A 70,688-nucleotide genomic window follows, 5' to 3' on the forward strand; every position below is an offset into this window, starting at 1 on the left:
GTGGGTTTGCTGTTTTCTCTCGGATTTGACATTGCAGCAAAAATTCAGTTCTGATTCTGCCGGCGCTTTCTTGCAGCAGTGGTGATGCAAATACTGATTGAGAAGCACACAGGCTGCATCCAAAACCACATCTCAAGCAGATCACCAGCACCTGATCAGATGACAAGATTAATTTTGGCTGATATTGGAAACCTCTGACAATATCATCCATTATACAGCCCACGCCATCCTTGGCGATCAATTCTAAAATTGACAACTTTCACCCTGGGAGTTTTACAAAGGGCAAGTGTCAAACAATCAGGCATCCTCCAGCCTAAAAATAGCTGAGACTGTTGTATTAAAATGGAAATCAGGAAACCACAGCAGCATTTCAGATATTTTGTCCTTTGTCTGGCTGCCATCAGTCCATCCACACACTGATGTCACTAAGAGGCACAGAGGGTGTGGGATCTGTATGGTCCCATTAGCAGAGAAAAGGAGGGAAAGCAGGGCATAAAGAAGCTCCTCTTCCATTTAAGTTCAGTAATCTCAGAACTTTCCAGTCAAGTTGCTCCATTCAGAGCTTTTTACTGCAGGAAAACACAGAAGAATTTGATTTTTATGAACCTTGTTCACGGCGACATGATAATACATTTGAATTCTGAGATTATTTTTTCTAAGAGTTGAACATACTTGTCAAAAGTGCCAACCTTCTGCTCCCTGCTTGCTTTTGGATTCAAAGGAAGCTGCTGCTGCCTGTGCAACAGAGCACAGACCTCTTGTGGACCTATATGGTGCTTTCAGGAAAAAGGTATGTTTGTAGTCTGATTCTTGGAAGGTAAGTACTAAAATAACAGTGAGCAACCTGATCTACAGTTATTCTAGTCTTTTTTTCTGCAAAACTTTATTGTGGCAGCATTCAGGGTTATCAGTCTTTGCTTTTTTTCTCTGTGTAGAATCTGTAGCTGACAGTAAACACACATGCTGATCATCCATCTGCTTCTTGCACCCAAACCAGGCTGAATGTGCAACAATTTGCATCAAGTGCAGCTGCCAGTAACAAAAAGAAATGGTGAAAGGTGCTCTGTGGAGGTCTAGAGCTCAGAGCAGGTGACCAGAAGAGTGGGCTGGGTCCTTCTGCAGGGCTGGAGTGTGGTGTGGGTTTTCAGGAGCCCAGAGCAGGGCCACCCCTCTCAGGTCTGCAGTTCTCTCTGGGAGAAAGAAAAACACATTTATGCATCTGTTGCAAATGCTGGTGTTGGCACCCATTGAGCTCTGGAAGGGTTTTCCCACTGCACTCAGGTCTCCAAGGGAACTGAGGGGCTGCTGGAGCTGCTCCTGCCAATGGGATCATAGAACCATGGAATGGTTTGGGTGGGAAGAGACCTTAAAACTCGTCTCATTCCAACCCCCCTGCAGAGGGAAGGGACACCTTCCACCATCCCAGGTTACTCCAAGCCCCTCCAGCCTGGCCTTGGGCACTTCCAGGGATCCAGGGGCAGCCACAGCTGCTCTGGGCACCCTGTGCCAGGGCCTCAGCACCCTCAGAGAGAAGAATTTATTCCTCACAGGGAAGAATTTATTCCTAGCATCTAATTTAAACCTGCTCTCTGTTGGCTTGAAGCCATTGCCCCTTGTCCTGTCACTCCAGGCCCTTGTCAAAGTCTCTCTCCATCTTTCAGGCTCCCTCAGGCACTGGAAGGCTGCAATTAGGTCACCCCAAAGCTGCTCTGCTCCAGTTTGGTCTGGGCTGTGCCCCAGCACAGCTCTTCCAGGTACAGCCCATTCCCTTGGCCCCACTTCCAAAGGCACACTAGTTCTACTTTCTCTAGGTTTGCTTCAGAGTCCATTAAAAAGTGTCCAAGCTTCCATGCTGCATCTGAAAATCCTTTCTAAGGGGACAAACTTACATCTGAAGGATGTCCCTCTGAAAAATTCCAGTATTTTAGCATTTGGCTCAACGAAGATTTTGCTGTATTTTTTTTCCTCCCTTGCTTATTTTGTAATGGAAATCTGTGGTTTCATGTGATATGAGCTCTTAATCTGAAATGTTTGTATATGCAAATAAATCACAGTGATATATTCAGGGGAAAGAAAATCAAGTAATATTACAGGTCTTGAAGACTCAGAAATATTCTGTTTTCCTGTTTTCTTTGAGTGACAGATAGACTTATGATAGCACAAATCATCATGTGCAATACAAGTTGTGAAAACAGCGTGTGCCATCCAGCATTCAGAGGTGGGCTGAGCTGAAATTGCATACATCACCTTATTTTGGGCATTTGCCTGTCTGTGGATGTTTGATATTGGCAGTTTGGTTTGAGGAGGAAACCTCACATATTTCACAAGCGAGGTGGCCACAGGGGCGGTTTCAGCAGGTGCCTGCATTGCTGGGTTGCTGCTGCTGGAATGGCACCATTGCTTTCCCTGCATTATTCCCATGTCAGCCGCCCAGGCTGGGTGTGGGAGCAGCAGCTCTGCCTGCCAGGGCAAGGCTGCAGCAGAAAGGGATGCACACTCTGTTGCTTTGCCACAAATACAGGAAAATCACAATTAAAAGCCTGTGCACAGCTCTCTGCCTGTCCAGAACCCTCCTAGGGCACTGGAGGAGGGTTCTCCTGCCTTGCACTTGCCCTGTCTGTCCCCATGATATTTTCTGGAAAAATCCCCTTGCCCAGGATTTCCCTCCTGGGAAGCTGAGAAGACTCAGAGAAAAAAGAAAACAATATTATCCCATTTGCTTCTCCTGTGTTTTGCTGCCTTGGAATGTGGTTGAAGATTATTTACCCAACATGTGAATTGTTTTTACTTATTGGCCAATGACAACCAAGCTGTGTCAGACTCTGAAGGAGAGAATTATGAGTTTTTTATTAGTATCTTTTATCCTTCTGTCTGTACCTTTCTGTATGCTTTAGTATAGTTTAGTATAGTATTCCTTAATCTAATATAGTAACATAAAATAATAAATTAGCCTTCTAAGAACATGGAGTCAGATTCATCATTGTTCCAGATTGCAGGGCAGGATGTATTTATTACCATCTGTATGGCAGTTGTCTTTTGTCAAGTGGGCAGTTTTCCTTATCTCTCTCTCTGAGTGATCACAATCACTTCTCCCTCGGGAGGGGACAGCTGCTGATAACAGTCACTGAATGTCACTGCATGGCTGATAAGAACTGCAGCATCCCACTGGGAGATGTGAGCCCAGAGGGAGGAGCCAAGCATTGCTGCCTGGATATAATCTGGAGATTCTGGAACACCAGCACAGCTTCTGCACTGGATTTTCCAGAGGAACAGCAGCTGCCTCTTCCACTGGATCATCAGAGGAAGAGACTGCACCTTTCTCCAGGATCCCTGCTCCAGCAGAACCACCCCTGACACTGCAGGAGGGCTGAGCCACAATTCCAATGGGACTGCTGCCAGCACCCTGACCCACAGGGTGTCAGGTTGGGTTCTGACTCTGTCAGTGTTGTTTAAGTTTACTGCATTGTTTTATTTTATCCTTTTATTTTTCTTCTCTATTAAAGAACTGTTATTTCCTGCTCCCATATTTTTTTGCCTGAGAGCCCCTTAATTTAAAATTTATAGCAATTTGGAGGGGTGGGGAGGGTTTACATTCTCCATTTCAGGGGAGGCTCCTGCCTTCCTTAGCAGACTCCTGTCTTTCCAAACCAAGACAATCATTTCCTCCCGTCATTGGGGGGTCTCAGAAAATACCACACCCTGTCTAGTGCCACTTGAGGTGTCTGAGTGCCCTTGGCACCACCTGAGCCCTTGTAAGCTTTCTGAGCCATCCCCATGGGGATGTAACCCAGGCTGAACTGCCAATCCTTGCCTTCTGCAGGAACACCTGTGAGCCTGGCAGGACAGCCTGGGATCCCTGGAATGGCTCTGGATGGCCCTGCCCAGGCAATGGAGCCCGGCCTGGAGTCCCAGCTGGAGCACAGTGCCTGTCTGACCTCAGCTGCCTGAACCCAGCTCCTCTCTGCAGCACAGGGGAGCTGCTGGCAGCAGCAGAGCTGCTCTCCTGTCACTGGGGCCACCCTTGGGTCAGCTGAAGGTGGCTGCAGTGTCCCCTCACTTCCCTGTCTCTGCTCTCCTTCCAGCCAACACCATGTTCCCTCTTTGGCCCACTCAGCTTCCACTCCCCAGGCTCCTCTGGAGCAGCCCCAGGGCTTCAAACCAAGTCGCAGAATCACAGAATGCTAAGGGTTGGAAGAGATCTCTAAAATCAGCTCATCCCAACCTCTCCTGCCATGGGCAGGGACATCTCCCACTATCCCAGGCTGCTCCAGGCCTTATCCAGCCTGGCCTTGGACACTGCCAGGGATGGGGCATCCATTACCTCAGGGCCTCACCATCCTCACAGTAAAGAATTTCTTCCTATCTAACCTAAATTTCCCCTCTTTCTCTTCATACCCATCTCTCCTTGTCCTGTCACTGCAGTTCCAGACAAAGGGTCCTTCTCCAGCTTCTCTGCAGCCCCTTCAGACTCTGGAAGGTGCTCTGAGGTCTCCACACAACCTTCTCCTCTCCAGGCTGAACAGCCACAGCTTTCCCAGCCTGTCCTCTTTGTGGAGATGCTCCAGTCCTCTTACCAATGCTGTGTCCCTGCTCTGGACTTGCTCCAACATTCCCACGCTCTTCCTGTTTTGGGGCCACCAGAACTGTACCTGATATATTCCCCAAGGATCTCTTTCCTTGTCCCCATCTCCTGACTCAGCCCTTCCACAGCTCCCTGCTCCCTGTTCTGCTCCAGCCCCTTTCCCTGTGATTCCCACCCCTGTGGATGTGCTGTCCTCTCCTCTCTACCCCTGTGGGATGCCCCCAGCCCCTCACCAAACCCCAGCACCCTGCTCTGCCCCAGCCCCAATCCCCAAACACCCCCTCCAATTTCAATATCCATACAACACAGCTCAGCTCTGACAAATCTGGGCCAATCCCCGTGTGGCACAAAGTGACAAGCAGAGGTGACAAGCAGAGCAAGCCCAGACCTCCATCTGCTCGTGGATCCAGTCCAGGAAGGAGGTGGTTCTGCTGTAGACACCGGGCTTGTTCTTCTCTGCACAGCCCACTCCAAAGCTGGTGGTGCCCACCAGCTTCCAGACACTCATATCTTCACAGGCTAAAGGGCCCCCACTGTCTCCCTGAGGAAAAAAAGAGTTAAAACAAATGTCAGTGTCCCAGAAAATGAGGGAATTGTGTGTTTGGGGAGGTAGGGGGAGAGATATAGTCCAGTAATTCAAAATCTCTTGTTCCTGCTCTGTTCTGGGTCCTGGGAAAAGCACATTACAGCAGGGCTTGGAGACTTTTGAGACATGAATGAGACCATATTTTTCTTTCCCTGGCTCCTGGCTATTGAGCTGAGCTTAGCCCAAGGCAGCAACACCAAGCTCACATCTGACCTCCTGCCCTGCCTGCTCCTGCCTGCTTTTCCAGCCCTTCCCAGGCACTTTGCTAGGCAAATTCAGCTCAATGGACTCACATCTAAGCACTGAAAACCTCCCATTTCTTCTTTGCTGCCCTACAAGAATCAGAGCCAGCACAACAACTGGAAAAAAGGGAATATGGAACAAGCATTCCCACAGGTGAGCAGGGCTCCTCCTGTCACGTGGAGTTCTGTGCTGAGCATGCTGCCTTTGGGCAGCTCTCCTGGTGCCAAGTGCCTTTTTTGGGGGGTTGTGTGCAAAAAAGGGATTAAATGCAGATCTAGACACCCACTGCCTTTGCTTTTTTTTTTTTGTCCCAAGTGTGATTGAGATGGAGCAAATCTGGAAAGATGAAGTTCACAGAATCATAGAGAGGTTTGGGTTGGAAGGGACATTGAAGTACGTGCAGATCCAAGCCTCCTGCTTGGAACAGGGACATCTTCCACTAGGAATTCCTCCCCAGCCCTATCTGGCTGCTTTTCTCCATGGGCTTTCTGGACCTTGCAGGTCTCTGGAGCTTCTCAGCAGGGAACTGCAATTCAGTGCAGTGCAGAGGTCACAGCCAAGGCAGAGAAAGGATGGCACCATGCTGCAGCACATGCAGCAAAACATGTCTTAAGCAAATTTGGCTTCAGAAGTATCAGATAAGGTCCAGAAAAGAAGTATAAAAAGGAAATTGTATCGTGTGAATGCACACGGTCAGTGATTGATAATTGTGGTGAGCAGAATAAATGGCACAAACCCCAATGTTTGCCCAAGAAAAGCCTGGGAGTGCCTTCTGATAACTTATCACTCATATTTTTCCATTTCCAATGACCACAGTTGCAGTTTGGAAACTTCCATACCTGGCAGGTGTCCACCCCTCCCTTTAGGAAACCGGCACAAAGCATTGAAGAAGTTATGATTCCACCATAGACATCCCTGTGATTGCAAATTGCATTGGAAATCAGAGGAACACCTGCATAATTCATGGTGTCAGATGTGTCACCTGTCAAAAAAAAAACAGAAAAAAACCAGTAAAAACCTTCCTGTCCTTGAAAATAATCTCCATTTATAAGCAGAGAATGTTTAATATACAAGGAATTGGCAAGGAAGGATGAAAGAAACGTGGTTAAATGGCAAGACAAAAGTAAGGCAACTTGGTGTCTCATCACTTACAGAGCATAGCAATTATCCACTCTGTAGAGATGGGGATTATCACAGTGTATAAAATAACAATAAAATCTGGACATTGTGTGTTTCCACTTCAAACTAGACAATTAATGACACTAATAAACCAAAAAGCTTGTTGAACATTGTGTTCAATACTAGTGCCAAAACCTGTTCTGAGTTTATCGCCTGTTCTGTTAGTCAACAAATCATCTGCAAACATCTGATTTACTTTATAAATATTTATTTTATTTCATTCAGAGCCTGAACAGATCCTTTCTACAAATGGGAGTATTTGCACACTGCCTATTATCAATTTAGGGCTGTTTTTTTTTTTTTTTTTTTTATGTGGCAAACCTTGCTTTCATTTTCTCCCCACCTTTGGCTGTTATCTGTGGGTCAGGTAATGTTCTGTTCTTGTTCTCTGAACAACAGGAACATGTTCAGTGACATGAATGAAGAGTGATAAAAAACAATTAATGGGTGACAATTCACCCATTTTCACGTGAAGGTGGTTCAGTTTTTATTATTGATTAACATGACCCATGAGTCATGGGGAAAAAAAAATCCCTTTTCGTTTTGATTTTGTTTTATCCAATTTCTACATCACCCAGCCTGCCTTAAGATACACATATCCTTTCTCTAAAAAAAAAAAAGGGATGGTTAATTCTTGCATTCATGCTGTGCTTCCTATGCTTGGAGTTCTAAAGGGCACAGCCTGTTTGACTGAGGCAGAGTACAACACTGGGGACATTTTGTATTTGTCATTTTCAAATGTTTCAGAGGATGCCCATCCGTTCCTTGTGATAAGAGTTTGCACAACACTTTTGCAGCACAGTTTGTGCATAAAATTTAGTAACATGTCTTCTTTCCCCCTCCAGATATTCCAGAAAATTTAGTGTTAAACAGTGCCCCAACCAAATCCTATATTTACTGCATGTAAGGCATGTGCATGTAGTGAAATCATCAGCAGACAATTTAAAATACCTCCTTCCACAGTTGCTCCCCATCCTGATACCCAACACATTTTCCCTGCTGGGAAATGTTCACCAAAATTGGGCAGACAGATCGGTTCAATGTGACCTATTTAAAAAAAAAGAGGGAGAGAGAAGAGAATCAAAATTTAGCAAAAAATGTTAATATGTCTCAGAAAAACTTGAAGATTTGGCTTGCAATGAACTTGTGATGAACACCACCCACTCCCCACATAAATAGCCTGGCAGTTTTCTGAGTTTTTTTTTGTCTTATGGGCAACACTGAGGGTTTGAGACAACACCCACAGTAGCCCCAGTGAGTTTTGGGTGTGAACAACACAAGGAGGCATCAGCAGGTCAATAAATTGAAGAATGAGCAAAAAGAAGGGCAGATCAGAGGCCCCAGGGCTGCTGGGGTGAGACAAGGAGCTGGGTGTGCACATCCCTGAGAGGGCAAAAAAATTCTTGGATTCTTTGCTTCCCACTCATCAGCTCACAGAGTTTCGGTGCCTCTGTGCTCTGGGACATGGAATTTCATGGGATAAAATCAGAGCTTGATGCTGGCAGGGACAAATGGGTGCTGAGAAAAGGGAGGGAAAACACAAAATATAACTGGGCAGCTCCCAGGGGTTCTGCTCAGCACAGTGCAGTGATCCCAGCTCAAGGCATCAAGCCCCCAGCATGGGACACAGTGGGGTCATGCTCAGGTGCAGAGCCACTACTATTCCTTACTATTCCTTCCTACTATTCCTTGTTCCTTAAATATCCCTTAATGTTCCTTATTCCCAAATAATGAGCAGAAGAAATCAGCAGAAATATGAGAGACAAAACAGAACAAAATCAAGATTAATTTTCATTAAAAGTGAAATTTTAAACCATTACAAGAGAATTGATTTAGAAAATGACTAGATGTGTTAAAGAGCACCCGCTCCCCTTTGCAGCCAGCTCACAGTGATTAGGAGGTATTGGCAGGTATTTCAATTCATACAATATTATTACATATTGTTTCAGTTCATTGTATCAACTGCAGGTAGCATCCCATCAAGAAAATAAAAATAGTTTTCATTTAAAAAATCATTATATTCAAATTGCCTTCTCTTCTCTTTGAAATTCAAGCTTGATTTTCAGCTTTGGACACTTTTGGATCCCCCAATAGTCATGGAAAGGACATGATAAAAATCTCTGTGACCTCCAGCAGAATGAGGCAGGGTGTTTATTTTAGATAGGAAGAATATTTAGAAAGAATAAAGTTAATGTTTGCCTATTAATAAATGCCTGCAGTAAATCAATACCAGAGAACACTGGGAACATTTTCCAGCACGTTGTTGCTGTCCAGGCCTGGACATGGAGCACGGAGGAGATGCTCACACTGAGGCTGGGGGGTTTCTGCTGGTGCTGTGTGGACAGGGATGTTTTAGCTGGGGAGGTGAGAAAGTCAAGTGAAAGCTCACAGAGGTAAATTACCATTGAGAGCAAGAGGTGCTGCCAGTTTCATCAGTGCTATGTCATTCCCCATGGTCTTGGGTTTATAATTCCGATGGTAAATGATTTTTTCCACTGAATGTGGGTGAGCCTGGGTGTCCTGCTGAGTCACAAAACCAACCTGGACACTCCATGAGCTCGGCAGGTACAGGCTGGAACAAAGAGGTAGAAGAGAGGGTCAGACCTCCAGGAAAACCCTCAGGTTTCTCTAATTGTCCCCTGAACTTATAAATATAACAGGCAAATAACTCCAGTCTGCTGTGCTGGTTTACTTCTCTATTAATAATGGCTATGTTTTGCATCTAATTTTTAAAAATGTAAAACTAATTTTTGTAAGACGCTGGGTGACTAATCTTAGTAAGACCCTGGGTCACTGGCACATTGTAAGGGCATTTATATGGATCTTACTGCAAATATCTGAGAGTTTTCCATCAGCCCAGCTGTCTGTGCTCCTGTGAGACCCCGCAGCTGCTGCCTGGCACACTTGCACTCAGCCAGGCCTCAGCAGCACTTGTGGCAAGGCGTTTTCAAGGAGAAGCTTCCCCTCTGGAGGGTATTTCTGCCCCAGTTCATGAGCTGGCACATCCTTCAGCCTCCAGCAAGAGCAGCTCCTCTCTTATAGGCCTCACTCCCCTGGGAAAAGGCTCCAGGGATGGGGGTGGTGTTGCCAGCTCCCATCCCCCTCACCCTTCAAACACACCACAACCAACTGGGTTGGGGTGACAAAGTCAAGGACAAAGGTTCTAAAATGCTGAATCCCTAAGTAATTATTTTTATGGCAATACAGGGGTCTAAATAGGAACTAGGAGTGGGGTGTGTCTATCCCATCTCTTCTCTCTCCTGGGTATAAAAGCATCCTATAAGACCTCACTCAGAAGAAGGCATCCATGTTGTAGGTGCTTAAAACTGGGCAGACAAATCCCATTTTAGCTGTCTGAATGTCTTTGGTGGAAGTGGCCAGGAATTTGTAAGAGCAAGATGTGCTCCTGCACTGTTAACATCAAACAAGACTGCAAAACCAGGCAGCTCATTATAAATATGTTTGTAATTACACCGAGTTTAAATAACTATTTAGCACCTATTTACCACCTGAAGACCTCTTCAACTGCATAGAAAGGAGCAGTGAGTAACTGGCAAAGGGCACAAAGCACAGCACAAGGGACTAACAATCACTGATTGATCCTGTCAACTTGAAAAGAATCCTGTAATTTATTTTGGAGCTCCAGTGGATCAGAGAAGCCAAATACAAATTCTGAACATGCAATTTACAGAAATTGCAGGTTGGGATACCTAAAATCTAGCACTTAAATCTTGTTTTTAGATGTTTTCCTAGGGAGCTGGGAGTGGCCAGAACACCTGGAAACTGAGGTCCTGGGTTTAGATCACTTCTTGGGGAAGCTTTTTTAAATAAAGACTCATGCAAAAAGAGAGGAACAGCTTAAATGTTATGATGCCTTTTTGGGACTACCTTAAAACAGATGTCAGGCAGAATTAGGGAATAAAAAGTGGTTATATTCATTGAAGGGCCTTCAGGTACACTTAGGGCAGACAAAGCCCCCCAGGGGGCTACACCCAAAAATGGACAATGGGTTACAGGTTTTTACACTTTTATGAGTTTGGTCCATTTGCATATTGGGGGTGTGATAGATGAGTAATGAGATTATTGACTCTCACAATTAAAAGGCAAATATCATTTGTATATGTTCAGAGAAGTTATACAGATTTATAGTTCTGTTTTACCCCCTCCATGTGTTGTTATTATGGGGTGGCCTGGGTTTGGGACATTTGGGAGGGTCAGCGTGTTACTATGGCAGCACCTGACCTCCAGTTGAGATTTAAGGAAGCAAACTCCACCACTGGACAGCAAAGGAGTCAATGGACAGAACTCTGGGAGGGGCTAATGGGTTAAAGAGCAAACCTCCATCGTGTTGGTGAGCACATGGTGGGAAAAATCCTTTGCTCCGAGAGCTGTAATATTTTCTCTATTCAATCTTCTGTTGTATTTTTGATAAGGTTTTAATAAACCTTTAAAATTTTTGGAAGTGAGTATCATTTCTCACAGGGGTTAATATTCCAATTACAGCTTCAGGTAATGAAGTAATTTACCCCAAGTTTGCTCATTTTTTGGGCTCAAGACAGTGAGGTGTCCTTGATTCCCAGGCCTGGAGAGGAATTGTTTTGTCTGACCAAAACGGGAAAGTAGCAGCTAACACTTAACACTAATACTAAATACTTAATACTCCACTAATGGAGTTTAGAGCTACACACTGGAGAATTACAGGATTACAAACACATGAAAACCATAAAAGCCAAAACCCCATGGCATCAGCCCGGGATGAGGCAGCGCGTCCTGTGGGTTATTTTGAAGAGCGAGCAGAGCGTCCCCTAAGCAGGGGAGTTTGGGCAGGGGGGTTTGGGCACTCACTCGTAGACGCAGTGGGCGGCTGTGAGGATCCAGAGCGGGGTGATGACCGAGCCCCCGCACAGGTGGTGGCCCTGGAACTGCAGGCTGACCTGCCACGGCCACTGCCGCGGTGATGACGCGTTGCCCCCCACGATGCGCGGCCCGTAGCTGGCCCGAGTGCCACACGCTGCCAGGGAGCAAAAGTTACAGTGCAGAGAGGAAACACAGCCCTGGTACGGGTCACATTCAGCCCCTCTCAGAATCACAGAATAATGAGGTTGGAAGAGACCTCTGAGATCATCCAGTCCAACCTATGCCCTAACACCTCAACCAGACCATAGCACCAAGTACCATGTCCAGTCTTTTTTTAAACACATCCAGAGATGGTGATTCTACCACCTTCCTGGGGAGAGCATTCCAGTACTTCATTATTATTTTGGTGAAAATTTTTTTCCTGATATCCAACCTATCCCTTCCCTGACATAGCTTGAGACTGTGTCCTCTTGTTCTGTCAGAGACTGACCCCCACCTGTCTACAGCCTCCCTTCAGGAAGGTGTACAGAGCAATACGGTCACCTCTAAGCCTCCTCTTCTCCAGGCTAAACAGCCCCAATTCCTTCAAACCTCCCTCACAGGGCTTGTGCTCCAAGCCCCTCACCAACCTTGTTGCCCTCCTCTGGAAGCGCTCAAGCATCTCGACATCCTTCCTAAACTGAGGGGCCCAGAACTGGACACAGCACTCAAGGTGCAGCCTCACCAGTGCCCAGTGCAGGGGAAGGATGACCTCCCTGCTCCTGCTGGCCACACCATTCCCAATGCAGGCCAGGATGCCATTGGCCTTCTTGGCCACCAAGGCACACTGCTGGCTCATATTCAGCCAGCTGCAGTAGCACCGGGTCCATTTCCACCTGAACAGTGTCCAGCCACACTGTCCCCAGCTTGTAACGTTGTAGGGGATTTTTGCAGCCAACATGTAGGACTCGGCACTTAGACTTATTAAACTTCATCCCAGCCTTGCTGAGGGTGGGAGGTCTCTGCAGCTGGAGCATCCCCACCCCATCCCCATGGCTACATCCCAGAGTTTTCTCTTCCTCTCTCCCATCCCTACAAGTCTGGGGTTTGTGGGGTCTCCATGTCTCTCCCTTCCCTGCAGGTGCAGTGTTCAGTTGTGGCACTGTCATATCTCCTGAAAAATCTCTTCGCCAGGATTTTTTCTCCTGGGAAGATGAGAAACCTCAGAGAAAAAACAAAATTATCTCATTTGCTACTCCTGTGTTTTGCTGCTTTGGAATGTGGCCTGGAGATTGTTTACCAACTGGTCATTATTTGATTGTTTTTTTTTCATGTGAATTGTTTTTACTTAATGACCAATCATAGCCAGCTGTGTCAGACTCTGAGGAGTCAGTCACGAGTTTTTCATCAGCCTTGTTAAGCTTTCTGTCTGTATCCTTTCTCTATTCTTTAGTATAGTTTTAGTACAGTATTTAATATAATATAATAGCATAAAACAATAAATTAGCCCTCTAAGAACATGGAGTCAGATTCTCAATTCCTCCTTCATCCTGGAAACCCAGCAAACACCACACAGCTGTAAAACTCCCCTGCTCTGCTCTCCTTCATCCTCAGAGTCCCACACAGGCAGGCTCAAGCATCTCCTTTCCCCTCATGGTGGTTTTGCTGTTGTATTTTGATTTTTTGTATCCCAATCTGAGAACTAGGTGGCATGGAGAGGTGTGGGATGGGAATTCAATTAAGGCAGAATTTCCCTTTTCCTACCAAGATGCCAAAGACTTGGAATTAGAGGCTGAGTCCATGAACTCAACACACAGTCCTTAAATATACACTTCCTACTGGGATTCTCATTGAAATGCTTCTGCTATCTGATGTTCCCAATCTACCCTCCCAGCCTATTTTTACTTTTCTGAATTTCTTTCAAATTTTACATAAAAAATACAATTTTTCTTTGGTGTGATAAGCTGATAGTATAATATGCCCTGAGTACACAGCTTCTCCCAACTCTTGCCATGCAGCGTATAAAGAAGGATAGTTTCTGCTTTTATTTTCACTTTTTCTGATTCTTACCCAAACACTTTAAGATGATCACATTGCCAGAAGTGCATTCCTCCCTGAGATGAGAAGAAAGTGCAGCATTAGTCCCAATTCACAAATACCTTGTGTTTTTTCAATATGATATCATTTTCCTGTGCACACAAATATAAGTAACTCATATATTGAAAGAGGTACAAAGGCATGAACTCATCCAATCTAATCAGGGCCTTTAACTGGAATTCTGAAGTTGGGAGCTTGGCCACCATGAGGAGGCTGCAGACCATGTGCTGCCCTGCTGAGGAGGGGTTCACTCTTCCACCAGGGAAGATCTGAAGTCTCCTTGGATCCATTGCTCCCTTCTCACTGGAAGGTAACTAAAAATCCCAGAATGTGTCAGGAGGAGTAAATGGACCATAAAGGGTTCATAAACCCACTGGGAAATGTGTAAGGATCTGCAAACTGAAACAAACTGCTTCATAATGGAAAAACAGAAGTGCCTGGTGCCTATCCATCTGTGAAAATGGCATCATGGGACAAACAGTCATCTCAAACAGCTCATTTGAAAGCCTTTGCTGATTTTAATGGGTCCTGGATCAGACTCTTAGTTTATATTCCAGCAAGATGCTGCTGAACCTCAGTCCAGCATGTGTGACACCACCAAACACTTACAAAGTACCTGAAAAAACAGCAGCAATCCCAAACTATCAATAATTCCTGTTCTATTGATTGGTGTCTTCCTGAAGCAGCTGAGGCATACCTGAGGTTGGTGGCATTGTGCAGGGATGTCACTTGATCAGCTGAGAACCAGTGGCTGAGGGACACGAAATGTCTTTGGAACTGTTTTTCAACTGCATCCACGGGCAGGTAACCTGAACTCACATAACTGCAAATAAACCATAAACACAGCTTCCCCAGACAGCATTGCAGCAATCTGCTTAAATAATTCACCAGTTCTGCTAATGAAAGCCACAATAATCAGATCCTGGCATTCGATAAAAGTAATTATTTCCTCCCCTTATGCTTCTTCCCACGTGCATGTATTTTTGACATAATCATGTGTGGAAGCCACACGTGCTGAGATGTATTTAACTGGCAGAGAAAATAGATTTTAATTGTAATATTACAATGAAGCTTTTCATTGTAAGTGGCTGGCACATTTCCTGAGCCACTTACAAGCTCATTGTCTCCTTTTTCTAGAGTTATGTTTTGCAGCAGGGAGGATGAATAATTTTTAATTTTTTCTTCTCTTCTTTGTTGAAAAATTGAGATGTATTTTACCCTAAAGGCAACAAGAATTTATTCAAAGAAGGTTTGTACTGCTAACTATAGTAGAAATCAGAATGATGCCACGGTAAGCAATAACAGAGCATCATGCCAAATCAGGACTTCAAGATTTTTTTTAATGAAGTTGGTGAAAGAAATGGTGCTTTTTCAGAAGTGGGATCAAGCCAGCAAGAACTGTCTTGCCATGTTCTTCTCTAATTATGAGGTGGACCTTAAAACCTATCAGATGTCGTGACATGAATTGTGTACACAATTTACCTATAGGGGAAGTAAAAGAAGTGAAAAATGCTCATATGTTCTTAGTGAGACAGAGTAGAAATTCTCCAGAGTAGAAATCCATTTTGATTTAAGTTGAAATGTACATCTTTAAGTCCATAGTTTGAAAACATAGCCATTTAGCCTGACTGCAAAGCCTAGGCTCAGAGAAACTGCTTCAGTGAAAGACAGAGATAAGGAGAGGGGAGACAGAAAGTGATAAAGAGAGACAGAAACTGCTGTGAGAGCAGGTCAACCTGACCTAAGAATTCTTTCTGATAAAGAAGAACTAGCAGCAAATGTCACGCGAAATTAGTAAAAATGAATATGTATGAACCTATTGTGAAATTGTATGCATATGCATTTGAGAAGAGGATAAAAAGAGACCTGAAGTCCCCAGAAGCACGCATGTCATTTTAGGGGAACGATTCCCACATGCGTCCAGCGCTGTAATAAACATACCGGCTTTACAACTTTCACAAAGTTGTAGAGTTTTGTTTATCTCCACAAAACATTACTGCCTCTCTTACAGGCCACTAGAGTGACAAACAGGATCTGGGCACCTGCATCACACAGGGAAGATTTAGCCAAGCCATTCTCTTTGGCCATCATGCAGGATTTACAGCAGTAATAAAAGGTATTTGCCGTCTACAAGAGCATCATCTCTAATCTCCTCAGCCATGTGACTCACAAGGGTGGATTGTTAAGTCATTTTTAAGGCACAAACCAACACAAGGCTTCATTAGAAAGACTGATAGCCTCAGAGCTTGTTCAAAATGCTAAATGGAGCTGCTGGCGGGTGGTGTCCCTACCTTGAGAAGCCCAGGTGCTTGCAGGTGCTGTTGCCATACTCTGCCCTCCAGTCGTCGGAGCAGACAGTGCGCCAGGAGCCCAAGGCGAACACCTGCAGCACTGCCCTCTTCCCACTCAGCCTGACTTTGGGATTCAGGACAAGAAAAGCCTCAGTGAGCTGAGGAGATGAACACCAGGCACACAACAGGCACACCACACCGCTGTGGTGTCCGTGTTTTCTGGCTCACTGAGCCACTACTTATCTTTTTCATCATTTGGATTCTTTGGCAGAATTTTTCTGTGATTTGTTTTTTGTGTTTTTTTTTTTTTTTTTTGTTTTGTTGGGGTTTTTTTTGTTTTTGTTTTTTTTTGTTTTTTTTTTTTTTGTGGGTTTTTTTTATTAAATAAAGTACTCTGAGCTAGGACAGATAGGGGAAAAAAATCTTTGCTCATGGCAATGCCAGCTCTAATACAGGTGGTGGAGGCTGCCTGGCCCTGCAGTGAGCTTTAAGCAAGTCTTGCTGATTGCACTGAGCTGGAGCTGCAGATGCTTTGCCCTGAGGAAACCCATGGTCAGGGTAAGGGATGAAGATGATGGGCACCTCTGTGTCAGAGAGGTGGATGCACTCGTGCCCAGCTGTCCTGGACCTGGGAAAGGGCACACCTGTGAGGGAGAAGGGAGGCCATGCACGTGGGCACTGCTGAACAGGGCTCTCCCGCATGTGCCGACGATTCCAGTGTTATGGAATTGCAAAGGAAGACAGGAAAAACAGAGGCTTTTCCTGGCTTCACTGACACCTTGAACCTCCCTGGGGAAAACTCTCCAAATGCTGAACACATTGTGCAGGGTTAGCTGGGGCCAAAACCTTGTGGTTCTTGTCACTCCTCCTATTGCACAGAGGGAAAGCTCTGCTACCTCCTTAGCTGTAGGTACAGGAGCCAGGATTACAAATGCACTGAGCTAAAACCCAGTTATTCTGTTTAATAAAATTACAGTCCTTTCCCTCCAGGGGCTGTGAACACCACAGCCACCTTCCATAGCACAGGAGAGGGAAGTACCACTCAAAGCATCCCTGTGATTCCCAAACTACCACAGAGAGAAACTCAGAAATAAGTTACATATCTCACACGTGAAGCAGCAAATTCTGCAGCACTGAATGCACAAATGGCTGATTTCTCCCCATTCCCACATCCTTTAAGATAATACCAGGATTTTGCAACCTTCAAAACTGACACAGCACAATGGTGTGCCAGTGAATAGAGTATTCTGTATTTACACACCATAAGGCAGTGGGGTTACACCTAGCAGGCAGGGGAAATGTGAGCAGTCAAAAAGCATCTGGGCTTCTAATGGAGAAAATGATCAAAAGTGGCAGTAACAATATTCAGCAATCATCACATTTATCTAAAATCAGTTTGATTTTTCATAAACTGTAAATCAGTACCTCAGAGAGATTGTTCCTCTGAAGTGGTGATTTAGATATTCCATTGGTCTCTGTCTTTCTGGTCTCACCCAAACTTTTTACAACAGGCATTCCTTGATAACTTGCCAGTTCTACAGGAGGAGGTGGGATTAATTAATTTATAATCAAAATTAAATTACCACATCTGTACTCATCCTCCCCTTCTTTACAGTTGAAGACACCGTTGCACCTGGCTGATTTCTGGATACACTTAAAGGATGAACGACAGCGAAACTTCCCAATGCAGTTGTACTGGACTAAAAGGAATGAAAGAACACAGGGCAATGAAAACACACTTGGATTTTAATTTAACACTTCTGCATTCCATTACCCGTCCAGATTTCAATCTTGCTAAGGAAAAGCCAGCTCCTGTATCTCAGGGTCTCTAGCTGCTCAGAGTGACCTCAAGATGTGTTAGAAAGTCTCTTTTCCCAGCCTGGCAGTTGAAGAAGGAGTCAGAGCTCTTCATTTCTCGGTCTCAAGGTTGTTTATTGTATCTTATCTATAAATTTTTTTCTCCTGTCCTGCTGAGGTCCTCTCAGCAAGATATCCAAGGCACTCTGCCTGCCACTGAAGCAGTGTTGTCTTTTTATGCTAAAAACTATGTGTACAATACTTACAATTACTTTCCAATACCTATCACCTATGTTAGACAGTGAGCTTCTACTCTAAACCAATCTAAAAGTGCCAGCATCACAGCAGAAGATGGAGGCCAAGAAGAAGAAGGAGAAAGGCTGGACATGCCCAGATCCCTCCATCTTGCCCCCTGAACCCCCATTCTAAAAACCCCAAAAAATCTATTTTTCACCTTGTGATAAATTCACTATCATTCTACTTAAACTTTTGTGGCTTGTAATTCTTCATATAAGGTTGGTAATTGTTTTTTCCAAGGGCTAAATCAAAGGCACAGGGGTCTTGGGCTCTGTGCCAAGGTCTCTGAGCCCCCGGGCAGGGGCTCGAGCCCTCCAGGGCAGCCAGTGGAATGTCCTGGGTTCCAATGCCTGTACTCCAGGAACTTTTGAAATACAGCCTGGAGGTTGCTACATGGTGCTGCTAAAATTCATTTATTAGTAATGACTCGTAGGAGGAGTCAGCCTTGCTGCGTGTGCTGCCTCCTTCCCAGCTCCCTCTGCACAGTTTAAGTTTCACTCAAGGGTGAGTTCCTGCCTGGTGCCTCAGACCCTGAGCAGGGAATTAGGGAAATCCTTGGAAAACACATCCAGTGCTCGCTGTCCTCAGGGGGATGCCTGAGCCTCCCACAAACTGCTCCCTATTCCAGGTGTGGAGACACAGCAAGCCCTGGACCTGGGCAGGTCACGCTTCCCAGCCACAACTAAACTCATTCTGCATTGTCTTTTCCTTTGTAGAAGTTGGTTTTGTTAGGGGAAAATTCTTTAATTCTTTGAAACCAAACTTAGAGAAGTGAATTACAAGACAAAAATATGGTGTGGGCTAACCACAGGAGCCTTTTTTACAGTTTCTAAACTCAGCTCATTGCCTGAGGGGAGCTGACAAAATTTTACTGGAGAAAGGTTTCCTGAAGCTGCAAGTTCCCCAGTATTGTAAATATTACACCAATCTTCCCAGGAGTGCCAGACCTATTTTATCCCTACATGTAAATAAAATTTAAAGCCATCACCTCAACAAGATTTTTTACTTCCACAAACAAGCCACAGTAGCAGTTTAATTCCATTCTCAGTAAAAGACTCATGAAAAATTAAGCATTTGAATGGCTAAGTGAGAACTCAATAAATAACTAATGCTACTCACCACCCAGGCCAATGGCAACTGCTAGGATTACTGCAAGGAATAAACCACAGATATATGGGAAGTATTTTAGGGAGACAAGAGCATGGCACATTGAAGGTGGTTCGATATCCCCTGGGAAAAAAACAGAGAGAAAGATTTTGAGGTTAAACCAGCTGAGCTGGCAATCAAAAAGATTTATCTAACATTAAACCAGATGTCATCAATAACTCCTGGATATGCTTCCTGAGCTGACCTCACCTGAAGGGATTTAGGTTTGCTCTTTCAGGGTATGAGAAGGTTCCAAGAGCTTTGGGGCTGCTGCTGCTCTCAGACATCCCTTGAGCATTTGCCTTGGGAGGGTCTGGGTTGTGCCCCTGCAGAGCACCTGGCCTGTCCTCAATGCAATCAGCAATGTGAGCTCCAAATTTTCATTTTCATGGGCTACATCACACTGGGAGCTTTTCAAGCATATGAGCACCCCTGCTGAAAACTTGAGTCCTGGGATAAAAATGAAAATCAGACCTGTTCTGTTTGTGTAATCAAACCTGTGTGCAGCTCATAAATAGAAGTTCAAGACAAGAAGGATGAAATTCACTGGCCCTTTGGACTTGGAAGCAAGGTTAACTGAAAATTATTGAAAGCTAAATTTGAAAAAAAAAAAAAAAAAAAACAACAACCCCAGGATCCTCTACCTAGTCTCAAAAACTGTGGAAAAGTGATTTGTTCAAAGTTTTGCTATAAAGGCAAGAAGATAACTGAGTGATGGCTCAAGGCTGAGTCTTGAGATTTCAAGTACAAAAAGCTGCACCTAAAGTTAAAATATACATCAGTAGTTATTGTAGAATACATTTCATGAGCTGAATCTGTTTACCAGCCACTGACCTCCAGAGCTGACCTCTGCTTAGTGATATTGCCAGTCTGGAAGATAACAAGAGATTCTGGTGAAAATAATGAGTGATTCACTTGTCTCAAATGTATTCTGATATACAAAGGGCAAGCTGTGGGGAAATAGCAAACACAGCTGGGTCATGAGTGCACACAGGAACTGACAGAGCCTTGTCTTTAATTTTAGCTCTTACAGCTCTTCACTTCCCCATTCCTCAGGATTTATAATTGAGATTGGCAGATACAACCAGTCAAGGATAAGGAATGTCTCTAAGGGTTTACAGAGTCTCTAGGTAAATCCCAGCTTCCTCAGACTCTCAGAAGCAGCTGAGTAACTGGTTTTGGCAATGGAGTTGGTGTCTGGTAGGCCAAAAACCTTAGACAGCTGCAGCAGCTAATGGACTGGAAAATTAAATTGCTCTATTTTCATTCTGGAAGCTCAGCCTGTCTCTGTTGGAACCCATGGTTATTTTGAAATCAATGGGAAGCAGCAAACAGACATGCTAATCCTCCAGGGCTGCTGCATTCTATATTCAGGTTTTTTAATGGACCAATTTCCAGGTTGGCAAAATTTCAAACAAACCATTCAAAAATGTGTCTGGAAAGCGTGGGGAAACGTTTGCTTCTGTGTGAACAATCTTGCTGTGAGAAATGCTTGTGTGTGCAAGTGGACACGAGATGTCATCACATCACTGAGCTGGCAAACCTCACACCTGGGGAAGGGAGGGAGCTCGTGTTTCTTCCTCCTCGGTGTGATTGCTTGCTCTGGGTGGGCAAGCACAGCTTGGCAAACAGTGGACACTGGGACTGCAAAGGTCAGAGGGCTGTGGATTGTCCCTACCAGATCCATCTGCACTTGGGTCCACTCTTGCTTGTGGTATGAAGAAGAATCTTTTGAAGGTAAACTGAATTTGTGGTACTGGCGGTTCATCTTCTGTAACGGAGATGATTTCAAGACTTCCAGTAGTGGGATTTGTCTCTTGAACCTGGCTCAACAGGAGAGGGGAAAAAAAAGGAAAAAAGAAAGAAAATAATCATTATAATGTTGTCATAAAGTCACAGAATGGTTTTGGGTTGTAAGGACCTTAAAGTATATCCACCCCCTTCCATGGGCAGGGACACCTTCCACTCTCCCAGGCTACTCCAAGCCCCATCCAACCTGATCTTGGACACTTCCAGAGATGGGGCACCCAGAAATTCTCTGGGCACTCTGTTGCCAGGGCCTGACCATATTCACAGTGAAGAATTTCTCCCTAACATCTCATCTAAACCTTCTTGTAGCCCCTTTCGGGTACTGGAAGGCCACGAGAAGATATGTCTGGAACCTTCTCCAGGATGAGCAACACCAACTCTCTCAGCCTCTCCTCATAGCTGAGGTGCTCCAGCCCTCTGAGCATCTTTCTGGCCTCCTGTGGATTCACTCCAGCAAGGTCCATGTCCTTCCTGTGCTGGGGACCTCAGAACTGGACACAATACATCGTTATGCACTTGATTTTCACGAGAGAAGCACTTATAATTAATTTACCAGCAAACTACTGAGGTTAATTTTTGTTCAGATTTGTCTAAGCACTGGAGATACTTTTAATAGCTCACACTGGGGCTGTGAATACATTCCCTGCTCTACAATTGCAATAGAAAACAAGAGAAAGACTAAAATGCATAGGACAGCAGCGCAGCACCTGACAGGATCCTCATTCGGGGGAATTTTGCTCCAGTAAACTTTTGATCGCTTTCAACACGGGAAAAATTAAAGTTAGCTACCTAGAATTTGGGGCAAATAGATTTGAAATGCTAATTTCTGACTGTGGTTCTGCACAATGGCAAAAAAAGTCGGATTTTTGATCTCAGAGTGATGTGAAATAAGTCCAGGTTTGTTAAAGACAGTGGAGCTGGTAAGCTGTAAAAGCATCATTTGTGTGGACTCAGTCCCAGAAAATGCTTAAAGTGACACATTTTACGCAAAGAATACATGTTTTATCTGTGACATAGCTATAATGGAAAATATCCTGGAGTATTTTTTCACCTTTCAGCAATAAAGGTTTATTTCATTATTTCTTTCATTTCATCTCATCTATTTCTTTCATTTGGTAAAATTTCACGTACATTTCATTGAACATAAATTAAACTTTGTAGAGAATCTGCCGGCATGATTGTTAAATATTAAAACCAAAAAAGCCTTCTAGCTGGTGCATAATTTGCCCATCAGGAAACAAAACAGCAATGTGAACCAAATTACATGCAAGCCAAACACTGACATTTCGCTTATCAAGAAGCTGTCACATTCTCCCAAATCTTCACTCACCTCTTCCTGAGAAGTCATAGTTAAAAGCAAAACTGTTTTCCTTCTTCATTATCAAACTGAGAGTTTGCTGAGCCTCTCTGCTCGGGGAGGGTTTCCAGGCGGCCGCTGCACGCGGCATCAGGGCCGCAGCCGTGTAACCCAACCTGGAGAGGGGTATCGGGTGGCCCTGGATGGCATGGCTACGGAAAGGGGCAGATAAAAATTCAGCACGCTGTTTAATTAGCTGAAAAACACCAGGCAACACTGTGGGATCTGCAAACCTTCCCATACACCCTTAGCAAAGGAGCTCCATGAGCGCTCACTCATCCTCTGCCGAAAGCGAGGGCAGTGAATGCCAAGAGCTGGGGGTGGCAGGGAGCAGCAGCCCCAGGGCTTCATCTCTTCATCTCTTCATTGTCAGGACCCAGGACATCCCTCTGGCTGTCCTGGACTGCCAAGACCCCAGCCAGGGGGCTCAGAGACCCTGGCACAGAGCCCAAGACGCCTGTGGTTTTGATTATGACCCATGGAGCAAGTTACCAACCTTAGATGAAGATCTGCAAGCCACGACAAATTAAGTAGAATGATAGTGAAGTTATCACAGGGTGAAAAATAGATTTTTTGGGGTTTTTCAAATGAGTTCAGGAGGCAAGATGGAAGAATCTGGGTGTGTCCAGCCTTTCTCCTTCTTCTACTTGGCCTCCATCTTCTGCTGTGATGTTGGCACTTTTAGATTGGTTTAGAGTAGAAGCTCACTGTCTAACATAGGTGATGGGTACTGGGAAGTAATTGTAAACATTGTACACGTAGTTTTTAGTATAAAAAGATAACACCACCCCGGGAGCAGGCAGAGTGCCTGGAACTGTCCTGCTGAGCAGACCTCGGCTGGACAGGAGAAAGAATTTTATAGATAAGATAAAATAAACAACCTTGAGACCAAAAAATTAAGAGCTCTGACACCTTCTTCGAGCACCAGGTTGGGAAAAGAAACTTTCTAATGTATCTCGAGGTCACTCTGACCAGCTAAAGTTCCAAGATTTCATCTCTTCATCTCTTCATCTCTGACCTCACAGACTCACCTTGCTCCTCTTTCACTGGGTTTCACCTTCACTGTGTGCCTGCAGAGGGTTTGTGAAAAAGCAGCATCTCATGTTGCTGAAGGGTCAACTCAGTTGTACTCTGGGATTTAGAAAATGGAAATGTACATTTGTGGTGGTGTTCACAGGGGTCCCAGGAAGAGGGAAGAGATGAGAATGTTGACTCCATGTTTCAGAAGGCTGATTTATTATTTTATGATAGATATGATATTAAAACTATACTAAAAGAATAGAAGAAAAGATTTCATCAGAAGGCTAACAAGGAAAGCAGAGAATGGAATGATAACAAAAGCTCTTGACTCTCAGAGAGTCCAAGCCAGCTGACTGTGATTGGCCATTAATTAGAAACAACCACATGAGACCAATCACAGATCCACCTGTTGCATTCCACAGCAGCAGATAACCATTGTTTACATTTCCTTTCTGTGGCCTCTCAGCTTCTCAGGAGAAAAAATCCTAAGGAAAGGATTTTTCATAAAATATCATGGCTACATACATTCAGCTGCAAGGAATGCTCAAGAGTAGTAATAGTTTGGCTGGGTGGTTTTCAATTAGAAGAGAGATTCCTGATAGTGGGAAGGATGGAGGGAAGAAGGAGAAGGAATGATAATGCAAAAAGCCACAGAAGAGTAAGTGTAACAAGGCTCCTGAGAGGCCAGGGAGGAAATGAAAGTCCTCCATAACAAAAGCCATGTCCCTGGAATATGGCTGAGATGTGAGAAGCACTTCAGTCCCATTTCTGTGCACGATGGAGACTGGCACTTCCAAAGGAGAGGACATCGCCTCATATTTTCGGGGTCCCCTGTGGCAGGAAGGAAATGATGAATCTGACTTCATGTTCTTAGAAGGATTATATTATATTATATTATATTATATTATATTATATTATATTATATTATATTATATTATATTATATTATATTATATTATATTATATTATATTATATTATATTATATTATATTATATTATGCTATACTAAAACTATACTAAAGAGTAGAGAAAGGATGCTTACAGAAGGTTTAACAAGGTACTTATGAAAACCTGTGACTCTCCGGAGTCCCAACACAGCTGGATGGTGATTGGTCATTAAGTAAAAACAATTCACATGTTGGATAAACAATCTCCAACTACATTCTAAAGCAGCAAAACACAGGAGAAGCAATAAGATAATTATTGTTTTCATTTTTCTCTGAGGCTTCTCAGCTTCCCAGGAGAAGAAATCCTGGGAAGGGTTTTCTCCAGAAAATATGACAGTGACAGGGATTTTTCCAGAAAATATGACATTGATACTCATGATCCTGTTAACTTAAGCCATGACATCAAGAATCCTTCATCATCTCCTGTGTCACCCTTTCAGCAGCCTTCCGTGGAAATGGGGACACTCTCCCCCCCAGGCTTCAGACAGTTCTGATGGTTCTCCAAATGGCTGGAGAACCAGCTCAAGCTGGCCAGGTGTCCCAAGGAGAACTTCAGCCATAGTGGGGAAAACATGAGGGTGACCAGCATTTCATTTCAGGTGACCAGCAGCTCCGGTGATCTTTTTAGTCCATGTGGTGAGGTGTCCTGTCCTCCAGAGGGAACACTGATATCTGCAATGAGGACAGAAAAAACTGTCTCCAGCCAATTCATCCACTCTGGCCATGCTGGAAAGGCTGAGGACCAGCCAGGGCAGCCCTGCAAAGGCTCCCACAGTGGGACTGGCACCACTGGAAAGGACAGATTCTTCTCCCTGCTTCCACCCTGAGCTGCTCCAAGCTCAGCCTCGGGGTGTGATGTCTGGGTAGGACATTGGGTTTAATCTTCCACAGTTTGGTTGCTCATTGCCTTTGGCTGAGAAGACCAAAGCAGGAGCCACATATGATATGGGCAGCAGGACTTGAAAACTGAGCCCAAAAGGAGAGTTTTGGCCTCCAGACGAACTTCCTACACACTGCAGGACAGCCTCAGTTGTTCTCCCCTGGTGCAGTTGCAGCTCAGGTGGATTTTGTGGCTTTCAGGAGACAGTTTATAGTGAAAAGCTGAAAGATTTCACCTCAGCCCCTTAAGCAAGCCCACCCTGACTGTGGTGGTTACCTTTGGGCTCCTCATCTTGTTCTGCCAGGGCAGATAGGAAAAGCTTTTGTTTTTTCAGCCACCCTACGACAAAAATTCAGAGGCGCAGATTCTATGAAAACAGGATGTCAGCTTTTGTCAGAAAAGATCACAAGGGGTGTAAGGTTGGGGGTTTTTTTTCATTTTATCTGCCTCCTTCTCTCTCTCTCTGTTTCATTTTCTGACTCGCTCCCTCTCTCCTTCACACCCTCCTCCCACCTCCCAGTGTGTCAGAGCACGCGGAGAGGGCAGGACAGGGAGGAGATGGCGGTGGCTGAGGCACAGCTGTACTCAAAGGTGTCCAACAAGCCCCGGGGCAGGGGCACCTCTGCCCTCCTGGAGCCTCTCCTGGCCAAAGGATTCCCAGCTCATCTCGCGTGAGTACTGTGCCCAGTTGCCCTGGCTCTGGCAGATTTATTCAAGATATGAGGGGTTTGCCATAAAATCCCCATACAGGCAGCCTGCTTTTCTTGATTAGGAGATTGTGCTGCTTCTGGGGGTGATGTTCCCATGCAGGGATCAGACCTGTCTTGCTCTGAATTTCATATGTGAAATTCGCATATATAGTATGATATATGATATATATCTCATACATGGTGTGTATTGCCCACACAGCAAAACCAGTCTGCTCAGTATTCAATATTTTAAAATACTGTGTAAATCTAAAATACTGTGTAAATCTGAATCTATAATATGATATGTGATATATATTCTCATATATATATATATATTCTCATATATAGTGTGTATTGCCCACCTAGCAAAACCAGTCCACTCAATAGCCAATATTTTAAAATACTGTGGAAATCTAAAATACTATGTAAATCTAAATCTATAGTATGATATATATTCTCATATGTAGCGTGTATTGCCCACACAGCAAAACCAATCTGCTCAATATCCAGTATTTTAAAATACTGTGGAAATCTAAAATACTATGTAAATCTAAATCTATAGTATGACATATATTCTCATATATATATATATTCTCATATATGGTGTGTATTGCCCACCCAGCAAAACCAATCTGTTCAATAGCTAATATTATAAAATACTGTGTAAATCCAAAATACTGTGTAAATCTAAAATACTGTATAAATCTAAATCTACGGTATGATATATGATATATATTCTCATATATATTCTCATATATAGTGTATATTGCCCACACAGCAAAAACAGTCTGCTCAATAGCCAATATTTTAAAATACTGTGTAAATGCAAAATACTGTGTAAATCTAAATCTATTGTTTGATATATATTCTCATATATATATTCTCATATATAATGTGTATTGCCCACTCAGCAAAAACGATCTGCTCAATTTCCAATACTTTAAAATACCGTGTAAATCTAAAATCCTTTGTAAATCTAAATCTATAGTATGATATATGATATATATTCTCATATATAGTGTGTATTGCCCACACATCAAAACCAATCTGCTCAATATCTAATATTTTAAAATACTGTGTAAACCTGAAGATGCAAACCCTTCCACATCCTGAGTTTTGAGAGGCTTCTCAATGAGTTGAGAAGTTGACCATTGTTTGCTCTTGGGATACATTGTCTTTCATTTTTTTTTGTGCTTATTACTCTTATTATGAGGGAATTAAACACGGGTGTAATTTCTAGCCAAAGGTTTTTTCAGGCCTGGTAAAAATGTCCTGCTGGACATTGGAAAAAGCACTGGAAACTGCTTTTTCTCCTTAAGAGGCCCCCTAAGTCTGCCAATTTTTCTTCCTGTCTTGAATCAGGATCTTGTTCCAAAAATCATGTCCTGACTAAAAAATGTCGTAGTAAAGAATGAGGCTCTATTCTTGGCAACTCCAATGGATGAGAGAGTAACTGGTGGCAGGTAAACAAGTTAATGCAAGAAAAAAAATGCCAATCATTCCTCCTCCAAACATCTCTTATGTTGGATAGGCAAGTTTTGGGGAGAACTTTCCAATTTCTGGATGGCAAGAAGGGACATTTTTGTTCAAACTGCTAAAAAATTAGATATTATTATTTAAATATCAAAGAATCCCTCATAAAAATATTTTAGAAAGAAGAGCAGTACCTCTCTACCTTTTGACTGAAAATTAAGTGAGTGGAAGAAGTTCCATTTGTAAGTCCTGTGTTGTTTTTTGGGAACAGCTGTGGTAGCAATCAGTGTTAGACACGATGGGCACAGCTCTCAAGGGAAGTGAGTCCCTTGTTCCCAGTGATGCACAATGGAATTTTAGCTGAAAATATGGCTCATAATTTCTTTATTAATACTGTAACTTCGGTCAGGTCAAAGTAATGGCTACTTTTTGAAATTTTTTTCTGTTTAATGTGATGCTTTTCCAATCCACTTCAAAACCCCTTCTGCTGTTACTGAGATAACTTCATCCTTCCCAGTTCAAAATCAAGAAGCAGCAGCAGAAATACTGTGCAAATTGATGTAAGATAACAAAATATCAAAAAGAAAATTTAAAAAATTTATTTCCTATTATTGACCTTAAGACCTCCAAAATTTTGGTTGCATTTTAAAAAAACCTTTTAGCTGTCTCTGTTGTTCCTCAATTAAACCATGAATGAAAGTACTGAAAAGTTTCTTGTGAGATGTCCTGGCCTGAGAAATATGAGGTGGGGTGGAAGGGTTACAAAATTTTCCATCAGGTAGAATCAACAGGCCAAAGCAGCGTTTCCCCAATGAACAAAACTCAGATATGTGAGGGTCAAGTCTAGCCTAAGATCAAAAAATTTCCTCAAGAAACTGTGCCAGCAGTTTCTGTTTTAGAGAAGAGCCAGCTTATTCTCACTGTAGATGCATTTTTAATCTACTTTCATTACAGATTCTCAATAGTTTATTCTTCTCTCTGTCTGAGAGAAATTGGTATATGAAGAACTTATTCCTTGCATTATTTTTCGATTTTGACTTCTCATCTTGGAAGTGTAGGATTAGACCCCTGGTGCTAAGGGCTCTATAAACCTTGCTGGAAATAATTTCCTGATGGAAATCACATCCTTATATGTGATGAGACAAAAGGTGGGACAAGTATGGAGAGGAGCACGAGACAACAACAAGATGGGACAGAGCAGGATGGCAGTTCATAGCCTCAGGTCTCACTTTCTTATTACAGGTAATTTTGAAGGCTCCATGATAAAGAAAATCTGAAGCCAAGCTCAGTTTTAGCTTCAGAGCTGTTCGCACAGAGCTTGTGCCCAGGTGGGAGAGCAGCAGGGCATGAGGTGGTAAAACTCCCTTGGAGGTGCAGTGAGTGGTTCTGAACCCTGGCATCACTGCCACTGGCACTTCCACAAGGCACAGGGTGGGAAATGGATTTGTAGAGAATTCTAACAGAAGGCTCACACAGTTTGCATCTGCAAGCAAACTTTGAGATAAGAAATGCCCCATGGCATAATTCAGATATTGTTGAGAGAGAAATGGAGCTAGAAACAAGTGTCAAAGGATGGCCATGCAAATAAGACTAGATATTTTAGAGAAATAGAACTATGAAAAATGCATTGGAGTAGGACCCACGAGGGGTAATTTTAGATGACTGGCTTTAAGGCATTTACAGCATGGTGTGGCAAAAGCTGATAGGCCAAGAAACACTTGTGATGTACTGTAAGTAGGAAATCGTCGGTTTCTGATTGTGATGGTGTGAATTATAACATCTGTATTGTCTCACCCTTCACATGAGACTGAAAATGGAACAGAAGTTTTTAAAACACCTCTCAGTTGCCCCATCTCTGGGTGAGAAAAAGGCTTAATCCAGCAGCAGAGCAGGGAATCTGCATGAGGAGAGGGACAGAAGGAGGGCTCAGAGGAGAGGTAGAAGGTAAAGTTTGAGTGGAAAGGCTCATGTTTGTCCTCATCCCTATTGACCCCCACTGAAGGGCCAGCAGTGGCTGCATACAAATATTATTAACAAGCCCAAATGTGGGTTTTACACTGAAGAGAGGACAGAAGACTGGGAGGGAACACGAGGATGAGCCTGAGTCCTGCAGCTCAGTGCACGCACTGCTGATGTGTGATGGTGTCATGGGGATGGATGAAGAACAAAAATGGGAGGAGACAACACAACTCAATGCCCTCAGGAGCCAGCGTCCAGAAAAGATGGCCTCAAAAGAGAAGGAAAGACATCAGCAGATGCCAAGAAATTCAGTAGTTTTCTTGCAGTGTCCTCTGTCTCTACTTCCCCTTCATGCTTCTTCTGAGAAGTTTGTAGGTGCGTTTCAGGGGTGGAAATGGGGCTCATGAGTGCAGCTGCTGCTTGAACACTGGAGTCCTTCGCCCATTACTCAGTGTTTAGGCACAAAGATTTGCTCATGTGAAACATGAGGCTGGCTTTTTGAAAGCTCTAGTTAGAAAAGGAAACCAAATCCTACCCCAGAGAACGGAAGTTGCATTAACAGAGAGAAACGAGAGATTTTGTCCCTCATTTCTGAGTTGCTGGCTTAGATCTGGCTCTCTGCAGGCTCTGGGGGGTCCTCAATCCAGATTCCAAACCCCAATGTAATTTTGCTTAGTTTTAATGTATGGGCTTGGCATCTTGAATCAGGCCCTTTTTGCTATGAGCCAAGAGAACCCTGTTCTTACAGTGCTTGGATGGATGCTTCATCTAACCCCAAGCAAATTCATTTAGTCAGTAAGGCTGCTAAGGAAACACCTCCAGAACACAAGGGAAGGCATCTCATGAGGAGGACAGGTTACCAATCTTCAAGGAATTAAAAACATGCAGTGAGAAAAAAACCATTTGGAAGGCTTCAAGAACAATAACATTTGCTAGGAAAAACCTTGCTAAAGGTCCTGCCTGTGCTGGAAAATAGACTTGATGACCAAAGACACTGAATGCCTTTACTTCATAAAAGTTTTCTTTCAGTAATTCTGAGGAACCAATTTTGTGCTTTTTCTAGGCAAAAAGCCTTGGTTGCTACTGGACAAAAGACAGTAGAAGATGCAGTAAAATGGTAAGTACCTGTGATTTCTAAGGGGTGCCTTCACATTAAAGCTGCCTAAAAATCCTTGCTGATGCGCTCATCCTGTTGCTGATTTTGAAGTTAGGTGCCATAAAAAAAAACCAACAAACCTGAATTTGAGAATTTTTTTCCATTTATTTCACTCAGAGATAGAAATATTTATATTTGTGCTTATTCTGGGACACAAGGTAACTTGCAGAAGGTCCAGGTAAATTAAAAACAAGCAGCTACTGTTATCAATGAGTCAGTTCACGGGACCAGCTGGTCTGGTCTGAAAATCCTCCTCACCTTTGTCTCCTGAGAGAAAGGAACAAGGAAAGAGGGAAAATTTTTGTAAACCCATGGCTGCACTTAGAAACACATGCAGAAACCACAACTGAAGGGGAACAGAAAGGCCAACCACAAATTAGGGTGAAAGGCTGATGGTCAGAGGGAGGTATTATTACAATTTAAATAACTTGTCAGTTTTGAATGCCACAAAGCTTTCTCCTCTCTACCAAGACTCTCACAGAGTGAGAGTGTCATTCGTGTGCTGATTACTGATTTTTTTTGTTGTTGTTTTAATTCACCTTCACATTAAATACAGTCTTTCCTTACACTTTCTTTTGCCTTCTTTTTTCCTTTTTTTTCCTTGGTTCAGTTGCTTTTATCTTTTTTCTACAATTTTCTTTTCTTTTACAAAAAGCCAGAGGAGGCATTTGAGAATGGCATATTCTTTCCAAATAATTTTTTTTTCAGGGATGCCACCACACTTCCCAGCAGCCATTCCCAATCCAACAGCTGCAAAGACAAACATACATCACGTGAAAGACGTGGTGAATGATATCAAATGGAATATAAATTTCTGGCCTTTCCTGTGTGTTTCTGATTTGTCTTGCTAACTTTTCCTAGGGCTGAATAATAAGGCTCATTCTGAGTAGTTTTTTAATCTTCAGCTGGTTTTAATTTTGTCATTCTTCAACATGTTCCACCCATTGCCTTTTTCCTCCTCCAGCTCTCTGTTTCCAGTCATGAAAAAGGGGAAAAAACCCCACAAACCCTAAATAGTTATTTCTTGTTTTCTCTTATTTTCCTGAGATTCCCACAGACTTGTACCAAAGCTGTCTGCATCCTAGGAAACACTGTCCCTGCTGCACAGCTGGCTGACACTGACAGAAGTAAAGGCACATGACAAAATGTAAAGCAGTCAAAAAACAAGCAGAAAAAAAATTTCTCAGTTATTTAGTGCTGTGGAGAAAAAACTGAGCTTTAACTTCAGCTTTTCATTTGAAAGAAAATAAAACTGTATTTCCTTTTTGTGATCTCTGTTATAGAGTGTGGTAATGTTCCTTACTCAGGGTCACCAAAATGTGGTGGTGTTCACAGGGGTCCCAGGACAAGGGAAGAGACAAGAATCTTGATTCCATGTTTCAGAAGGCTGATTTACTATTTTATTATATATATTATATTAAAATAAAATTATATATTAAAACTATACTAAAAGAATAGAAGAAAGGATTTCATCAGAAGGCTAGCAAGGAATAGAAAAGAATGGAATGATAATAAAATCTTGTGACTGATCAGGGAGTCTGAGACAGCCAGACTGTGATTGGCCATTAATTAAAAACAACCGCGTGAGACCAATCAAAGATCCACCTGTTGCATTCCACAGCAGCAGATAAATTATTGTTTACATTTCGTTTCTGAGGCCTCTCAGCTTCTCAGGAGAAAAAGATCCTAGCAAAAGGATTTTTCATAAAATGTGTCTGTGACAATAGAGGCCTTCAGCCATAGGAAACCAGAGCAGTGCACACACTCATTCTCAGTGTTATCCTCTTGATTTCAGGCTGCATTCCCACTGCAATGACCCCTCCCTGGCTGACCCAATCCCCCAGGAATATGCCCTCTACTTGTGCCCCCAGGGCCGCCTGCACAGCCGCCTGCAGGACTTCTGGAGGAAGAGCAAGCACCAGTGCGGCAAGAACAGAGCCCACGAGGTCTTCCCGCACGTCACCCTCTGCGACTTCTTCACGGTGAGGCAAGGACAGTGCAAGGGTCGGGTTTCAGCTGGGTGATGTTTTGTGAAACTGGGCCACCTGCTGTTGTCTGACACCAGGACTTGTTGGTGATCAAATAACATGACCCAGGTCCAGGCACGTTGCTCAGTGTCTGAATGATGCTTTGTAGGAGCATCGAGGGGTAGGACGGTCGGGACAGATGGAGATGAGAGATCTCTGCAGCCAGGTCATGGAACTTGGGGTTTATTGCAAAGGGCCTGGGTGCAGGGCCCTGCTGGGAGCTGCCAGCCACAGCTCAGAGCAGGCCCAAGGGAAGAGAGGGGTAGAGAGGATGAGAAGGTAAGAGCGGCAAGAGAGCAAAAGCACAAGAGAGTAAAAGGGGTAAGAGAGCGAAGTTCCCATTACAATACAATAAATCTTCTTCTGTGTTGAATATTCTGATTCTCACTAACCAATCTAGTACAACATACAAATCCTATAGCATTTACATACAGCCTATAAGAATCACTACATTACCATACTGTGTTACATTTTAAACCCTAAAAACTCCTCTTTGGACCCCTTCTGCCAAGCTAGTGGGGTCTGCTCTGACCCTTGGACCTGTCTGCAAGCAGAGGGTGTTGTTTCATCAAAAGGGGATTACCTTCAGCCAGCCACACCATTGTTTTCCAGTTGTTCAGTAACTAAGGCATCTCAAAGCTTGCTTTCATTTCAATCTCACTTATAGTTTCCATATTCTCAAAATCTTTTGCCAGGCAATCATATTTATAAGGCTTTCCTGTTTCATCTTCCCCAACAATGCTTAATGTCTGAGTGATGATTAATGTCTGAGTAATGCTTAATCTCTGAGTGCTGCTGAATGTTTGGGTCACAGTTAATGTTTGAGCTGGATGTTTCAGGGTAGCTGGCAGTAGGTACTGGAATCAGATTTATTTCATTTCCTGAGCCTTTCATTTTCTTTGCTCAGTCATCTTGCTTTTTCCATATTTAAGAAAATCTCTGCCTGCTCAGCACAGTGTTTCAAAGAACATGGTTGTTTCCAGTGCCATTTTGGTAGATCCATCTAGAGCAGCCCTGTGCAGTCCAGCAGCTGTCAGGCTTCCATGTGTCCATTGCTGCATGAATTTAGGATGATAAACCTTCCCAGCCAGGGCTGCAGTGGCTGCCATCAGCCAGCTGTGCAGCAGGGACAGTGTTATCCTAGGATGCAGACAGCTTTGGTACAAGCCTGTGGGAATCTCAGGAAAATATTTGCCTTCCCTAGAGAGCCCCACCAGCAGGTCACTGCTATGGTGGTGTGTCCCAGATTTTACTCTTTTTATTAAAGCTGAAGATTTTGTGAAATCCTTTGTGATGTCCAGCGCTGGACTGGTCTGTAAAAACTCTGGAGCCTCTTGGAATCCAGTTTTAGCATGTTGACAGTGAAACACATGAACATCAGCTGTGTCTGGGATGTGCTGAAACAGGCTTAGGCTAGAGCAGCTGGGCAACACTTACTTTGTTCCTCATACTTTTGTGTTAAACCATCAAGTGCTTCCTTCCCTCTAAGGATGGGCCATCTCAACCTTGCCAAAAAGTAGAGACAGTGAAAATAAGACTGTTTTGTTGCAAAATACTGAGTGGTGCCCTGTGACCATTAAACACAATCATACAGAACAAAAATCATTCATTAATAATGAATGCCATGCTCTTGGGAGGCATCAAGTTTAAAGGCCCGTCTGGAAGAGACGACTGCATTGCAACCCTCACCTTGCACATCTCAATAAAGGACTGTAGGATAACAATAACACAAATTCCTGCTTAGAATTGAAGAAGGAAATCATGATCCCTGTTTCATTTCAGACTGGTTCCTGCAGACCTGACAGGTGGTAAAATATTTTGGCTTTTTCCTACCCAAGCTAGATAAACCTTGGGTTGAAGGCTCCATCTCCTGTTATAGAACCAGGACACTGTGCTGATCCAGCTGCCAAATACTGCTGGGTTTAATGCCAGGGGTTTCAGGCAAATTCCTAGGTATTTTGTGTTTCTCAGGAAGTTTATAGCCCCACAGTTTTCTGGCAGTGCTGTATGACAGAGGCTACAACACTGGCTGTGAGCTGGTGCGTGAAGCCTGCTCCTCCTCTGTTTTCTTTCAGTGTGAAGACCAGAAAGTGGAATTATTGTATGATGTCTTAAAGAAAGTGGGTGACAGCTTTTCCCAGATCTTTCCACCATCCATTTCTCTAACACTACATGCATCTCCCAGCTACATTGGCTTCTTCATTGATGACAGCCAGGCAAATGTCCTCAAAGACTTTGCTGTGGCATTCTCAACAGAGGCTTCAGCCCTGGCAGGTAGGACCAACACCGGGGGAAAATTGGAGGGTTGTAGCACAAATGTGTAGCCACAATACTGAAAACATTCCCTGTGTCTCCAGGGGAGCTTAGATATGTTTTCCTACCAGCTAACAGCCTTTGCTCCTACAGATTTGAAAGCAGAGTAGTAGAGGAGCATATTTTAATCTTTGAAGACTCAGCACTTTTGCCTAGAAGCTGAAATAATTTTGTGTGCAACTCAGCAGGTGATTGATCAGGATATCCGAGATGGGCAGGGACATAACACATCCCAAATTTCACCCTCATGGTGCTGTGGCCCAGCTTGAACTCAGAAGAGGAAAGTTATTGCAGAAGACTTCAGCAAAATATTTTATTTATTTTAGAATATACAAATGTTGTAAAGTTTGTAAATGGCCTGGCTGCATTCCTAGGAACAGGGCCTAATACCCTTTCCAAGGGAAACTGCATCACCAGTGGAGACTGGGGGGGCACAGCCCCACCAGAGCTTTGTCTGGGAGAAATTAGTTCAGTACACCTCTAGGCTGGGAGAGGAAATCCAACCATGATAATTTCTTTTTCCTCACAGATGAAGCCAGGAAGCAAATCCAGTCCACATTTGTGAATGATTTTGGCATAATTAAAACCATGACACCTTTCAAAACCATTATTCAGTAGATCTGCTCTACCACTTATTACTGTGATATTTCCTACATCATGCAAATTGTGTAGGATGAAACAAGAGGAGTTTTAAATGACCTTTGTTCCTATGCTGTGCTGTGATTGTTTCATCCCTAGACTGCCACGTGAAGCCCTCCTTGAAGCAGTTCCACCTTACCTTGGCTCACAGGTTTTATCCTCACCACCAGAAGACTTTGGAACAATTGGCCAAATGCATTAACCCAGGGGAGCCCTGCCAGTGGGTGGCTGCTCTCTATTCACGGGACATGCGCTTTGTGTATTACCAGGTACTGGAATCAGATCTATTTCATCTCCTGAGCCTTTCATTTTCTTTGCTAGAGTCATCTTGCCTTTTCCATCCTTAAGAAAATCTCTGCTTGCTCAGCACAGTGTTTCAAAGAGCATGGTTGCTTCCAGTGCCATTTTGGGCTGAAAAACTGCACTCCTGAATCAGTAGATAATACCTTTATTTTGGTAGGTTCCTTGACCTGTATGTCTCAAAATATAATTCCAAACCACAGGGAAAAAAAAACCTAATCTTACCATGACATGAGAAAATAAGAGACAGGAAATCATGATTCTTTAATATTTTCCAGGATTTGTCAGTTTACAGTTTTGCAGCAAAATTCCTTTCAGCAAAATTAGTTTTCTTGATTGTTCCAGCCATGATGAAAACTGCAGCTGAGAGTCAGTTCTCATTGATGATTTTCTGCCTAGCACACTCTTAGTTGAAACCAGTCAACATTCTTTCAGTTCTCATTTCCAATTTTAAATTACAGAATGTTCAACAGCTTTTTGTCAAATCAGTAAATCACTTTGTCACAAGTCTCATGTTGGATTTTAGTCACACTCAGGAGAGCTGCAAGCAATCACAAAAATAGGTCAGATCTATGTTCGCTTTCAAATAAAAGCAGTTAGAGAAGGAGAAATGTATTTTTGTGAAAATCAAGTGCCTGTTTTTAAACATATTGTATGTGTGGTAGTTCTTCCTTTTCTGTTGGAATCTGAAATGCAGGGAATTCTCTGAACTTTGGGCCTGGAAGCCAAAGAATTAAACACAGAATTTTGTCTGAGACCTTGGAAAAGGCTTCCAAACATAGATGCTAGAAGCAAGAATATGGATTTATAGTTTAAAGTGGAGATACATTAAGTAGAGGAAAGTTTAGAGTTTTAGAGTTTAAGATAGAGAAAAAATGAAGTAAGTTACAAAGGTAAACAAGTTTAGAATGCAGCACTGTAGGTTTGTGTGTCATAACATGATTGGTTAAGAAAGCTCACGCTGTAGCATGAGCCCATAAGACAAAATATTTAAGGATTGGGTCAAAAACATAAATATCCTTGTTGGCAGTGTTTTATTGGTCAACAGATCCTTAAAAGGTCTTGTAAGTAGAGGTCTTGTAACCGTCTGAACCATGAACGAAAGATATGAGCTACACACCCTTCCTGCCTGTGTAGAAGAAAAATAAATCACATCATCTAAAAAATTTGAGGTCCCATCTCGAATTCTTTCCAAAACCCCCACACTTTTCCTCTGCCAAAGTGCCACTACAGAGCAGGCTGCAGAGTGGAAAACAGAGCTGGTTCCAAAGTGCCACTACAGAGCAGGCTGCAGAGTGGAAAACAGAGCTGGTTCTGCGTCCAGGAGAGGCGAACAACCATGCCCTGAGCAGCTGCAGCCCGGGGCACACCCTGACCCTGCTGTGTGTCCCCGCAGAGGCTGAGGGCCCTCTTCCAGTACAAGCCCCAGAACACTGATGAGCTGATGATCAACCCTGGGGACTTGATCTACGTGGATCCAAGGCAGCAGAGCGAGGCCGGCGAGGGCTGGGTGATCGGCACCTCGCACCGCACCGGCTGCAGGGGCTTCCTGCCCGAGAACTACACCGAGAGAGCCTTCGAGTCAGACACCTGGGTCAAGCACAGGTAATTTCATGGCTGTGCCTTTCCTTGGCAGTTCCTCCTGGCTGGGAATCCTGAGGGTCTGGGTGGGATGCTGGGACACCTTCTGAGAGAAAAGAGGCAGGACACAAACCTGCAGGCATGCAGAGTTCGTAAGTTCAGCTGCTCCAGGGATGACCCCTGATCACTCTCGAAGAACCTGAACGCCCTAATGAATTTTGAAAGAGCACATTCTGCCAGGGCAGGCTCAGCCTTCATCATGGCTCTCTGCTCTCTTCTTTTTTTCTCCTCATTTCAAGGGCTGGTAAAGTTAGCTTGAAATGAAACCACACAAAGGTTGCTCCACCACCTTGGCACCACCCTTATCTTGTTGATGTGCCCTGCATCAGAAGGCACCTGTCTGGCTTCCTGCACTTCATTTTGCAGCTGACATTCTGCAGCACAGCTGATGCTACTTGTAGATTAGAGCTGATTTTTCTAAGCTGGGAAGTTTTGGTGCACTTCTTGATGTCTCAGAGAAAGGGAGGAGGCCACCAGGTAGTTATTTCCTGCTTGAAGGTCCCACTTTGGCAGGGTTACACTCAATATACACCATCAGTTCCTCATATTTTAACCTCATTTTTATGGGGAATATTCTAAATGAACAGCAAAGCGATGAGCTAGATTGCAAGAGTGCAAAAAATATTGAATGGAACATGAATCCTGACTTGCTGGTCCTGTAAATAACATCATGACTCAAAAGTCTCTTCTATTTGTCTGCCTGTGTGTTTGTGTGTGCGTGTGTGTGTTGCTTCTGCTTTTTCTACAGGGAATATGTTTTTGACACAGCTTCAAGATCCTTCACCAAAACAGAAAAGGAACCCAGTGTAAAGCCAAATGGGGAAGCCCATAACCTCAGTATGTCAAGGGGTGTAACCAATGCTGTTTCTCTTCAGGTAATAGTTTTTTCCATTTCTCATCTTTGCCACATGCTTTGGCAAACATGCTACTAATTCATGGCATTTAGTAAATTTAGTAGTATCTTCCTTTTCCTCCCTCATATTTTCATGTTGTGTTGTACATTTATACACACAGTTTTATTTATTATATTGTACACTTACATACACATACACACTCATACTGTATTGTATCATATCTCATAGGGGTTTTTTAATGTATATGATGTATATCACACTTATCTTTCATAAATCTTTCCCTGTTCCTGTCAGAGTAGCACAACAAATGAGTTCTCTGCTCAGGTTTCTCTGAGCACAGCCTCAGTGGGTATGGAGACAAGTCTGGCAGGTGAGACACAGGCACAACCTCCCTGACTTCCACATGGCTTCAGGCAGAGTAAATAAATCAGAATTAGGATCACTGTTCACAGCTGCTCTTACATGTGGATTCTATGGATGTCATCTTGGAGGTTTCCATGGCCCCCAGATGACATTTAAATGTTCAATTTTCTTCTTTATTTTCAGATATGTAGCTAGTGCAGATAACAGCACAGAACAGGTAGCTGGAGTGGTTAGCAGCACTGGTAGGATCACATTTTTCACCCAGGTCCAAAATCTACAGGTATCAATTTTTCCCATGTCCACTGGTATTCTGGTAGGAAGAGCAAAACAAATAAGGACTCTGATTTTTTCCTACTGCACATTTGCACCTGAGTTGCCTTTTTGCCTCTGTCAGAGATGCCAAGATGCATTTTCAGCACAGACATGCCTCAGAAACCCCTTTAGCTTGCTGTGCTGGGCAATAACCCTGGGCTGGTTTGTGCTAACATCGGAGGAACTGAGGTCACCTTGAGGGAGTTTCCATCCTGGGGCCTCCATACACCATCTGTATGACTGTAAGAACTTTCTGAACAAGTCACACGTCCTTCCTCTGGCTCTCGGCCTCTCTTATCCAGGTCAGATCTCGGGCAGAGCCAAGGTTTGGCCTGAGAAATGCGTTTTGCAGAAGGGCACATCTCCAGTCTAGAGTTTCCCTGGCCTCTGGGTTCCTCTCAAGGAGAAGAGGAAGACCACAAAATCTTGAGTTTATACTCTGGTCTTGTGGCACTTGACGGGTGTTTCGTGGCAGAATTGCAAGTATTTAACAGAATGTATGAACATCAACCTCAAACAACTTCTTAAGAGTTCCCTTCTCTGTTGCAGAAAATGCAGAGCACTTAATTCAGTGCTGCAGCACTGTTAACAGTGCTGTTTTAAACAGTAAAACTGTTTTAAAGTTTTAAAACCTTTGACCTGTTTCTTCTCATCTTCTCATCTTCTCATTTGTATTTAATGTGCATTGTATACTAACCCCAAACTACTTCAAATTTATTTGTAATTCCATGCAGTCTGAGTAAAAAAAGTGGCCTTGTAGGAGATCTGGGTTCACTGTTGATTTGGCCACACAGTTATGAAAATGTAGAAGTAGTATTTTCACTGGGAAAAGAAGGAGAAGCTTGGTGTTAGTCCTGGTGTAGAAAAGGGCATTACCAGTCAGATCTTAGCTAATTTTCTGATTTTTGTTTATATCACCCATATGATATAAGTTAAAGTTATGATTCCTTCCCACACTGAGGTTAAAAGATCTGTTACCAGCACTGCTTTTCACTTGTGCTAACACAGAATTAGAACCTGCAGCCCATGAGGGTCAGGGATGTGACCTTTGACAGGACAAGAGCCACAGCAGGGGAGGTTCAGGCTGGATCTCAGGAAGAATTTTCCACTGAAAAGATGGTCAAGCATTGAACAGACTTCCCAGGGAGGTGTCAAGTCACCAAACCTGGAAGTGTACAAGAAACAACTGGATGTAGCACTCAGTGCTGTGCTTGAGTTACAGCGTGCTGGTCAGTCAAAGTTTAGACTCAAAAATCCCAAAGGTCTTTTCCAACCTTAATGATTTTATGATTCTCTTTCATTTTTCATCAGTGGAGAACCAGTCAGACTTATCACTGTCCTAAGGACAGGGATCCATTCTGCTGTCTCTTCTCCAGGAATCCAGGCTTTTCCTGCAGGTTGTTGATAACATCCTTATGAAACTCCCTTTTCCCAGAACGCTGCCCTGAGGAGAGGGGTGCTGGTGATGAGCCACGGGGAAAGAGTGGATCAGGTCTTTGGCAAGTCTTGGCTTCAGCAGTGCCTGACTGCAGATGGTGAGTAAGGGAACAGGAGGATCTTCAAAAACCAGGGCCAAACCCAATTAACCCCAGGGATGGGTAGAAGAGATTGAATCTTTGTGTAAATGGTAACAGTGCAAGTCAGGCACAGTGCTGCTTCAACCTGCACATAACCAGGTCAAAGTGTCCTAAAGTCCTTCATGTTTATGGTCCCTAAATTCAGATTAAAAAAGCTCTTGTGCTGCTGCTGGAAGTGTGTCTCACTGTACATGAACAAATCACAGGAGCACCCTCATCACCTCTCATTATGTGGTTCTTGTCAGACCCCTCCACCTTTCTGGGCCTGGGTCAGAATTATGGGCTCTTGATCAGAGTCACACTATGTCAGTAGTCCAACCTGAGCAGTCTGTGGTGGAAATGAAATGTCAGCACTGACCTAAATAAAAATCTGAATTTCCTCTCTGTCTCTCAAAAAATAAAAAGAAAAAGGTATGTTTTCAGGTGAAGAAAACTGACCCAAAACAGGGAAATGTGTGTCAGGAGGAAGGAAGGGAACAAGAAGGTGGGAGTTCACAAGTGAGAGGTTTATGCTGAAAGTCTGCCTTGCTATGCTGGAGATTCCCCATGTTTAGTGCATGGAATCCACAAAGCAGATAAGGAGAGTGGTACCATATAGCTGTATAATCAATAATCAATTGTTTTCATTTTGATTCAGTGGAAATGTTTTTTCAGTAATTTTGGCAACTGTAAAAGAATATAGATAGGGAGTCAGTTTTTGTTTCTCTTGATTCCCACAAAGCCAAATTCCCCTGATTTCCTGTTCTTCCTCTCCTCCTCCCCATTTGCTCCTTCTGAGCTTGAAGAAGAGGGGCTGTTCTCTTAGGACAGGTAATTTCCCAAACCAGTGTTGTGACCTTAAAACATGCCCACTTTAAGGTAATAGCACTGGCTGCTGTTCATCAGTGAGACACTGACTGTCTGTAAAACAAACACAACCCAGCTGCTGCCTCCCTTGTGCCACAGCAAAATGTCCTGCCTTGTTTCAGGGAAATACTACAGAGCAGATCTGAACTTTCCCTCCTCCCTGCCGAGGCAGAAAGACAGCATGAAGCAGTTTGAATGTGATCCTCCTTTATCTTGCTGTGGTATTTTCCAGTCAAGGCTTATAGGTAAGCTGGTTATTATCCTCCTGCAAATGTAAGGTTTGGGAAGCAGGCTGTCATCATCTGCCAAAGCTCATGCTGGCCTTGTAGCAGAAAAATCTCCTGCCAGCACTCAGTTGTGGCCACAATTCTCTGTGGGCAACCACTGCAATATCTTCTTGAATAGTAAAACAGAGAACACAGCTGATTACTTGTCTTGAGACCCCCTCTGCCAGTTCCTGGAGGAACCAGAACACTCCCTGTGCCCTGCTGCTTGTCTGCCTTGTGCAGTTGTCCCTGAGTGGACAGTGAGGGGTGAAGGGGCTGGCCAGAGGAAACAGCTCCATGGTCAGCACAGTGTGGTCACCTCACTGCAGGAGGATGGGTGGTGTGGGTTAGGCTGACTCAATTCACTCACCAGATGAAGTTGTTTGTGCTCCCTGAGCAAGAGGCATGACTGTGAAAGTGCTGGTCTGCTGCAATTGCTTGTCTCTGATGGTTCAGATTTATGGAGACAGCCACATGCCTAACTGCTGTTTGCAGATTTGAGGTGAATCTTCTGTAATTATCTTTCCAACACTCATTTTAGAATTGATGTTTCCACTAGAATGAGCTTTCTAATGAGCTCAATCAGCAGACAATGGGAAAAATTAATAGAAAGGGACTGTCAATATATCCCATGTTGATGAAATTGCAAAGTTCTGAGCTGTTTTTTTGCAGAAAGTGTTTTGGAGTAATTTCTCATCTGTCACACTTTGCTGTTGCCATCCAGGGGAAGCTCTGCTGGAGCAGGAGGTGACAGTCAGCTCCGTGTACTCGTCCCCTGCCCTGTGCTGCGTGCAGACAGCTCAGCATGTACTGCAGGGTAAGGCAGCAAAACCTGCCAGGTGCTTCTGCCACGCTGCAAACATCTCCACCAAACCTCTCTGGAGCCTCTGACATCAGCAATTAAGGGAGATGCACAACTTTGTGGTTGTTTGTGGTTTTCTTTCAGCAGGCAACACGAGGTGGTTTTGACTGTTGGTAATGCAGGCAGCAACAAACCTGCTGGTGTGTGTGTGCATTCTGTGGGACATATCAGAGTAACTCTGGGCTTTCCTAGTTAGAATGGACCTGCTGGTGTGTGTGTGCATTCTGTGGGATATATCAGTACTCTGCCTTCTTAGTTAGAATGGACCTGTTTTCTGGATACAGAGTAACTCTGGGCTTTCTTAGTTAGAATGGACCTGCTGGTGTGTGTGTGCATTCTGTGGGATATATCAGAGTAACTCTGGGCTTTCTTAGCTAGAATGGACCTGCTGGTGTGTGTGTGCATTCTGTGGGATATATCAGAGTAACTCTGGGCTTTCTTAGCTAGAATGGACCTGCTGGTGTGTGTGTGCATTCTGTGGGATATATCAGAGTAACTCTGAGCTTTCCTAGTTAGAATGGAATCTAATGTGATATAAAACAGAGGTGTTTCATATCTGCTGGAATTCAACATTAGTAGCTGCTCATCAAATCATTACTGCCACCTCTTCCAGAAAATATTTTGACCCAAATATCAGATGTTTCCAGAGCTCTGAAGGAACTGATTGTGAATCAGGGAAGACTGCTTCCATGCTTCCTTTTGCAAGCCAAACTATTTTAATCCTTCATTTTGCAGAACATCTTTCCTTTCCTTTCCTCTCCCTCTCTTCTTTTTCATCTCCTGATCCTTTCAGCAAGTTCACAGTTCATTGCCATGTTTACATCAGAATGCATTCACTGCGACTGAGTAAGCTGTCTTGAGAATGCTAAAAAACCTATTTCTTTTGACAAGAGAATTCTATTTCTAATACTGGGCAATTTGGACACTTTACTGCCCCACTGAGGAGCAAAATGCTATATAAAAATGTTAAAAATATTTCCTGTCTGAAGTTTATTCAGATTGCAACTTTGCAAAATTGAGTTTTTTCCCTCTAGCAGAGCATCACAAGAGAGCTTCAAAAATTATGATTATGATAATGATGATGATAATAATTTGCAGTTGCTTTATGTTAGTTATACAAGAATATAATGGTGGCTTCCTTTAATCAGTTGGTTGATAATAAGTAATTCATTTGCATTAATGAAAGTACAACAGCAAACAAGGCAGAATATATAGCCTGAATGTAGCACTTGGAGTATACCTTTCTCCTAAGATCTATTTCTCTCTATTTCTTGTTCTTGCAGGGCTTAAATTAAATCAAAAAGTCAGAATCAGGGTGGAACCAGGACTGTTTGAATGGACCAAGTGGGAAGCAAGCAGAGCAATCCCTAAATTCATGACTGTGGCAGAACTGGTGGAGGCATCTTACGACATAGATACAAGTTACAGGTAATTGTGTCTGGCTGATAAAGCTGTGGGGTTTTCCCTGAGATATCTTGTCCTTTTATGTGTCACAAATCACTGCAAACACTGCAAAGATGGGGTGATTCTGATCAAATTCAGATCAAAATAGGATATAAAAATAAGATATGCTGTCACCAGCACTTGGGTGCACTAGCACAAATGTCTTGTGCATGGGACCAGCCCTCCTCTGGTGCTGCCTTGACATTTTGGGCATTAATGTAAGGTCCCGGGAGCTTTGCTTTTATCTTTGGTTCATGTGAAAAACACTTTGGAAATGTGAAGAATAACCTGATTTCCAGTGACAAAGAAATGTGACATTATATAAGGTCAGTCAGCCCTTGGCTGAGGGTCTGCAGGGCAGCAGCAAGAGGTTTTGGGGAAAGGCAAGATAAGAACATTTCACGTTTTTTTGATTGATGTTTCTGGCATCATTTTAAGTTGCTCAAAGATTAATACTGTGCTCAGCAAGGACTTTTTGGAGCCCTCATAACTTGGCAGGGTGAGGGTCGATGCCTTTTCTGAGCACTTGCAAACCACAGCCTGGCAGGAAATGATAAACCTCCAATTCAGTCTAACTCCTCATCTTGTTCACAAACCAGGCTGCTCAGAGTTTGCAGTGCACAGCCAGATCCAGGAAATTACTCATCTGTCCCTGGGATTTCCCACATATTCAAGAAAGGGGGAAAGGAGACATCTCATGTCTTTACACGTTCCTTACATCCAAGGATGTATCTTTGTTTGAAACTGCATAAAGTCTCCAAAGTCCTTAATTTTTTGGAGCACAGGTCTTTCTGGTGTTTTCTTCACTAACAGACTATTCTCTAGAGGTTTTTTTGGTCCAAAATCACTTGCCTCTAAATAAACTGTGCAAATGCACAGCAGTGGGAGGTTCAGAGGGGAATCTCTAATCTCTAAGGCAATGTTAACTGCAGTGTTTAGGCCCCTCACAGCTCACTCAGGTCCAGGCAAAAACAGGGGGGATGAATTATAAACTTTGACATAGAATGCCAGCTGCTTCTCATCACAGGCAGGGCTAAAAAATCCTTGGGTGCAAGCTGTTATGAATGAGTGAGATCACTTAAAGGATCATCAGCAAAGGGTATCAATAAAAACAGATACAATATTAAGTGTCAGCACAACAAAATTCATTGGCAAGGTTCTCTCTACTACTGAGCTCATGGGACAGCAGGGTCTGGTTTTACCAATTCAACCCCTGCAAATGCTGTCCATCACCCAAGCCCCACCAGACCTCTGAGGCTGCCCTGATTCACAGCAGTGTGATGGTCTGGTTCTTAGTTTTTTAGGTGCCTGAAAAGCCTTGGTATATAAATGAAAGGATGCCTGGTCTCAGTAGAAGTGCTCAGATATTTTGGAGTGATGCATTGTGATTACTGTCCCTGGAAACACCTGTTTTTTTAAACTCAATCAGTGGAAGTCTTTCCTATCCATTTGGCCAGCATTGCAGATAAGCCTCGTTCAATATAGATTTTTATTTACTTGGTTTATTGAGCGGATTAATGCTGAGGTACCAAATCTTGAAAGCATTCACATCATTGTTGTCTCTCCTTTGTTTGAACTCAGTCAGGATTGGAAGACTCAGGCAGCTCTGCAGCTCATGTCTGGGCAGTGGTCCTTGCTGGCAGAATTGCTCAAAGCTTTTCTTAGGCAAAAATCCTGCTTTAAATAATCTCTACTGTAAACTACAAGTTTTACTGAAGCCTGGTTTTCCCTGCATCTGGTGCTTTATGAGCTATGAGACTTAGCCATGAAATGGAATGGAAATTATTCAGAGAAGCTAATGCCTCAGACAAGCAGAGGTAGCAGTGTGTCAGCCAAGCCAGCAGATAAACCTTTTAACTAAGTGCCTTTTCTCTGGTGTAGTCATTCAATGCTGCTAAGAGTGCATTCATCTAGATTAACATATATTTGTGATTTTATTGTCAGGGGTAACTTCCCACTCTCCTCTCTGGTGCCATCGGAAAGTTACGAAGACTATGTCAGCAGGAGCTCTGCGGTTATAAAACACATCATCAGTGCCTGCCCCTGCAAAGGTAGGGGTTTCAGGTCTTTGAATATTCTGTCAGACCCTTGCAGTAAGAGGAACTGGCAGAGATTTGCCATCAGAAACACATTTAATGTGAGCTGTTGGCACTGCACAGAGCTTAAGGTGGACTCAGTGCTTGCCCTGGGCTACACTGAAGTAACATAAATGCAACTTATGGAATAGAAATCAAAAAAGTAAAATAAAACTGAGACAGTAGAGTACTAAATTGCAAAAGTATGTGCTTTTCTTTGTCTTTCTACACCAGGATGTTGTGATGGTGTTCACAGGGGTCTCAGGTTGAGGGAAGAGATGAGGATCTGACTCCATGTTTCAGAAAGCTTGATTTATTGTTTTATGATATATATTACATTAAAACTATACTAAAAGAATAGAAGAAAGGATTTCCTCAGAAGGCTAGCTAAAAATAGAATAGGAAGGAATGATAACAAAAGTTTGTGTCTCAGACAGAGAGTCTGAGCCAGCTGACTGTGATTGACCATTAATTACAAACAACCAACATGGGCCAATCACACATCCACCTGTTGCATTCCACAGCAGCAGATAACCATTGTTCACATTTTGTTCCTGAGGCCTCTCAGCTTCTCAGGAGGAAAAGTCCTAAGGAAAGGATTTTCCATAAAAGATGTCTGCGACAGGATGTAGCTCAGCAAAATATGACACACTTTTCTGGAAAGCTTTTTTCTCTTTCCCTCTCAAATGCCTTCTGAGTAGCTGGCATGCTCAACACACCAGATATTTTCTGCCCATCACAACACACTCTGCCACATTATCAAAGAGGTCTGCAAAGATGAACAGACCCAAAACTACCTCATCTCCATTTGCTGATGGGGAACATGGCAGTGCTGCAGCTCCCTTACCATGTTCTTTGCTTCTCCTGCTGTGCCAGGTGTCATCCTCGTCGTGGGCCATGGCTCCTCCTTGGCACCTCTCACCCGGGCACTCACAGGGCTCCCCAGCAGAGACAGCAGAGACTTTGTCCAGATGGTGCAGAAGGTCAGAGGATTTTATTCCATCAGGAAGCCTTTGGGTTGTTTCATTGTGGTTTTAATAAGGAGACTGCTTATGCAGAGAGACATGTGTAACAGCAGGCCAGCAGCAGTGACATCAGCTCTCTTGTTCCACAGGGAGTCTCACACAGGTTTAGCAAAGCACTGGAGGTAAAGGGAGGGTTTTTATTCTGAGGGCTTTGTATGTGACTGGCAGCTAAGTCTTTGGAGAAGATTTTCATCTGGAAAATCAATGCCATGTAACACCTACAGACATGAGGCACATTTGGAAACCTCTCCACTTGGAGCTAGTCTCCTTCCTTTCAAAGTGGGAAAAAAAAGGCTTTGGGGTGACCTAATTGCAGCCTTCCAGTACCTGAAGGGAGCCTACAAGAAAGATGGAGAGAAACTTCTCAAAAGCCTGGAGTTACAGGACAGGAGGCAATGGCTTCTAACTTTAGACTGGATTTTAGGAAGAAATTCTTTACTGTGGGGGAGGGTGAGGCACAGGAACAGCTTGCCCAGGTATGAATGTGGAGTGGTGACACAAGTTCAGCTTTCACCCCTCAGTGTTCCAGCCTGGTTTTAGTTCATTTCAGAAGTGTCAGAATATCAAGGGCTGCTCTTTTCTGTAGCAAAGCCCCTCCTTCATGTCAAAGCAATGACCCTGCTGGTAACTTCCTTCTCAGATCCCTGCCCTGGGCATGTGCTTCTGTGAAGAACAGAAAGAGGAGAACAAATGGCAGATGGTCAACCCACCAGTGAAGACATTAACTCATGGAGCAAACGCAGCATTTAATTGGAGAAATACCATCATGGAAGATTAAAAGGCCATCTCTGCCTTTGCAGTTGTCAAAAAGGAGACAAAGGCAGGTTATGGTTCATCAGAGTCCAGTGATTCATGCAGAAGACACACAGAGGGTGGGAAATGCCCTCTCTGAACTGTCAAAGCACAGAAAAACACTTCTGAGTTTGGTGCCCAGATTTTGATTATATTTTGGTGACTGAGAAGAATAAACTTGAGAGGTGGGGATCAAGTGAGAAATAACACTTTTGATGGTGGTGAGAAAAGCACCTTTTAACCTTTCCTGAGCATAAAAATGTTTAATAAATATAGATATATATATAACTACCTGATTATAAACTGCACTCCAAGAGGCACTGAAGTAAACAATGCTGTATTTTTAAGACAGAACTACATGCAGCAAGAATTCCCTTTTTCCCCCCTTCTTTAGTCACTTGGATATTTTCAGACAACAGAAAAACTGGGACTGAAAAAGTCAGATCCTACCTGAAGAGACAACCAACTCTAGCTAAAGCCACTATGTTTCCTGTTCACTCCATCAGTTCTGTGAGAGCAAATACCACACTGACTCTTAATTTACCTCTTCTGTGAAGGGAGTCCATTTTCTATCACATCAGCTCCTCATCCAGCAATTCTCAAGTGATGCATATTGCAAAAGGGTCTAAATTATTTCTTTTTGAAGGGAAATGAACTGATTACTGTTTCTGGGACAAGGAAAGATGCCCCATGTTACTGTACTGGTGACAAAACTGTGACATGAGCAGCTTTAGCTCTGAACCCTTCCCAAGGTGGCATTTGCAGCACCACAGCTTTGCTTTGTACTGGTTTGTGCTGAATTTATTAATGGTGATCCACCATCCCAGTGGGTCATCTGGAAGGTTTCTGCAGCCCTTCTCCATGTGATGTGTTTAATTAACAGGAAGTAGCCGTGAAATTTTATGCACAAACAGGAACATGCCTTTCCACTGTCCATTTTTCTCCTGCTTTTCCTTTCTTCTTATCAGACAACTGCCTCCAGGAAAGTACAATGTTTCTTTCAATGAAAGGAAAAAAATGAAAATATTTCTCTCAGAGCATGACAAAAAATGTTTTCACTTTCACTCCTCACTACCTGCTCCTATGTGACATCTCCCTGCATGCCATTAGCCATGGGGGCATGCAGAGGAGCCCATCCAACACTGCAGCTTTGGGGCTGAGGAGTGTCTGACAGGCACCTTTATCTGTGGGTGTAGAGATTCTGTTATCTCAGCTCTGCAGCTGCAATGATTCATTCTGACTTTCCAGCTCTGGTGGAGCTGCTTGAGCTCTCAGTTTTCTGACAGTGCTGCAATTTTACAGTGAAAGTCAAATGTCCCAGGGCCAAGACAGGAGTTCTTTAATGAGCAAGGGCATGGGACTCAAGCTCAGGAGACGGGTGGCTACAGCTGCAGTCCTAGAAAAAGATAAAAGCACCAAATGTCACCACAACGTTTTCTTAATCAGGGGAAGCAGGATGCCACTGCAGTGCTGAGAGGGCTGTGGCTTGGCTATTTCTCCCCATCTCAGCCCAGCACACACTTGCTGTCAGCCAAAAGAGGCAGGTGTGAGGAGGGATGAGTTTGCTCTGAGCTCTGAAGTTGGCCAGGCTCCTCTGTGGCCAGCAGGGAGGGCAGTGACTCACAGATCTGGCTGAAAAAGGGCTGTATGATACAAGAAAATCAGCAAAGCCACTTAAAAGACTGATAATTTTTAATGTATTAATGATATTAAATTTCATTACAAATTTTCTTCTACCTTTCTAGAGATCACAAGGGGTTTTTTTCCATAATGCTGTTATATATAAATCCTAGATTGGGCTGCAAACACCCGCTTAAGAATCTGTGTCTTCCTTTAAAATACCAAACTAAAATACCATATGAGATCTCTCCCTTCACCCAATGGAATCACATGTATTGTCAGGGTGGGTCTGTTGTGAAATATAACCTGTAAGAAGAGCATCATCTCATTTCTTTAACAGCATCATCCTTTCTTTAGGAGCTTTTCTACATTGCTGCCACTGTGTATAAGGTAACAATGAAATTTCTTTTTGCTTTTCAGTCCTTCTGGTCTGCAGAAATAATGTTGCTGAAAGCCAGTTAATGGCACTCTAATCCTGTTATTACCCATCCAGCTCCCATCCTTAATAAGTGTGTGCAGCTCTCTAGAGGCAGGTGACAGGAGGGGAGAAGGATGTGGCTGGGGGAAGTGTCTGTCTGTCTCTTACAGGGGATGGATTTTACTGCTCCACCCAATTTTGGCATCTAATCAGATGCCCACAGTGCATGGACAACACTATTGACAAGCTAAATATACTTAACAGGCAGATTCCTAAAGCACTCAAACCAGAATCCCACTGTGCTTTTCTTTTATTCTCTATACAGATGCACCCCAATGAATTTTACTTCAGTGAAAGCAATGAATTAAACTTCAGAGAATGTTTAAAAGAGGGTTTGAGAACTTAAGTTTTCTTTTGTGGTGAGGACAAATGCTTAGTCACAAAACATTGTACTAAAGTTATGGAGACTTATCCATGTCTGCTGTTTGAGTCAATTGAACAGAAAAAACATGAACAGAAAGAACAGGCAGCACACTCAGGAACCCATTGAAACCATCTCAGTGTTAATAATGGAAGGGCAAGGACAAGGTTTGCTATTCACAAGGACCCTGCTTTTGGCTTTCCTGGGACCCCATGAGCACAGATTCAACCCTAAACACTTTTTAAAATCAGAGCTGAAGTGATTCCTTAACATAGAAGGTTTCTTGGTTGTACAATCTGGTGCTTGGGGAAGAGAGAGAATTCCTAATGTGGTGTGTACACAGCATGAGACTAATCACTAAACACAGGTGAAATGAAGAAAATGTCCTTGGAATCTTCCAATTTATTTTTGTGGTAAGCAAAAGAAATAGGAAATTATTTTCCAGTTTCTTGGGGGTTTTTTTTGTGATTTTTTTTTGTTTGTTTGTTTGTGTGTTTTTAATGCAACTTCTAAAATTAGTTGTTGCTTTACTCCATTGCAGTTTTCTTTCACTGGATTCACTGGATCCATTTTATTACAAAGTTATGTGCTTCAATAGATGCTTTTAGTACTGCCTTGAGAATCTGAATGTTTTCTTTGTATCCTAAAATGTGAGAACATAAATTCTTTTGATGAAGACCTGCAGTGAGGCTAATCTATGGTGACCCCTTGTGGGAAAACAATCTCAGATTTATATGGCTAAATAAAGTCTGGTGTGATTGAGGGATGAGGAGGAAGAGCAGCAATTTTTATTAACAATAATGCTTCTTCCATACCCTTTGAAAGGATATTAACATCAAAAATTGTATTGTTTGGGACTACTTTTAGACAGAGTAGCTTGGAAAGACACTTGAGACAAATTCTTCTGAAAAGTGAGATAAAACATGCTATGAATGTTCTGATCCTGATTTTTCCAAAGCTTTTTTCCTTGTGCCAGCATTAATACTGGTGCAAGGAATATGCACAGTTCTGCGGAGTCAGAGAAGTAGATATTTCTATTCTTTGCACAATTTTAAGTCACAGGTCAAGAATAAAACAGTTGAGTGGATTTTTTTACTTCTTTTTTACTTACTGGGGATCTCCAAAAGGAGCAAGTCCTGTTCTCAGGAGCAACCTGTAACACACTAGAGATTTGCAATGTTCTCAGCTTTCCCTGATTGTATTCCAAGCAGGAGGGCTTTTATTTTTTTTTCAGGAATACCACTGGAGGTCACTCATGTACTAACAAACAGTGCTGCAGGGGAAAAAAGTAATTTAAACTATCCAAGAATGAACTCAGCTTGACTTGAAGATGACGTTAAAATGGAAGCAAATTTGGAATTATGTTGGGCAGATATTCCTCACATTTACAGTAGACTATAAAAAAAGTAGCAAGTAAACTAATTATGTTAATTTTCTCATAAAAAGACTAAACCCCTCCCCACAACATTAGCTGACCAAGTTAGCTTTGATCTAGCTACAGTAATAATGGAAATGCAGTGCAACTCTTCATCAAAAAAGGCAAAAAATAGGAAAAGAGGATTCATCTAAAAATGCTCACTGGGGTGAGTTTTGGGGGACATCAGTGTGACAAGAAATTGCAAAAAAAAAGTAAGATAGGAGAAGAACTATTGCATGGGGATTTTATCAGTATGGTATTTCTGACAGCAGAAAAAATTGCAAGGAAGAAGTAATAACCTCTATTTCAAGTGACTGGTTTCCCTATCTCCACTTTCTCTTAATCCATTTTTATCACTAACTTTCAAACTTTCAGATACATTTTGGTGGAATTCTGATTTGTAGGGAAATGGGAATTGTTAAAATGTTCTTTCTCTTTCTACTAGACTAAAAATTTGATATTGATTTCTTGCTCTGAGGTGAAAAAGTAAGAAATGTAAGTCCTGTTTCAGCAATATCATTACAATATCTCATCCCAAATGGGCCCAACCTTATTGTTTCACTTCAGAAGCAGAAAAAAACTGCTACTGGCTGGCAACTCTCTACCTCAGGCTCCAGGTCCATTAATATCCATACCAAAATTCCCACAGTATGAGAAAGCCAATTAAAACCAGACAGGTATTCATAATAATTAAGGTATTACTTACAAATTATCAAGGAAAAAAGTTTCAGAGCAGCTTTATTCACCTGCACAAAGACAGAAAAGCATCTGTCAGTGGAATCTAGTGCTTGTACAACACTTTGCACAGCTCTGCCTTGCTCTGTAATTTACTATTTATGTCTTTGCATTTGATTCTGGAAGCTTCTAGGAGGATTCTGCAGCTGCAGTGTCCCACCAGCCACTTCCTGACTGACAGGTTTTTGATTTCAAAAAGCTGCATTAAAAAAAAAAAAAAAGAAAAAAAGCTTTTTTGATTTAAAAAAGCTGCATTAGCTGCATGTTAAGTAATCATCTGCCTGCTAATAGGGAGCACTGGGCTTTGTCTGCCCTTTAAGGATGCCTTTTCCACTGGGAGATGGGAGCAGAGCAAGCAGAGCTGTTGGTAATTTGTGTGGCTGCTGGGGAATGGCAGAAAGTCTCCTCCAAGCAGTGGCAACTGTGCAGCACCAAGGCTGATGAAGCACTGGGCCTGATCTCCAGCACCCTGGAGCCATTTCCCTTGGCACCATGCTGGTGACAGCCTGGATGTGGCCACATCTCTCTTCACAGAGAGAAGCAGGCACAACTTCCCAAAGACTTATCCTGGGAAAGAAACCTCAGAGAAGAAGAGAAAAAAATTCTTATCTCTACTTGCTGCTCCTGTTGTTTTACACATGTGGCATGTGTTATGGAAAGTGTTTACCTGGAGGGATTTGGTAATTGGATTCTGGTGATGGTTATTTATATTAATTAACCCATCACTCCAAGCTGTGCCTGACTGTCTGGAGACAGTCACAGGTTTTTCTTTACTATAGTATCTTTTAGTATCTCTTTAGTATAGTTATAATATAGTATTAATGGAATATAGTATAGTTTTAATAAAGCAATTGTTCAGCATTCTGAAGCAATAGAGTCAGATGGCAATCATTCCTTGTGTCGGGGGCTCCCTGCATTCAATACCCAGACAGGGTTTGGGCAGGGGCACGTTGTGTCCAAGCCTCTCCCAGGGCTCTGGGCTCCTTCCCTGGGGGAGCTGAGTGGTGGTCCTTGTGCCACATCCAAGGAATTGCAGGAAGAAGTGTGCAGACTACCCCCTTTTAAGGAGGGAAAATGGAATATCAGCTGGAATTCTACAAAGGTGAGAGCCTGAACCAGGGGTGGAGGGATGGCAGGGGCTGTGCTGGGTGGAGCAGTGGAGGAGGACACCCTTGAGGGAAGTTGCTGAAGTTGACAATTTCTGATGACAGCAGCCATGTTCCTTGTCCCTGCCCAGACCTAAGTGCACAGTGTGTCAGTGTGAGGGCTGTGTGTGAGCCTGTGGGACACTGCTGGGAGCTTTGGATGTACTGGAGGTGCAGGAATGTCCAGAGCTGCTGTTGGTGATGGCACCAGAGAGCCCCTGGGGAAGGACTGAAGGACAAACAAATGAAGCAGAAGCACAGGCTTCACAAGCAGAATTTTAATTAAGCCCCTAGCAGTCAGCAATTCAGTTTGCACATCTGACAGCTTTACAACACTGTCTGGAGAATTGCATCAAATTACAGGTATTTACATGGCAATTGCTCCAGTCAGGAGTTCAGGTTTTTGGGTTGTTTTAAAAAATCAATGCCCTTGTAACAGAAAGCAGGAAATGTAAAGGTGCTCCTGCCATGGAAAATTCATCTGTTCCATGTAATCATAACCAGTAGATGGATGTTGTGTCATATCAGCAGTTAAGAGCATCCTCAACAGAGATAGCAGAGGTTCTAATATCATCTAAAATCATCTGTCCCAGGAGTGGCTGGGAGGATGGTGGGAAGAGAAAGGAGGAAGTTGTGCTGTGCTCTGTAGTGCTGCCTCTCAGGATCACAGCAATAAGGGCAGCCACAGGACCATGTGCCCTCTCCATAGCTGAGCTGGGTCCATGTTTGGTTATGAAGAAAAAGCCCACATAGTTTCTCAGTTGGGATTTTTATCTGTAAATCTGACATCCTGAGCTTTCAGAGTAATGGATGTTCTAGAGATGATGAAGAGAAAGTAAAGTATATAACATCTCTCATATGCCAATTCAGCATGGAATATTGCATCAAAATCGCTTTATCCAAAAGTGACATTTCTTTACCTGAAGTGACCATACTTCTGGGATATCTGTTAGAGAATATTGTACATTACCATTGTAGGAGGCTGCTCTTGGCCATCCAGCCAGGACAACGACACCGACAAATGATTCTTAAAGGAGCCAAGGGACATCTCCAAATCAGCTGCCCTTGTCCCTGTGGGGGAACTGAGCTTGCCAGGTGCTCACTGGAACACCACACAGCTGGTCCAAGCAGCCCCAGTAGGTTCCCCAAACACCTGGACCACAACTCCTCGGTGCAGGGACTCGGGGAGCAGCTGGCAGAGGTGCCCTCTGGGATTTGGTGCTCGTTCCCAGAGGGGCTCTCGTGGCTGCTGTGGGATTGTCTGGGCCACAGCGACCGCGCAGCCGCCGAGTTTCAGATCTCTGCTGCTCTGCCTGCGCCCGTCTGGCTCCGAGAGGGGCCGGGCACAGCTGAGCCTGCCTGGAAAAGCAGCAGCTTTTATCCACGTGGCCATGGCAAAGCTGCTGTGCCAAAAGGGATTCTTTCACCCCGTGTGCAAGAAGCCAATCCCCACACAGAGTTCAGCTCTTTCCTTTATTTACAGTTCTGCACAGGAGGAGGTGCTGCGTGGCAAATCCACAAAGGCAGTACAGTAACTATCAAAACTTTTCACTATTTATACATTTTAGTGAACAAAGGCATTCATGTTCATTGGCTACCAGTTATATGGCTCTCTTATTAAATTGATATATTAATTTTTGTTTAAATTATTTTCATTTTTTATAGCATCATATATGAATATTTAGATGTTACATTTATATTATATGGAAGGAATTCTAGTGTTCTAAGTCACACATTACATTTTTGACATCTTACAATATTCAAAATATATTATTTCTCAATATTTATTATATATAGACATTAAAACTATTAAATATTATACAATATTTATATTTGTATTTTATAATGGTATTTTGTTTCTGTATGTATTAAATACTGATGTAATATTTTATCTTATTATTGAATAATATTAATTTACAATAACTTAACAATAAATATTAGTATCTTGGCATTAATATCTCAGTATTGATACTTTTCTTCTACTGGTTTAAAGATTCCCTTGCTTTTTATGCTAAGTAGTCTTTCTCTGTTCTCAGTCTAACTCTTCTTTTTTCTTGCTGGGTTCCTGGGGTCACTGGGCCAGGATTTGGTAGTTGCTGTCTCCCCGTGCCAGAAGTACCTTTTCCCCAGCTGGAGCACAGTTGCTGAGTTGGCTTTATGAGTTTTGTCCTTATCTGGGAACTTCTGCCGAATGTCCTTGTGGCTGTCACTCTGCACCCTTAGTGTCCCCTCTGAGCAGGAACTCCTTCTCTCTGAGCTTTGTGCACCTGCCCTTGGATCTGACATGGCTGGTGCCTCTCAAGCCCTAAGCCTCAGCCAGGCCATTCTCCCGACAAGGAGCCGATGTCCCTGGGCCCTGGCCATCACAGGCAGCCCGTGTGACACCGGGCAGGCTCTGGGCCTGTGGGGCCGGGCCTGGCGCTGGCAGCGGGCACTGATTGTCCGGCTGTGCCCTCAGGCAGGGCCAGCGGAGCAGCGCCCGCAGTACCCCCCCTGCAGCGGGACGGGCGTTTCTTGGGGGGAGCCGGCTGCTCCCTGAGGGCCTGGGCTCCCTCCTGGGGAGCTGAGGGGCCTGGGGGGCTGCTGGGGCTGTGCAGGGCAGGGCCCTGGCTCTGTGCCCCTGCTGCCTTCACCTGCTCAGCCAAGGCAGGAGAAGCTGCTGCCCTGTCCGAGTCCTGGGGAGCAGCGTCGGGGTCCTGCAGGAACTGTGCGTACTTGGGATTGATCCAAATAGTGTGGATGGCGATCTCTTCTGCATCCTTCTGCAACTCCTCTATGTTTCTCCCATGTCCCCTTTGGGACAGCTCTGGGTCTTGTCTGACTTCCTCTTTGTACATCTCTTGGTCAGTAGAGCCTTCCCATTGGGAAGACTCACAGTGTTTCTCATATTCCCACTGGTAAAGATTTTGGGCACTTTCATTTTGCCATTGAGAAGGCTTCTTGTGTCCCTCATACTCCCATGGGAACAGTTCGTGGACTCTCACATTTCCCCACTGAGAATGCTTCTTGTATCTATCATATTCCCATTCACGGAGATTTTGGACATTCTCATTTCCCCATTGGGAAGGCTCCTGGTATCTCTCATATTCCAACTGGTCCAGCTCTTGGACACTCTCATTTCCCCATCGAGAAGGCTCCTTGTGTCCCTCATATTCCCAAGGGAACCGTTTTTCGACTCTCATGTCTTCCCAGTGGGAAGGTCCCTGATATCTCTGATATTCCACCTGGTCCAGCTCTTGGACGCTCTCATTTCCCCATCGGGAAGGCTCCTTGTGTCCCTCATATTCCCAAGGGAACAGTCCTTGGACCCTCACATCTCCCCACTGGGGCAGCCCCTGGCATCTCTCATATTCCCACCGCTCTAGCTCCTGTCCACTCTCCTTTCCCCACTGGACCAGTTCCCGGCCCACATAGGGTTTCCTCTCCCTCTCCTTCCTGGCCAAGTCCCACTCCACAGTCTGTGGCCCTGGCAGCTCTGAGCCCCCTACTGCCCCCTGCCCCTGCTCCCTGAGGGCTTCCAGCCACCCATGGTGGCGGCTGGAGGGCCACCAGGTCCTGTGTGGGGCACGGCCCTGCCTCTCTGCCCTGGCTCTGGGGGAAGGAGGCGACCGCCTTGGCACAGCTGCCGGCCCGGCCCTGGCCCCTGGGCCTCTGCCTCCGGCCCCATGCCAGATCTCTCTGTCCCCTCTCCCTCCATGGCTGGCCATCACCTGGGGTTTCACGTGCCAGCCCCGCTGCTCCGTGGCAGGGGGGGAGTTGGGGTTCACCTCCTCTGTGAGCGGCTCTATCGTGCTCTGCCACAGAGGCTCTCAGGGGAGTTGCTTCCTCCTGGCAGAGCAGCTCTGCTGGGACTGGGCACCCCAGGGCTCTGCGCCCCTCAGACCCCCTCAGACACTCCTCAGACACTCCTCAGACGCTCCTCAGACGCTCCTCAGATGCCCCTCAGACACCCCTCAGACCCCCTCAGACACTCCTCAGACACCCTCAGACGCCCCTCAGACACCCTTAGACACCCTCAGACCCCCCTCAGACACCCTCAGACCCCCCTCAGACACCCTCAGACACTCCTCAGACACTCCTCAGACACCCTCACACACCCCTCAGACCCCTTCAGACCCCCCTCAGACACCCTCAGACACCCCTCAGACACTCCTCAGACACTCCTCAGACCCCCCTCAGACCCCCCTCAGACACCCCTCAGACACTCCTCAGACACCCTCAGACACCCCTCAGACGCCCCTCAGACACTCCTCAGACGCTCCTCAGACACCCTCAGACACTCCTCAGACCCCCCTCAGACACTCCTCAGACGCCCCTCAGACACCCTCAGACACTCCTCAGACACCCTCAGACGCCTCTCATTCACCCTCAGACGTCCCTCAGACACTCCTCAGACGCCCCTCAGACCCCCCTCTGGCAGGGCGGGGTCTGCCGTGTCACAAAGGCCTCTGGGTGCCACCGTGTCCTGCATCACCACAGGCCCTGACACCACACACCTGTGTCACAAAGGGCCACACCCCACATCCCTTCCACAGCCGATCCGTCTGGAAGTGGCATGGAGAAGCCCCAGACTTGGCACTTGTAGTCCTTGATGTGCCCAGGCCCCTGTGAGAGGAACTTTCCTTAGGGACACTGGGCCAGGAGAGGCCTTCATCAGTCTGCCAAAGACACCAGTGTCAAATTCAGAGTTTTTGTTGGTTTTCATACAACAAAAGGTTTCACCTTCCCTCAGTGTTACCGAGTGATGCTGTTTGCACACTAAGTAACAACTGCAGAGTTTTGTGAACAGCCCCTCACATCTTTTCATGCAATAAAGAACCTTGCTAATGTCATCTGTGGGCACTAGGCACAGTAAAGAACCCTGCTAGTGTCACCTCTGGGCACAGGGCTTTGGCTAACAATGGGCCTGGTGTTCTCCTCCAAAAAATAAAGATCACAGAATATTTGTGTCCGGGAGGCTGAGGCCTACTCACCTGGCTTGTGGCAGAATTACAAAGCCCAGTGAATAAAATTGCAGTGCTGCCCCTCAATACCCAACAACTGCAGCAAGGCACCCCTTAAAGTGACCCTTGGGGTTCTGGTATCAGCCTTCACATCCCTGTGGGAACAGCTACAGGGTTCACGAGACCTTCCCTCTCCCTGCCCCGTGTCTTATTGAAGGGTGAGTGCAAACTGCCCTTTTCTTCCTGCTGCCTCCTCTCCTGAGAATGTCAAAGTAACTGGATGGAGGAGAAAGACCATTCCATGTTTCATCGTGTCCACAGCCTGCAACATCAATTCAGAACAAAGGACTTTCTGTAAACTGTGCTGCATTATTGTTGTTATCAGGAGAGGTTTGAGACAAAGGGAGAAATTGCACAGTAACCCAAAGCTTCAGATTTCTTTATTTCTGTCTCATTCCTTTTCAAGAAGTTCCACTTTGGATTTCAGAGTGCCACCTTCTCAGCTTAGTGCTACTTGTGTCCTTCCTCTCCTTTCTTTCTTTGCCTGCTCTGTTTCTTTCATAGTGTCTGTCTTTACCTGTGGCACCTCCCAGCCAAAGACCATCATCTGATTTTTATTCCCACTCCACGTGCTAAAACAACCCTTGATTAAGTTACGAAAGCTGGTCATGCAATGTCATTGCAAGATCTTGCTCCACTTGGCTTTCAGCCCCTTCAGAGCTTTGCCTTAAAGGGCGGTAACAAAAAAAAAAGGCTGGAAGGGACCCTGAGCAGGTGTATGAGCCCATGAGGGACAGAGGCTTCTGCCTGAATGACGGTGCAAAGGAGACCATATGAGGACAATATTTAACATGGATTTTATTTATCAAGAAAGGGGAGGTAGGGAGATAGAAAGAAATAGGGAAGAGGTCTCAGAGGGAAAGAGACAGTGAGAGAGAGAAAAGAAAATCAGCTGGAACTAGATGATCTTTAAGGCCCTCCTTTTCAATCTGTTATTCTAGAAGGTGTGGAATTTAATATTATTATTATTATTTTCTACTACTACAATTTCATCTTCTTCATCTTAGTTTTCTTATTTGTATTTACTATTACTAGTATTTATTTTCTTCATCTTAGTAATTCTTGTTCTTCTCATTGTTTTTCTTATTCTAACTCTTATAAATTACTATTACTATTAATTCTTATCTTCTTATTATTCTTAATCTTGTTCTTCTTGTAACTCTTATTCAACTTATCTTTATTATTTTTGTTATTCTTATTATTTTTTATTACTATTTCTTCCTCTTAATAATCTTCTTCTTTACTACTACAATGATTTCTTCTTTATCTTCTTATTCAACTCTTTTGTTATTCTTTTTCTTCTTAAAATTATTATAATTCGCTACTAATATTTCTTAATCATCTTATTCCTCTTAATCTTACTCTTATTCATATTCCTATTCTTATTTCCTTTGGGTTTTGTGCGGTGTTGTTGTTTTGTTTTGTTTATTGGGGCATTTTTTGTGGTTTTTGGTTTTTTGTGGGGTTTTTTGTGGGTTTTCTTTTCTTACTACTACTATTTCTTGAACCAAACTTTCATTTTTTTGGCTCTCTGTCCCTGCCTCTGGCACCTGCTCCTCAAAGGCAGAAGAAGCCCTGTGCTCAACCCAGGCCTCGAGGGACAGACACTGGGAGCCCATCTGCTGCAAAAACTCCCAGTCTCTGCTCCCCATCTTCTTCACTCAACTCAAAGCTCACTTTGTGCCACATCCTTCTCCCACAGCAAGGGCTTGACCCCATTGCTGTGGATGCTTACATGTTCCCAATTGTCCTGTATTGGAATTATCAGAGGCCTCCAACGTCTGGGAAGAACTGTGCGCAGAACTTCATGATCAGAAGGCTAATTAATTACTTTATTATACTATACTATATTAAAGAGATACATACTACATCATATTTATTTCTAACTACTGAAAAACCCATGACTGTCAGCTGACAGTCCTGACACACACACGTGGATCCAATTGGTCAAGGAATCAAAACACCATCACCAGAATCCAATCAAGCATTCACCTTGGGTAAACAACCTCCAGAACACATTCTACAGCAGCATAACAACAGGAGCAGCAAGTAGAGATAAGAATTGTTTTTTCTTCTTCTCTGCTTCTCTCTGTTCAGAGGGCATGTGAATACCACAGTCCTGAGCAAGCTCTTTGTCACCATCATTGTCCCAACTGGACTGCACACAGGGTCTGCTACCATTGCCTTGGGAGAACTCCTGGCCAGCAGAGTCTTCCTCTTTGGAAAGCTCTTGGCCAACAGAGTCCTCCCAGTCAGACGCTTCTGGGGAGCTTCTGACTGCTCCTTGGGACTGCCCCTGCTCCATGCATTCTTCCCCATGGAAAATTCTTGGTAGCTAAGGGCTTCTCCCTGGGACAGCTTCTGCTCTGCTCATCCCAGCTGGAGAGCTCTCCACAGCTACTGACATCTCCTTGGGAGAGCTCTCACTCAAGAGACTCTTCCCAGTCAGAGAGCTCTTGGTAGCTCCTAGCATTTCCCCATTGGAAAGCTCATGATCCATGTCAGATTCCTGCTCTTTCTGCACGCTGACAAAGCCCCCTCCTCCTCAGTCACTGACAGGGGCAGGACTGAGCCACCCACTGCACTCACCAAGTGCCCACTGAGGGCCTGATATTCAACCAGCTGGGCAAGGGGCTGGGAGCTGGGGTTCACTTTGTCCTCTTCCATCTCTGTCCTGCTCTAGAACAGAGACATCCCAGGAACTGCTTCCTCCTGAGAGAGGCCCTGGGGCTCTCGCATGGCTTCCCCAATGACAAAACAGTGGATCCAGCCCTCCCTCAGCACGTTTGCGGGGGATGGGAAGCTGAGCAGGGCAGGTGAATGGCTGCCTTTGCCACCTCTTGTACCTCAGCAGTGATAGGAGCACGGTGCTCCTGCTTTGGCTTTAATCACCATGGCTCCCTCTTTGAGCAACAAAGTAAGAGTGTGTTTTCCAATAAGTCTGAGAATCTGAGGAGTAGAAACGTGGTATCTTGGAGGATGGCAAGAACTGCTTATACTAAGGAATTAAGTTGAGGGTTGCCACATAAGTGGAGCAAGGTGATGGTAGCAAGCTATCCACCATGAAGATAAAACAACTCAAAAGGGAGCCCGCCTTAGTGTATATGTGTAAAACTGGGAAAAGGAGGAACTAGGAACTGCTTCAGATGTGACATCCTCAGGAAAACTGAAACACAGTGGGACAGCTCACATAACCAGAGCTCTCCAATGAATGAAGGGCTCATTAATAAAGTCAGAAAGGTAAAATTTGGAGGAGTGCCAGGAATTTGTTACAGAGCCACCCCCTCACCCTGATCAGTTCAGTATCTTTGAAACAGCTTAAGGAAGGCACGTGGTAAAGAAGTGTCTTGGGACTGAGCTGCAACACACCAAAATCAAACCAAACCAAAACAAAAAAACAGTATACAGAAAGCAGAAGGAAAACCAGCCTAAAGAGGAAGAATTTAAAAACATTGCACCAGTGTGTTAGGATAAAAAATTCAATTGGAGTTCCAACTGGCAAGGGAAGATTTAGGACAACAAACAAAGCTTCTACAGATGCAAGGACAAGAGCAAAATCAACAAGGAAAATGTAGGTCTGGAATTGTGCCCTAGTGACAGGGAAAATGGAGAGAGCTGGGAAGTCCAGTGCTACCTTTGTCTTCACCAGCAAGACCCCCCAAGTCTCTGCCCAGAGGCAGGGTTCAAGAAAGACAGCAACCACCAGGAGTAGAAGATTAAGTCGTGAGGACACAGCTTCATGGCTTCATGAATCCAGAATAATTCCACACTGGATTGGACACCTCATTACTGGCTCCATGGAATAAAGGAAGTTGCTGTGAGAATCTGAGAGTATAAAAGGTCCAAAGATACACATTCCAGACAGAACACTGACAGAAATGTTTATTCAAAGCACCTAGAAATGCTTATTCAAAACATCTTAACACAACCTTCTACAAATAAAAATATTGCAGGCTTACCAAACAAAATAATCTACTTTAAAATTTCATTTTTGGGTAATTTTCTTTAGTTACACTCAATTCCTCTGATTCCTCTGGTTCATCCTCCGAAATCAGTAATTTCTGTGGAGTAGAAGGAAAGACAGGGCTTAGAGATGCATTTTATTATAAAACACTGGAAAATAATCCCAGTAATCTAAAACATAACTCTAGAACTCTGCTGTCCACCTCAGTCCTCCTCACCCACTGCCTTTCAATGCCAGTAGTTGAAGTTGTTTACATTGTTTGTGAGCTGGCAGACAGACTCAGTACACCCACACTGACTGCCAGCCAGCCCATATGTAACTCTGAACAGCCAAAAATGCCTCCTGGCTAGATGACATCATAAAGAATGCAGAACAAAAAAAGGAGGGAATTTCTGTGTGGAAAAAGAATGATGGTAAATGGAACAGGGAATATCAGGCTGCAAAGAAAACAGATTTTGTTATATCTGCTCTTCACAGGATGCATATTTTCTTTAAATCATTCCCTCTTCCTATAACTTAATCTTGCTAAACCTAAAGACAAGGGGAACAATATATTGCCTCATTAATCATATATGGAGATCTATGCTGAAAAATGTTGAAAATCATCCAACTCCTTGATTTTTTGGAAATAAAGAGTTGGAGGGAACTTTGAATCTATCACTTTGCTGTGTTTTCAGGCATTGGCATCTGCCTCTGTGCCATATCTGACAGACACCTGGGCTCATTTGTTCTCAAAAATACCCCAGAAAAGCCACTGGGAAAACCAGAACTGCTTTGTTGTGGTGGACCAGAAAATGTATTAGAATCAAATTCAGTCCAAATGGTTATTTGAGTCCAAGGGTCTTTGAGACAAATCAGGCTCAATCCACTTCTGCCAAATCCAAAGCAGAGCTATAATCTGCCGAGATTTCTGATGGATTCGACCCAAGCCCAGGGACCCTGTAAGATGTCAGTCCCAAACACCAGGTCAGCCAACTGCCTGTTCTGCCCTGAAGCTGGAGAGCACCTTCAGAGATGGTGCTCAGAAAATTAAAAGCAAATAAACTGAAAACTACAAGACCTGACCTAAATGTTTAGTGTATACCTCCAGGCATTTTCATATGGTTTAAGGTATTTTCTAATCCATAAAGACAGTGATTGGCTTCAATTTATTGTAAAATGGACTGACTACAAATAGATAAATTTATCTGATATTTTCATATCAGATAGGCAAGCTTGTAAATTTTAAGAATAAATACAAAGAACACAATTGGTTGGAGGCTTATAAGCTAAATATGAGTAAACATGGATGCATCCCTGTTGCTGCTTGTAACTGTGTATTTAAAACAGGCTTCTAAACTGACTGGAAGAAAACCTGAGCACCTGAATTTCTGATCTCCTTGGTTTGTAGAAGAAACAAACCAACCAAAGACTATTCAAACCAGAATGTATAACAACACCAAAAATTTCTTTCTCCATATTTGTTTTGCCTGCTTTTGAACTACACTTGGGAGAATTAAGAATACACAGTTGTATTCATGAGAGAAAAGTGAAGTGCTCAAAACTCCTGAACTTCCCAGGATCCGACATACTTTGAATTTCCAAACTGTGGGTTTTTTTAACAAAAATGAGACAATCTCTTACAAATTCAGCTCTGCAAGTGCTGTCAAGTGTATATGCACAGAAGTGTCACTTTTAATTTGTTCTGTTGCAGTATATGAATTTAACTTCTCATAGTTTACCTCTCCAGAGGACTGCCCTCTTCCTGAAAGGCAGAGATTGCCATGGTCTCCCAGCAGCACCATGGCTTCAGCTGATTGAAATCCACAATTTCAAACCCTGACTGCTAATTAAAGAATGAGCACACGTGCCCCGTTTCTCACCTTGATCCTCCTGATCTTGATTTACTTCTTCCTCTCTCTTTCCCTCACCTTCCCCTTCTGCATCGCCTTCTGGGTGATCCTCACCCTCCTCAGCATCTGAAATATAAGAAATTAGAAATACCAAAGAAAACCAATTTTACAAATTTGCATTCAGTCTGTTTCCATGTAATAGCTCCTAAGTCCTACTGAAGGCTGCAGCTGTTTTTCACATGAGAAATCCCACAAAATCTTCTTTGTTTATAATAAAGTTTGTATAATAAGCCATGATATAAGGTCAAATAAGTCACAGGCTTCCCAAGACAGTTGTATTTCATGCTATGTGAAATAAAACACATACATATATATTGTGCAGTTTATGAATGGACTTGGAAGTTCCAAATATTCAATACATGGAAAATCACAGGAAAAACAAAACAAAACACAAAAACCCTCTCACATCACTTGATATTAAACCCCTAAAACAATGGTCACCGTAGTCAAAACATGGAGTTTCCAGATGTTTCCAGAACAAACCTAGAGCTGATGGAATTTCCTCCTCTTCAGCTACTCCATCTGCAGCTTCCTTGGGGACTAGCAGCTCCTCATCATGAGGAGACCAGGGTGTTAATTTAGTAATTTCTGATACTTTCCATATTGGTTCAAGAGGTAATGGTGGTTCGTCCTCATCTTCCTCCTCTTTTTCCTAGAAGAGAACTCATGAAATCCAGGATCTCATCCTACAGACAGTAACTACAATGATGGGTTAGTCTACTAAAACCTCCTTATCCGGGATCAAAATGGCAATGGAAGTATTTACAGGTGGAGGAACTTCAGCAGCTGCAAATCTTGGACAAGAATTACCAAGCTCTTGAACCCTGATGAAATCAGTTGGCTGTTACTGATGATTGCTACCTGATGCTCTGTCTGGAAGATGCTGCACCATCTGTCTCACACAGAAACAGAAGGAAAAAACAGCTATTTTTGCCTCAATCTTTGCCTAGGGAAGCACGGTTGAACAGGACATTTGAAAGGATCTAGGAAAGAGTCAGGTTGTGCACAGAGCTTATGGCTTTGAAATGTGAAAATATTTTTAAAATTTTAAAAAATCATGTTTTTTCTACAAATATGAAGGAGTCAATAATTGAATCATCGTCTATATTATTAGCTAATTTCTTCTCTTTTTTTTTTAATGGGCTTTGTTCTGTTATTACTTCAACTAAAGCAGAAGGGTAAAATTTAATCTTTAGTGACAGCACTGTCCCCTACTTTAAAAACTCATTTAAGAATTCCCAACTGATCTAAGGAAACACACATTACTTTGGATACTCCTATAAATCTGACACTTAATTTGAGGATCTCTTGCTTTCAGCCAGAAAAAAAAAGCAAAACAGTCCCCAAGCTTTGCAAATCTCTATCACAATTGAAAGGATTTTGATGATTATTATTTTATCCTTCAGAATGATTGCTGCATCACAGAGTTTTCAGAGTCTGTAACAGGAACTAATGTGTCAGACAACAGAGGTAGCAAACTCTAAGCTAAACTGTGGCAATTTTTAAAAAAATCAAACAGTTATATTAAAATATATTTCCTACTTCTGTAGCAATTCTTGCATCATATCAAACAGATATGTTTCAACAGATAAGCATTCATGCATAAAGAAGGGAAAAGAGACTTTGATCCCAACCACTTCCTACAATTATAAGCTGTGGATATTAAGCTCCTAACATGATCAGAACAACAATTGTACATATTTCTCAAACATGACCCTGCTGGAAATTACTGTTTGTATGCATAGCACCAAGCAGCTCAGAAACACAAAACATATTGCTCATTGTTTTCTGGTGTTGAGAAGAAAATGCAATAGAGGCTAAATGTGTTTACAAATATTTATATTCCTCTGTAATTTGAAGCTTCAAATGTTTTGGGAAGGTCCTGATTCTTTTTAAGCAGAAAGGATTCTTGTCTGCAAGCAGTACAAAATCACACCTTGTACTTTTCAAAGCTTACACAGTAGAAAACATTAAAAAAAGCAAAATGAAATCTCATTTAGTTCTTAAGAATGCATGAGTTTCCACCCTTTTTGACTCATAAGATCTACTTTCACATCACTGTCTGTAAGGCATTTTATGTATTCCTCAACAATAGATTTGATTTACTGAGTGCTCTTGCACTGTTTTTTTACCTGCACTGGTTGTATGTATTCACCATGCTGCTCACATCCAATATCAAAGATGAATTTGCCACGACCTAAAGGCTGCATAAAAACACAAAAACATCAGGAGAACTGAACAGGCAATCCATTCTAAGCACAAAAATGTAAAATATCCTTTACTACAAATTCCATACAATAGTCAGTAACACTACAGTTTGAAAGCAATGTTGCAAAGAAACTTGGCATTGTGTTTATAGAATAATTCAGTTTTATGTGTTACACTAATGGTACAGGAAATACTACAAAAGATCAGAAGCCTAACTTCTTATTTTAAGCGGAAATAGGTCATAATAAGGCAATTTCATGCTAACTGTTCAGATGAATAGAAAGCACACTTACCTTTCCATTGAGAAACCTGCCCTTAAATCTGTGGTTTAGGTGGATAAGTTCAGCTGGTCCGTTCTGGATTCCATTTACCCAACAACCAACATACTTAGATCCTGTCTCTTTATAGACATATGTGCCTTGCCCATGCCTAGGGAGAAAATAATAATTTTGTTTTATGCCAGTGAATATTACGAATTTAGGCTGTTGTTTTAATTAAGATACTAAAACTGTATTAATTAAGCAGCTGAAACTACTCAAGCTGGACTAAATTGCCAAGGTCACCCCTGGATCTCATTTGCTGCAGTCAGACATGCTCTGAAAATAATGTTTGCATTTTAATGCCATTGGGTGACCTGAAACATCCCTGTGAGAAGGAAACAAACCTCTTGTTGTTAGCCCATTCTCCAGTATAGGTGTCTCCATTTGCATACAGATATTCTCCATAGCCCTGTCTCTGGTCATGCACCCAGTCTCCTTCAAGGACAAAAGGATAAAAGCAGTGTGAGAGCTGGTTTATTTCACAGTAGCCAGTTTGTAACATTATCATACAAGTATTAGAGAAAGAAAAGAAAGCTATGGCACTGCTGGGATTCCTCACTATTCCTTACACCACTCCTTACTCGAAAGTAGAGTCCCCCAAAAAGTTGCTCTTTTTTCATCAGTCTGTTCCTCTCCACAACTATTTATGCTGCTGCCTGATCTCCCTTTCCATTTTTCCATAATTACCTGCCTTCATTGTCACTCTCTATTACCATTATGAACACATAACAACCCAGTCCTGTCTTTGAATTGGGAAATGTATTACAGTTGCATTAGATAATGTGACATTTTCACATGAATTTTAAAAGGAGCTACTTTAATTTGACTCATTTGGTGAAGTTGTCCTGTCAGTATTGGGGCACATCTATTCAAAAGGATGCTAAATGGTTTTTATCTTAATTATTCTTCTAATCAAACTTAAAATAAATTAAAATAAAAACAAAAAAACTCAGTGCATATGTTCCTGCAAGGCAAGATTGGGCTGCTCTTTTGGCTCTCAGCTTTTAGCCCTCACAACGTGAATGTCTTTTCTCTCCTAGCTTAGAAATTAGGAGGGAAATACTGTCCTTTGAATCTTAACTGATAGATTCTGATTGTTTCAGGTACTCTCCAGCAAGCAGGGAAACTCTAACTTTCATTACTTCTTCAAACTTCAGGCGTCCCAATCCCTAAACAAGGGCTCTATTAAGAGGCCTATTTTTTTCAATGATAGACCTAATAAATGTCCTAACATAAATCCCCATATATAAACCCCAAGTTTCTCAGAATAAACAGGTAATAAGAGGACAATATTTTGTAGAAATATATGTTGGAAAATATCTTGAATCTTCTTAAAATAAGACATTCTCCACTCTTTTCATTTGTGGAGGGAGGAGGAGTGAGGGGGGAATGTGTCCTTTTGGCTACAGAAATCCTTACAACTGTGTTCATTGCTTTACCTGCATATTTCGATCCATCTGGATAAAAAAAGACACCTTTGCCATGCTTTTTGTTTTGAAGGTAGTTCCCGGTGTAGAGAGCACCGTTTTTAAACCGGTAGGTCCCCTGAAACACATTTGATACAGATGAAACACGCATCAGTTCTCACCCTTGTTTCAATACAGAGCCCAACTGCAGAAGCAGAACCACAGCCAGGCTCGGTATCTTACATGTCCACTCCTCAAACCATGCTCGTATTCTCCTTCGTAGGTGTCACCATTGGGCAGCCGCGCCTTCCCGAACCCGTGCCGCTGCCCTTCGCCATCGCGATCGCCCTCGTACTCCTGCCAAACGGGAGGGAAAGGGTTAAAGGGCTCGGCACAACCCAACCCACCAGAGGGACACAGGTGTTTGAGGAAAGCTGCTCCAGCTCGGCTCCAGACCCCGGCACCCCCAGGCTTCTTGGCACAGAGCTGCAAAGCGCGGACGCCTTGTTCCAGACCTGGGTTAGCAGCAGGGCAGGTGGCACAGCCGTGCCCGGGGCTGCCCTTGGCAACCGGCCCGGCCGGCACTGAGCACGGCTGTTCCTTTCCCTTTCCTTTCCCTTTCCTTTCCCTTTCCCTTTCCCTTTCCCTTTCCCTTTCCCTTTCCCTTTCCCTTTCCCCTTCCCTTTCCCGCTCCTCCCGGGCCCCGCGGACCCCGATGTCTTTCCCGGCCTCCCCGGACTCGGCGTCCTCGGAGCCCAGGTCCGACATGGCCGCGGCGTCGCCGTCGCTGTGACAACCGAGCGAGGCCTGCCCGGGCACCCCAACGCTAACACCGGGAAATAAAAATAAACTCTCCAAGCTGCTTGTTAGAAAGGCGGCATTCGTTGTGAAAAGTGCATGTATTTTATGACTGGCTTTTCGCAAATATTAAATGAATATTATATGTGTTGTGTTAGAAAGTCATGCTTTATTAATTCTCCTGAGTAGTGTGTTAAATATAGTTTAAGGTTATAAAAAATGTTAAAATAGAAACTATGCTATGTAGGATACTTTTCTTTAAAGAAAGGACTCGCACCGAGATAGCAGCCACAGGACACCTGATTCGTTCAAAGAAAAAGAATTTATTGCCGTCTTATCAGAAGAAATGAACTTCTTCCCGCCTCAAAGGCGCTGTCAAGATTCAGAGGAAGAAGTTGACACTGACCAGACAGAATCCTGTATTTGAATGGAATTTATGCATCATGGATGAGGTGTATGATATGCAACAGACTGTTGCTTTTAAGGGTTAATCCTCTGGTAACAGGTGTCCTTTTTTGGGTATGTGCTACCCAGAAAAAGGTACCTGGATGTCTGTAACTCTTTGTCTCTATTGTCTCATATTGCCCTAAGTCAATTGGTCCGAATTATTATTACTCTAATTGTATTACTATTTTTATAAGCATTTTATTACTATTAAACTTTTAAAAATTTAAAAACAAGTGATTGGCGTTTTTCACATTCATGATTCAGTGTTGAAGGAACATGGGAATGGCTCCCTGCAACATGCATGTCAGCCATCAAAATGCTTATCTATTTATACATTTCAGTGAAGAGATTAATGTTAATTAGCTTATAATTCACACAGGTCTCTTCATTAATTATTATTCTGTCTTCTACTTGTTATTGATTTCTCACTTCTCATGCTAATTAGTCTGCGTTTTTCAGTCTTTTTATTATCTTTTTTCCCAGATAGGGCATTTCTGCTTTATGTAACATGGTTTATAAACTCTGTTCAGCTGTCAACAATAAATTTCCCTCCCAAGCTCTGTTGACTTCCTTCTCGAGGCCTGAGAGCAAAAAGTATGTCAAGCCCTAAACTCTTAATTGGTTTTTCTAACACATGGACATCACCCAGAGTTGGCCAACAACTGTTAACTATTTCACAGATTAAAGATCTTCTCAACATTTCCCCCCACTGCTGCCCAGGCTCCTTTTAAAACAGTGCCAGACTCTGTTCAGTGGTGCCCAGCATCAGGATGAGGAACAATGGCCATGAAATAAAACACAAGTTCTACCTCAACATGGGGAAGGATTTCCTGAGGGTGTTGAGGGTGGCAGAGTTCTGGAACAGCTGCCCAGGGAGGACACAGAGTTCCCTGTCTGGAGACATTCCAGACTCACCTGGCTGTGCTCTGTGTCACTGCTCTGGGTGACCCTGCCTTGGCAGGAGTTGGACTGGGTGATCTCCAGAGGTCACTCCAACCCTCTGCCTCTTCCCCCTGGCTTTTCCCAGCCAGTGCCTTCTGTGTGTTGAAACTGGTGACAACTGGGATGTGACCTAAGACCTCTCAGCCTTCTGAGAGCTCCCAATAGTTCACCTGGTCTGGCCTGAAAACAACATTTTAGATTTTAAAGCCATTCTTCCACCTAGATTCTTTCATTTTTGGGCGGGTTTATTGATGTTCAGAAATATCAGTCCACT

The 70,688-nt window shown here is 43.5% G+C and overlaps 3 protein-coding genes across 4 annotated transcripts; 1 reads left to right on the forward strand and 2 right to left on the reverse strand.

Moving 5' to 3' along the window:
• Positions 1 to 1,172: 1,172 nt before the first annotated feature.
• On the reverse strand, positions 1,173 to 22,211 carry TMPRSS3 (transmembrane serine protease 3). The gene is made up of 13 exons (XM_030954123.1): positions 22,194 to 22,211; positions 20,733 to 20,877; positions 19,028 to 19,138; positions 17,398 to 17,514; positions 15,815 to 15,938; positions 14,221 to 14,346; positions 13,497 to 13,540; positions 11,436 to 11,601; positions 8,993 to 9,162; positions 7,542 to 7,637; positions 6,251 to 6,393; positions 4,971 to 5,123; positions 1,173 to 1,190 (listed from the first exon to the last, which is right to left on the reverse strand). Exons 1-13 carry the CDS (start codon positions 22,209 to 22,211, stop codon positions 1,173 to 1,175), a joined length of 1,431 nt encoding a protein of 476 aa, XP_030809983.1.
• Positions 22,212 to 25,624: 3,413 nt separating this feature from the next.
• Positions 25,625 to 47,664, forward strand: UBASH3A (ubiquitin associated and SH3 domain containing A). 2 transcript variants are annotated; one of them, XM_030954540.1, is made up of 14 exons: positions 25,625 to 25,737; positions 30,251 to 30,304; positions 32,139 to 32,325; positions 34,446 to 34,644; positions 35,422 to 35,591; positions 37,019 to 37,227; positions 38,012 to 38,139; positions 40,220 to 40,327; positions 41,338 to 41,460; positions 42,206 to 42,298; positions 43,627 to 43,771; positions 45,731 to 45,837; positions 46,738 to 46,844; positions 47,527 to 47,664. In XM_030954540.1, exons 1-14 carry the CDS (start codon positions 25,625 to 25,627, stop codon positions 47,662 to 47,664), a joined length of 1,881 nt encoding a protein of 626 aa, XP_030810400.1. The 2 variants fall into 2 exon arrangements, with proteins under 2 accessions (XP_030810400.1, XP_030810409.1); XM_030954549.1 differs by having other exon boundaries at positions 38,012 to 38,138; positions 40,228 to 40,327; positions 45,731 to 45,843.
• Positions 47,665 to 62,449: 14,785 nt separating this feature from the next.
• RSPH1 (radial spoke head component 1) lies at positions 62,450 to 69,004 on the reverse strand. Its single transcript, XM_030955479.1, has 9 exons — positions 68,939 to 69,004; positions 68,471 to 68,584; positions 68,261 to 68,366; positions 67,166 to 67,256; positions 66,795 to 66,930; positions 66,426 to 66,497; positions 64,777 to 64,945; positions 64,264 to 64,359; positions 62,450 to 62,498 (listed from the first exon to the last, which is right to left on the reverse strand). Exons 1-9 carry the CDS (start codon positions 68,993 to 68,995, stop codon positions 62,476 to 62,478), a joined length of 864 nt encoding a protein of 287 aa, XP_030811339.1. The 5' UTR covers positions 68,996 to 69,004; the 3' UTR covers positions 62,450 to 62,475.
• Positions 69,005 to 70,688: the final 1,684 nt, after the last annotated feature.

This window comes from Camarhynchus parvulus, chromosome 1, assembly GCF_901933205.1.
Source record: "Camarhynchus parvulus chromosome 1, STF_HiC, whole genome shotgun sequence".
Taxonomy (NCBI): Eukaryota; Metazoa; Chordata; class Aves; order Passeriformes; family Thraupidae; genus Camarhynchus; species Camarhynchus parvulus.

Bases quoted from the DNA above. Each gene is read 5' to 3' on its own strand.
- RSPH1 (XM_030955479.1), bottom strand. From the start codon at position 68,995: ATGTCGGACCTGGGCTCCGAGGACGCCGAGTCCGGGGAGGCCGGGAAA. The intron at 68,585-68,938 runs GTCCGCGGGGCC...CCCGTTTGGCAG, and splicing joins AGGCCGGGAAAGACATCGGG to GAGTACGAGGGCGATCGCGA. The intron at 66,498-66,794 runs GTAAGTGTGCTT...GTTTTTATGCAG, and splicing joins GCAGGTTTCTCAATGGAAAG to CCTTTAGGTCGTGGCAAATT.
- UBASH3A (XM_030954540.1), top strand. From the start codon at position 25,625: ATGGCGGTGGCTGAGGCACAGCTGTACTCAAAGGTGTCCAACAAGCCC. The intron at 34,645-35,421 runs GTAGGACCAACA...TTTCATCCCTAG, and splicing joins AGAGGCTTCAGCCCTGGCAG to ACTGCCACGTGAAGCCCTCC. The intron at 40,328-41,337 runs GTGAGTAAGGGA...GCCTTGTTTCAG, and splicing joins GCAGTGCCTGACTGCAGATG to GGAAATACTACAGAGCAGAT.
- TMPRSS3 (XM_030954123.1), bottom strand. The intron at 19,139-20,732 runs GTAGGGACAATC...TTTTTTTCCCAG, and splicing joins CCCAAGTGCAGATGGATCTG to GGGATATCGAACCACCTTCA. The intron at 15,939-17,397 runs GTAATTTAATTT...TGAATCCCAAAG, and splicing joins GGAGGATGAGTACAGATGTG to TCAGGCTGAGTGGGAAGAGG.